The sequence below is a fragment of the Chrysemys picta genome, chromosome 3 (assembly GCF_011386835.1).
Source record: "Chrysemys picta bellii isolate R12L10 chromosome 3, ASM1138683v2, whole genome shotgun sequence".
In the NCBI taxonomy this organism is placed as follows: Eukaryota; Metazoa; Chordata; order Testudines; family Emydidae; genus Chrysemys; species Chrysemys picta.
In genome coordinates, this window is record NC_088793.1 from 185,422,829 (window position 1) to 185,480,423 (window position 57,595).

General features: G+C 45.6%; 1 long non-coding RNA gene across 1 annotated transcript; it reads left to right on the plus strand.

Moving 5' to 3' along the window:
- Positions 1–18,684: 18,684 nt before the first annotated feature.
- On the plus strand, positions 18,685–47,256 carry LOC135982072 (uncharacterized). Its single transcript, XR_010599280.1, has 3 exons — positions 18,685–18,782; positions 45,225–45,421; positions 46,225–47,256. It is a non-coding gene; the product is annotated as an uncharacterized LOC135982072 (long non-coding RNA).
- The last annotated feature ends 10,339 nt before the right edge of the window (positions 47,257–57,595 follow it).

Below are 57,595 nucleotides of genomic sequence, written 5' to 3' on the forward strand. Positions count from 1 at the left end.
GTGAAGGGGAAGTGCACACTTACCCTTCTGAGGGCTAGCGCAGTCCCATCCTCCCTCTGCAGCATGCAATTCTGGGAGGCATTTTACACAAGTTCACACAAACAAGAAATCATCTTTAGCCAGAGATCCACCATCAACAAATTCATCCCCCAAAGTGAGTACTTTGTGAAAGTTCAGTGCATAGAAACAGGGTTATAATGGAAATTGCTTTGCAACCTTGATAGTTGCTGTTGGCATGATCACTATAATAAGAAAACAATGAGTGATATGTGTGCATTGTACATTTGTGTGGAAAACCAACATGGGCAAATGAAAGTGCTTGTGTATTGGTGCTGGGAAGCAGATAGAGAAATCCCCTTTGACCATGGATAAAGGGGTCCCTGATACATGTCTGGATTATGTTTATCTAGTAGCTATTGAAACTGCTGAAGTATTTGCAGGAATATTTGTACTGCATCTCAGCACTCCCCACTGTGTATATCTTGTTCTGTCTCAGTAGAAAATCACCCAGCTGTGGACAGCAGTGGCATCTTGCTTGGACTTAATATGTTAATCCCACTGCCCATATTTCCGTATTTTCTCCACAACCATTAAATGCAATGCATTTTAGTTACATGCACTCAATTTTGTGCTATTCCAGAATGATACATATTAATGGACTCTTACAGTAAATACAATTTAACAGTTTCATTTACTGTAGCATGTAAATTTAAGTTCCCTGGTGTGGTTTTAAATGAAAAAAGCAGCTTCCATAGCATATGGATGAAAGTGATCATGAAATAGTAGCGTTCATGATTCTAAGGAATGGTAGGAGGGAGAACAGCACAATAAAGACAATGGATTTCAAGAAGGCAGACTTTAGAAACTCAAGGAGTTGGTAGGTAAAATCCCATGGGAAGCAAGTCTAAGGAGAAAAACAGTTGAAGACAGTTGGCAATTTTTCAAAGAGACATTATTAAGGTCACAAAAGCAAACTATCCCACTGCATCGGAAAGGGTAGGAAGTATGGCAAGAGACCACCCTGGCTTAACCAGGAGATCTTCAATGATCTAAAAGTCAAAAAAGAGTCCTACAAAAAGTGGAAACTCGGTCAAATTACAAAGGATGAATATAAACAAATAACACAAGTATGTAGGGACAAAATTAGAAAAGCCAAGGCACAAAATGAGATCAAACTAGCTAGGGACATAAAAAGAAACAAGAAAACATTCTACAAATAGATTAGAAGCAAGAGGGAGACCAAGGACAGTGTAAGTCCATTACTCAATGGCGGGCAGGGGGGGAAAACAGTAACAGAAAATGTGGTAATGGCAGAGGTGCTTAATGACTTCTTTCAGTTTTCACCAAGAAGGTTGGTGGCGATTGGATGTCTAACCTAGTGAATGCCACTGAAAATGAGGTAGGATCACAGTCTAAAATAGGGAAAGAATAAGTCAAGAATTACTTAAACAAGTTAGATGTCTTCAAATCACCAGAGCCTTATGAAATGCATCCTAGAATACTCAAGGAGCTGACTGAGGAGATATCTGAGCCATTAGCAATTATCTTTTAAAAAGTCACGGAAGATGGGAGACATTCCAGAAGACTGGAAAAGGGCAAATATAGTGCCCATCTATAAAAAGGGAAATAAGGACAACCCGGTGAATTACAAACCAGTCAGCTTAACTTCTGTACCCAGAAAGATAATGGAGCAAATAATTAAGCAATCAATTTGCAAACACCTAGAAGATAATAAGGTGATAAATAACAGTCAGCATGGATTTGTCAAGAACAAATTGTGTCAAACAAACCTGATAGCTTTCTTTGAAAGAGTAACAAATCTGGTAGATGGGGGGAAGTGGTAGATGGGGGTATATCTTGACTTCAGTAAGGCTTTTGATATGGTCTCGCATGACCTTCTCATAAACAAAAATAGGGAAATGCAACCTAGATGGAACTACTATAAGGTGGATGCATAACTGGTTGGAAAATCATTCCCAGAGAGTAGTTATCAGTGGTTCATAGCCATGCTGGAAGGGCATAATGAGTGGGGTCCTGCTGGGATCGGTTCTGGGTCCGGTTCTGTTCAATATCTTCATCAATGATTTAGATAATGGCATAGAGAGTACATTTACAAAGTTTGCGGATGATACCAAGCTGGGAGGGGTTGCAAGTGCTTTGGAGGATAGGATTAAAATTCAAAATGATCTGGACAAACTGGAGAAATGGTCTGAAGTAAACAGGATGAAATTCAATAAGGACAAATGCAAAGTGCTCCACTTAGGAAGGAACAATCAGTTGCACATGTAAAAAAATGGGAAATGACTGCCTAGGACAGAGTACTGCAGGAGTATTGTAAGCAAGACACGAGAAGTAATTCTTCTGCTCTACTCTGTGCTGATTAGGCCTCAACTGGAGTATTGTGTCCAGTTCTGGGCACCACATTTCAGGAAAGATGTGGACAAATTGGAGAAAGTAAGTCCAGAGAAAGTGAAACAAAGAAAACATGAAAACATGACCTATGAGAGAAGATTGAAAAAACTAGGTTTGTTTAGTCTGGAGAAGAGAAGACTGAGAGGGACATAACAGTTTTCAAGTACATAAAAGGTTGTTACAAGGAGGAGGAAGAAAAATTGTTCTTCTTAACTTCTGAGGATAGGACAAGAAGCAATGGGCTTAAATTGCAGCAAGGATGGTTTAGGTTGGACATTAGGAAAAACTTCCTAACTGTCAGAGTGGTTGAGCACTGGAATAAATTGCCTAGGGAGGTGGTGGAATCTCCATCATTGGGGATTTTTAAGAGCAGGGTGGACAAACACCTGTCAGGGATGGTTTAGGTAACACTTAGTCCTGTCTTGAGTGCAGGAGACTGGACTAGATGACCTCTCAAGATCCCTTCCAGTTCTATGATTCTATGTCTGACTGCTGATTGGCCTCAGGCTGTAAGAATAAGTAAGAAACTTAGGTATCAGAGGGATAGCCGTGTTAGTCTGAATCTGTAAAAAGTAACAGAGGGTCCTGTGGCACCTTTAAGACTAACAGAAGTATTGGGAGCATAAGCTTTTGTGGGTAAGAATGCAAGTCATCTGAAGAAGTGAGGTTCTTACCCACGAAAGCTTATGCTCCCAATACTTCTGTTAGTCTTAAAGGTGCCACAGGACCCTAAGAAACTTAGTTAATCAAGTAAATGTGTATGGAAAGCATTAATATATTGTGCAAAATACTATTACAGTAATTCCTGTTAGCATTATAGTAATTAAAGGTTTGTCAGCATTGCCATTAGCAACTTCCAATTGGGGGGGTATTGTAACTGGGTTGTAAACATTTGCTCTTTGCTGTGTCAGCCTAAGAGCAAAAGTTGGGGAAACAACATGAATGTTGTTTTTTACCTTTAGCAATGTAAAATGTGACAAACTGGGCTGTGCTGATGCAACACCCTGACCCTCTGTAACCTCACAGCACATAAAGTGTGGGCTAGTGCGCCATAGTCTCATGAACTAAAAGATAAAGAGAAAAGTTAGGTGGCAGGAAGGGCATACTCTCATCTAGCTTAGGTACTTGTATTGCCTCCAGAGCAGTAGTATGTGAGCACCTCACAATCCTTAGTGCATTTCTCCACAATACTCATGTGAGGTCTTATTGTTCCCATTTTGCATATGGATAGCTGAGACTAAGTGGTGCAAGGGAGTTCTGTGACAGAGCAGTGAATAGAACATGAGTTTCCTATTGTAGGCTAGCACTGACGTCCTTCCTCACCCATGGCAGGCATGAATCCCTGCCTCAAAGGGGGTTTCAGTGTGTGGAAGGGGTGACTGTGCATGATTATATTGATGGAATCTCTATTATCCCATGTATGACTCTCTCCCATGGATTTTATTCCACAGGAGGGTGAGGATGCTATGTAGAGCACCTCCCCTGGCTGGCTTCATTGGTGGGGAGACTGATGTAAGCAGCAAGCTTGGCTGGATAATGGCATACAGCTGATCACCCCCGGAAAATGCATTCAAATTCAGCCCAGAGTGGTAATATTTGAAAATTGTTACCATCCAATAGCTGCTTAGAGCTGAAAGTCCCTGTTCTGTTAATAGCAGACAGGCATTCCCATCACAAAAAAAATTTACCTTAGAGAAAGGATGGCCTTGTGGTTAAGGCACCGTGACTCAGGAAATCAGCAGTACATTCCCAGCTCTGCTGCAGACTTCCCCAATGTCACACAAATCTCTCTGTGCTTCAGTTTCCTATCTCTGACATGGTGGATAATAAAACTTTTCTCCCACTTTCTCTATCTTGTCTGTTTAGATAGGCCCTGTCCTGAATGCCTTACATAAAATCATAGAAGATTAGGATTGGAAGAGACCTCAGGAGGTCATCTAGTCCAACCCCCTTACAATCTTACTATGAGTTTGTACAGTGCCTAGCAGAAGAGGGACCGATCTTGGTTGGAACTTACAGGAATTACCAGAATTCAAATAATAAAAATCAACCTTTTTGGCAGTCTCAGCAGAGAGCTCATAGGCTGAATGGGAACAGAGTTTAAAACTATTTCTCTGACCCTTAAGATGATCCTTCTGAGTCATGTTGATGCTCGTTGGTGAGGTTATTTGAGGAAGCTTGTGCTTCCACATCCTGTGCTGTACTTGTTCTGTTCATGTATGTACAGTAGGACTTCAGCTGGCAGAGCTCTCAGTGCGATCCCTCTCATGAGACCTATGCTGTCTTTTAACAATGAGATGGAAACATTGTTTAAGGGAAAAAAGGATTTAAGATAGAAACTAATAAAACCAGGGCACATTCATTATTTTTGAAAACGTAATGTAAATTATTCAGAGTATAGTGATGACTGTCGGAATTGGATGGCCACTGAATTTTGTTGAGACATAATTTATTTTTCTTGACGTGATAGTACTGACTGGCAGGAAATTTGTGAGCTCTGCAGAGGGGACCATTTCAAAGGGAGAATTCAAGGTTTTCTTTAAGAAACAGTTAAACTCCTTGAGAGTTGGCAGATGATGATGAAGGTTGATGATATGACTGATTGGATCATCTCCGAATCCCAAGAAGGCTACTTATGTTTTCTGCAGAGGAAGACAGTCCAAGTCTGGTGGCTCTAATGAGAATCTGCTATGTTTGACTGGAAGGGGTGGCCTCCCTCAGAAGCAACTGATGCTGGTTTTTGTCAAAGACAGGATACTGGAATAACTGCTCTCAGATAGTAGGGCAATTCCTATATTCTTTACTGTTTGACTATAAAAGTCTTTATTATGTTTTGACAGAGTTGGATAAAAGAAACCTACCAGCACAATGTACTGAAAACAGCATCATGGCATTAAAACTGTACTCTCATACCAAAGGCCAATGGCACAAGTGCCTGTGATTCTTCTGCTGAATGCAATGGAGCCCAAACTAGTCAAACAGCTGATAGGGATGGGTGAATTAATTCTAACTAGGCTCAGACTTTGAAAGGCCAATTCAACCTTTCTGGTTCATCCGGTCTGGAATGTCTGTGTGTAAGAGGGGTCCAGAGGTCAGAAGCTTCCATTTGTTTGCACCCTTTCATCTTTTGCTCAGGATAAAAAAAGACATGGTTTTTGGATCAAAGGAAATACTTCTGTTATCTCTGGATATTTTTATGTCTTGTAAAAAGAAACAGACTCAAGAAGGAAGCAAATATAGGAAGGAAGACAATTTTTCATTCTCCAGCTCTATCCTGTCCACTGCTGCTAAGATACTAGCAGCCATTAATAGAAAATAAGAAGAAAAATTGATCCTATATCCTGTACATGGCAGTGTTTGCAATCTGTGTGTGACAGACTTTTGATATATACCATTTTACATAAAAATTTAGACCAATAAACTCTTATTAACCAATGCGAGTCTTGTTTCAACTTTTAATATTTCATTTGACATTTTCCTTTGTTTGGAACCCCCCAAAACACTGTGTTTTGTGGAACAAGTTATAAGATAAATGAAATGATCTTGGTAGTATGTTTCATATTTTACCTATAGCAGGCATAATTTTCATTTGAGCAGTAATATTTTTGAATACTTCAAAATTTTGCATGCAAAATGTTCTGCCCCTCAGAAGCACTAGTATCAATATCTGTCCTTGTATCTCATTACACTAGTGAACAGGAACTGAAATATTGCTGAAATATGAAATACTTGTCACCTCCATCCTTCCTGCATTTCTCAAGTAGATCTAATCAGCCCGTAGTTTGAAACAGAGAGAGCTAAACAATTGAAAAGCTGTCTCTTTAGCCATAATTAATTTGCTTAGCTCTAATTTATCAGTGTACCTTAATAAATGTTCAGCAATAAGGTTCATGAGCATGAAATTATGCATGTTGCCAAATATAACTTTCTAACACCATAAGAAAAGCAGATAACTTTACTGCCTGGGGAAACAGAGGTTCAAATTGGAGGAAAGATGACTTGATCTAATTACAACTAACTGCTGAAGGGGTTTGACATAGTAAAAGCGCCTTATGACAACATTAGGGGTTTAATCTACCAAAGAAATAAAGAAAGACATCTCAATATTGACAGTCTTGCCTTCTAAGAATGAATGTGAGGAGCAGAGAATCGTTACTGAATAATTTATATTGAGAACTGGTGGAGTTCTCTAATGTTAAAGATCTGTGGTACATTTGCACCAGTGTCCTCAGCCACAACTTCCCTCATACTGCTGCAACTGTGCAGGGTGCTGTGTCCCAGTTGGTTACTGCCCTTCATCCCAGATGTGGCTGCATTTAACTGGTATCCTGTGTAGTAGGCCCAAATCTTGCTCTAAGAATCCAGAGTCATGAGGACTCATGTAGAAGCCATGGGAATTCTTCTGCAAATGCTTGCTCCCATGAATAATATAACTCTGGTAACAAGTCCCATTGTCTTCAGTGGAACTATTCATGTGAGGGAAAATTACACAGGATGAATTTCACCCCATTATAAGAGGGCTGGTAGGAGGCCTGTGGAACAGTTGAGTCTCATTTAAGATGTAAAATATCTGTACAGTGTTTATATAGTGCCTCATACAGTGAGGTCCTGGCCTATGACTGGGCTCCTAAGTCCTATGGTCATACAAAAATCAAATAAGGCTTCAATGCCATGTTTGCAGATTTGGGGTCACTGGTCATATAATACGCCATTGGGTTTTAACAACTACCTATTGAAGTCCAATGAGGAGTTCTGCTTAAAAAGCAATGGCACAATGTGGTCATTGTCTGAAGTGCTCTGGAATCCTATGTGATGAAAGGCACATGGTTAATGTAAAATACATTATGCAAAATACAATATTTTTGTATGTAAAATCCAAAATGTCTTTCCTTCATTTTAAAATTGCTATTAATTGGTATGTTTTCATATGTTGTTAAAATATAGGAATAAAAATAAACAGTTATGTTGGACCTTCACTCTACTGTGTATTTTTTTTAAAGCGTAACTATATGTACTAATGTTTAAATGGGATTCAGAGGAAACAAATCCTCATGCCCTTTGGTTTAGGGAACACATTACCTAGTGACTGGTTAACTTTCTGTGATATTTGTGACAGAAAGAGAACCCTGTACTGCATTTAAACACAGGTGTTTGTCAGTAAAAGTACCCTTCTTGACATTATTTAAAATACAATCCTTCTATACTTGCATCCTGCAGCTGTTTGAAATACAAAATCCCTTTCTGTAGTGCTATTGGAAAGCATTAGTGGATAAAGAGCAGAGCCGGTCATAGTATTTCTAATTCAGATTAATGACCCATTCAGCCCTGTCTCCTTAGCAGGAAATTAGAAAGTGCTAGGAAGGAGAAAATAGTGATTCATAATGCGTGACTCTTTGTATTGGCAGTTGCACTCATTAAAAGCTAAAATATTGTTTTGATATAAAATAATTGAGTCTGACTTAGTTATGGGATATAGCTTTCTCCATCTCCCCCTACAGAGTCATTGAAAAATCTGCTGGTTCTAAACCCAGCTTGAGGATGAAGAGAATGATGCCCAGCATCAGTCCCCTATCACGGTGCTGTATACAGAAATGACCAACTCCCTTTCTTCATAAAGGCCTATTAGTGCAAGGCTTTCAGGGACATCAGTGAAAGTCATGAAGATTGTGTTTGATGCATATATTTCTGATGGCTAAAATGCAGGTGAAGCGCAATGGGTCCAGCCAGTCAGGTGGTTAAGGGAACAGTATGCCAGCACTCTCTCTGTAAAATGACACTGGGCTGGGTTCACACAGAGTAAGTACAAAAGCAGTTTTGTGTTCTTGCTGCAATATCAGAGTTCAAGCATAAGAACTGGATTATTTCTTCACAAATCAAAGAGCTGAGCCCTAACAGGAAGGAGCCACACAAGGCCCATTGGATATATTGAGTTTCCCCTGATGTTATTACAACAGAAATTGTCTCCAGATACCTCTATGAGCAGAAATATTGCCTCTGGTATGTAACTGGTAGTTCATAACTCCCCTGGCAGCAAGCAGTTCTTTTGGGATTTACATACTGCTCATCTTCCCAGATGAGCATTGAAACCATCCTTTCTGGCACAAGAAGAAGTGCACTGTCTTGTTAACAAATAATACTATGCAATCTCCTCCACATTTGCTAAAAATCTCCTCCCTCATCCATAACTGAAAGTCAATAAAAGAGAATGTGTTGAAATATTGCCTAGATAAACAATCCTACTTGGAGAATATTTAAGGCTGATGTGATATGAGAACAGAGGGATCTGCAGAAATATTCCATATGAGACTGGTGTAAAGCGGCTATGCCCTGGAAACCAGAGGACAGAATTAACTCATCCCCTATAGGCAGGATGGTCAGGCGTCTGCAGTGCCCCTGCTTTTCCAGGCAACTGACTGATGCCCCTCCAATGCAATTTGAATTGTGGTTGCTGAACCTCCCTCTCCTTATGTGGGGATTCCCAGCTTCTGTATCTGCATAAGAATGGATACAGTGCCCCTCAACCAGTTTCCCACAGCTCTATCTGTATCACTTGTGCCAGGTAAGAAGTATAGAGTCCTTCCTATTTGGCCAGTTAATGTACATCCTGCCCCCACCCCCGCCCCACTGTGGGGCTACTGTGTGGCACTTTGTAGCATAAAGGGCCTTGCATGGGCCCACTACAAGGGGGTGGGGGGATAATTTCCCCAGCCAAGACAAAAGAAGTCTCAGAGTCTATGGGTGATCCCCTAAAAATTCCCATGCCACCTCAAATGGGTCTGATGCAATGCAAGTTGTAACCAGGGGCTGGACTTAAAAAACTTTCAGCAGATGCTAGCAACTTCCTGTGTAAGCATCCCAGCCAACTGACTTGCTCTCCCTTTTAGGACAATTTTTGAAAAATGAAATTTTTGTTTTCAATCTCTGGCAGGTAGCAATTAAACAATCAAACAAGTAGAATTTTACTCTGTTGCCTTAACCCATCCAAGTCCAGATAGCAGAGGAGGACTCAGTCTTTAGAGCTCTTGCTACTACACACCACAAAGTTCATACCACCATCTCTCGCCTACTGCCAGTTTGACCGAAGCACTGAGGTCAGAGCTCTTTAAAAACTAAATGTACACACACACACACACACAATCTCCTGGCTCTTCCCTCTCGGTGTCATGAAGACAAATGGCATTTTTTAAAATTCTCCCACTGAAGCCACATTCATTTTCTGGCTTCTCCTCCTCCTCCTCCTCTGTCGTTTCCTAATGAGTTGCAATCCCATCACCTAATGCTTTCAATTCTGCATCTACCCTGCTGCAAAGAAAAGATGGAAATTGAATTAATTGAGTCAATCAGCTTTGCAAATGAATTTGGCTCTGGTAACATGAGAGTTTCTGTCTCTTGCTGTTTAAACAGGTACTCTGTACTCGATGGCAGTAATCACTGGGTCTTTTGCTGGCAATAGAGTTAGGAGGGGGCACAGGAATTATCCTCCTGCCACATCACAGGTTTAACTGAGAAACATATTTCTTCCTCTTTGCATAAGTTTTTTTTTTTGGTAGAACTTTAACATAGCTGCTTTTTAAAGGTCTACATGGAGTACTGCATACCCAAGGGCTCTCATCTCTCCCTGGTCAATATTAGGGGAAAGGGAGAGGTTCACAAAATATTCACTCAGCCCTTCATTCTGGACTGGTCTTGTTTTTCTCTCTCTTCCCCCCTCCCTTATTCCTCTACTGCTGCTTTATTCACAGCATGACCCTCTGCCACAGGAAACAGGAACTATAAAATCAGACAGCATCTGGGTGTTGTGACAGAGCCAGACCAGTGGGGTACAGGAGTCTGGTCCTATTGGGATCCACTGCTAAAGGATCCCCTCCAGCCTAAGGGGGGGTCCACAGGACCTGGAGACCAAAAAATTATGGGGGACAACTAATAAAAGAACAGGGACAGGAGTGAGGTCAAAGGGTCAAAAGAAGGGAACCCGACAGGGACACTGAGCAGAGAACCCCGGACAGCGCCCACTGCTCCTCGAAGGTGTCAAGGGAGCCAGTGGACGCCGCCCACAGGAACTCTGCCCGGATACGTGAATGAACGGAGGACCTGAAATAGGCCCCACAGTCACAGGAGACTCCATCGGCCAACCTCCTCTCCATGGTTTTATAGATGGCCAGTTTTGCTAGGGCCAGGAGGAGGTTGACCAGGAGGTCCCGTGACTTTGGGGGGCGATGGATAGGGAATGCATAAATAAAAAGGTGAGGGGAAAAGTGCAACCAAAATCGTAACAAAATATCTTTGAGGAGCTGGAATAGGGGCTGCAGCCTGGCGCACTCTAGGTAAACATGCGCTACGGTTTCCCTCACGCCGCAAAATGGGAAGGTGTCTGGGATAGGGGTAAACCACGCCAAGTACACGCCCGTGCTCACGGCTCGTGAAGGAGCCGCCAACTGATGTCCCCGGTGGACTTCGGGATCAGAGCAGAATAAAGGCTGGCCCACCGGGGCTCCTCACCCTCCAGAGGTGGCAGAAGGTCCCGCCACTTCGTATCGGGGCGGGACGCGAGGGTGAGGACATGAAGAACGTGGAGCACGAGCATGTATAGATGTTTCCTTGGCACGGTCCGGAACAGAACCGGCTGCAGATGGTGCAGCCGGCTCATGGCGAATGGACGGGGAGGGGGCCGGTTGGGTCCACGGGGCAGGGGCCCGATGAAAAAGTCTGGAGGGCTCGGAGTGGAGGGTGGGCGGGGCGTGCCCTCTCGCAGGACTTGGTTGAGATAGTCCCGAGCAGCGGGCGGCAAAGCGGCCCTCACCTCCTGAAGTACGCGCCGGGGAGTACGAGGTCTGGAGAGCCCCATGCGCTGAGCAAGCGTCAGGGGATCCAGCCAGTCTCCCCGGTCGTAGTCCAGGAGGTCTCCGACTTTGGTGACTTCTGCTAGGACCAACCTCTGGCGCACCATGGGGGACTCCGCCACCTGCACACGAAGCTGGGGGTTGTATAGCAGGGGCTCCGCGAGGAGATCTGCCCCCATGGTGGCCGCCACGGACCTGGTCACTGAAAACAGTTTCCAGGTCCGGAGGAGGTCCTGGTAGAAGACCGGCAGCTCGGAGAGGCCTCGCGGAAGACCTCTCGGATGGAGACAAAGGAGCTGCCAGTCATATCGGAGCCCTCGGAAGCGGCGCAGGAAGGCGTGCGCCAATACGCTCCATGCCGGACTACCTGCACCATAAAGGAGCCTCTGCAGGGCCTGGAGGCGGAAGACGTGGATCTGAGCCTGCAGACACTTCAGGCCCTGCCCTCCCTCCTCCAGGGGTAGATGGAGAACCCCCGCAGAGACCCAGTGCAGTCCTGACCAAAAGAACTCCAGAATCAACGTCCGGAGGGTGGTCAGGAAGCCCGGGGCCGGGACCAGGGTGTTGAGCCGGTACCAGAGCATAGACAGGACTAGTTGATTGAGCATCAGTGCTCTCCCTCGAAGGGAGAGACACCGGAGTAGTCCTGTCCATTTCCAGAGCCACTCCGACACTCTGCCCTCTAAACCTAGCCAGTTCTCCGGCGGAGACGGATGCGTGGCAGAAAGGTAAACGCCGAGATAGAGCAGCGGACCCGCGCTCCACTGGATGGCCTGAAGCGCGGGTGGGAGGGAGCTCACCTGCCACCCGTCCCCTACCACCAGGCCAGAGCTCTTGACCCAGTTAACCCGGGCGGAGGAGGCCGCCGAATAGATGGTCTGGCAAGCCTCCACCCACACCAAGTCGCCCGGGTCCTGGACAACGAGGAGCACGTCGTCGGCGTACGCCGACAGGACCAGTCGCAGCTCCGGCTCCCGCAGCACCAACCCTGCCAACCTCCTATGGAGGAGACAGAGGAAGGGCTCGATCGCCAGAGCATACAGCTGGCCCGAGAGGGGGCACCCTTGACGTACTCCTCGCCCGAAGCTGACCGTTTCGGTCAGGGTCCAGTTGAGCCTGACCAAACACTCTGCGGAGGCGTACAGCACCTGGAGAAAACCCACAAACTGGGTCCCGAAGCCAAATGCTCGCAGAGTGCCCAGGAGATACCCGTGGTCCACCCTGTCGAACGCCTTCTCCTGATCCAGGGACAGGAGGGCGAACGACAGACCATCCCTAAACCCGAGTTCCAAGAGGTCCCGGACCAGATACAAGTTGTCGAAGATGGTGCGGCCCGGGACGGTGTAGGTCTGGTCTGGTCGGATCACGTCCACCAACACGGACCCTAGCCGCAGCGAGATGGCCTTTGCTACGATTTTATAGTCCGTGCTGAGGAGCGAGATGGGACGCCAATTCCGTAAATAGCGGAGGTCCCCCTTCTTCGGCAATAAGGTCAGCACGGCTCGCCTGCACGAAAGAGGGAGGACCCCACCCTGCAAGGACTCGGCCCAGACGGTGACAAGGTCCGGGCCGAGGATGTCCCAAAACACGCGGTAGAACTCCACGGTCAGCCCGTCCATGCCCGGAGATTTATTGGTGGGCACGTGGTGGAGGGCTTCCGAGAACTCGGCCAGAGTGAGAGGCAGCTCTAGCTGGTCTCGGTCGCCCGCGCTGACCGTCGGGAGTTCATCCCAGAGCATTCTGCAAGCATTAGGATCGGTCGGATCCGGGGAGAAAAGACCTGCGTAGAAGGCCCTGGCTCTCCCACACATTTCCACCGGATCCGTGAGGGGGGTGCCGTCCTCTGCTAGAAGGCAGGTGACGTGCTTTTTAGCCCCCCTCTTTTTCTCCAGGGCGTAGAAGAAGCGGGAACCGCGATCCATCTCCCGAAGGCGGCGGATGCGGGATCGAACAAAGGCACCTCGGGCCCGATGGTCCTCGAGGGTCCGCAGCTCTTCCCGCTTCTCCCGGCACGCTCCGCAGAGGGATGGATCACCGGGGCTGGTGGCCAGACGCCTCTCCAGCTCTAAGACTTCCCGTTCCAACTGCCCTATCGCCGCATCCCTCCGTCGGCTGGCGCCCCGGGTGTAGTCAAGGCAGAAGAGCCGGGCGCGAATCTTCCCCAGGTCCCACCACCGTCGCGCCGAGGGAAAGGCACGCCGCTGCCCTCGCCAGGCTAGCCAGAACTCCCGGAAGGACGCCACGAAGCCCACATCCTCCAACAAGCTATTATTAAAGTGCCAATAGGCCGGCCACGGCCTCTTCGCGCAGAGAGAGGCTGTCACAGTGGCTAGATGGTGATCTGAAAAAGGGGCCGGCCGGACGCTGGAGGAGTGGGCCCGAGAAAGATGGAAGCGTGACATATAGATGCGGTCCAACCGGGAGTGGTACGACCGATGGACCTCCACCCGGACAAAAGTGAATGTCGAAATGTCATCCGGGTGGTGGTCGCGCCAGACGTCCACCAGGGAGTGATGTTCGACGATCTCCCGGAGGACGTCTGCGGCGGCCTGGTGCTGCTCGGTCCCTGAGCGGTCCCGTTCCTCAAGGGTGGCGTTAAAGTCCCTGCCCAGGACCAGGCACTCGTGAGGATCCAAGGTGCTGAGGAAGGCGGATGCCTGCTGATAAAAACACAACCTCTCTGGGCCCAATGTCGGGGCGTAAACGTTGACGAGATTAACCACAAGCCCCTCCATGTGGACCCGGAGGTGCAGCAGGCGACCCGGCACAGCCTCGGTGACCCCCAGCACCTCGGGCCGTAGGTCGGGGGAGAACAGGGTCGCCACTCCAGCCGTACGAACTGTGAGGTGGCTAAAATAGACTCTGTCCCCCCACTCCAGCCGCTAGCTAGCTTCAGCGGCCGGATCCGTATGGGTCTCCTGCAGGAAAATCACAGAGTACCCCCCCTCCTGAAGGAAGGAGAGCACCTGGCTCCTGCGGAGACCCATCCTACAGCCCCGGGTGTTTAATGTTGCGAAGATGATCGGTGCCATGAGGAGGGCTGGGGGGTATCCTCGCTAGCAGAGACACCCACAGCCTCCGTCGGGCCGCGCAACAATCCGTGATCTACCCCATACGCGATTAAGGAGTCACGGAAGAGGCGGACCCGTTGGTAGGCCGCGGCGGCCTGCCTCCCGGTCCTCTTACCCTCTCCCATGAGGGCCCTCGCAGCCCGGAGGATCTGATGGAAATCCCCCCATCGCTGGAGTGCAAGCTGTACCTTGTTGCGGGAGCCACGGACGTCCTCAAGGAAGTCCCGTAGCTCCTCTCTCAGCGTATGGGGGGTGGGGTTATTGATCTATGGCTATCCCCCAGCGGGGCCCCTGTCACAGCCCCGTGGCCCACCGAGACGGGCAAGCAGGGGGCAGACCCTCGACGTGGCGTCCGATGGGCTGGCGCCACGTGGCCCGCCTCAGACCCTGGCTCAATGGGGGGTGGCGGAGGGAAAACAGCAGCCCCTGGTGGGTCGGGACAGGGAAAAACAAAGGCCGCTCCTTGGGGGTCATCCTCTGGGATATGGAAGGAGACAGCCCCAGGGGCGGCAATAGCATCATGGGAAGTGGAGGGGACAGGGACGGGGTCGGTGACAGGGGCAGGGTCGGAGTCAGGAATAGGGACAGGGGAAGGGGCGATAATGGGATCGGGGGCCTCAGGAGCCAGGCCACTGGGTGTGGGGGGGTGGCACCCCACAAAGGGGCTCAGGGATTTGCAGGGAGGGAGGTGGGCCCTCGGTGATGCCGGACTCGTGCTCCAAGGCAGATGGTAAGGCCACGGCATCCGTAGGTGGAGAATCAACAATGGGGCCCCCACCCGGAAAGGAGGTCAGCTGTCCCTCAGCCATGAGGGAGTCCCCTGGCGACTCGGGTCCCGGTTGCGTGGCACTGGCCGTCGCCTCAAGAGGTTCGGCGGCCGCTAGCGGGGTGCCATCTGCAGCTGGGATGGTGGAAGAGTCCAGGGGCTCCTCGGAGGCGGGAGTGGAAGCAGTGGGTAAGGGGACGGAATACGGGGAAAGGGGGGCCGAGGCGAGGTCGCTCAGATCGAGGCCCACTGGCAGAGGGTCGTCCTCCCCCTGGGTAACCGGGGTCAGACCCAGGGCCTCGATCTCCTCATAAATGGAAGGGAGATCACCTTCCACCACCCCAGGGCTCTCCCCTCCTGCACCCGAAGCGACGCTCGCCTTGGTGCGTGCAGGGGCTTCAGATTGTAAGGGGGCGAGAGGGGCTCCATCAGGGGTTTCCATAGGAAGGGACACCGGAGGAGGGGTAGTGATTTCCTCCGATGCTGCCACGTCTTCCCTAGCCAGCAATGGTGGACAAAACCCACCCGGGGGCAAAGCAGAAGGCTCAGCATCGGTTCCCCCCTTCCTGGTCTTCCGGGGGGGCTACCGCATCAGATGGAAGGAGCGGAGCTCAAGCCTTCCGCTTGCCCCGCTTCCCCTGTACTAAGGACCAGCCCTCCATGGCATCATCCGGGGGCTGGCTAACAGGAGTTGGGTCAGGGAGCAAGAGCGAAGGCTTAGGGACTCGGGGAGGCAATGGTGGGGCAGCATGTAGGAGGGAGGATTCTCTCTGGGGCATGCCCTCTTCTATGCCCGGCGATATCCCTACCTCAACCTCCTCCACAGGTCCCGCCAGATCGCAGGCGGCAGAGGCGGGGCCCACTCGCTCGTCTAGGCGCACTGGGGGAGATACCCCTTGGGCTCGAGCGGGAGCATTGGTGGGCCGGAAAGGAGGAGGGGCGGCTTCGGGCGCCGGGCAGCTAGGGGCGCCGGCGATGACGGGGCCGGCACCCTGCCAGGGCTCGGGGGTCCCGGGTGTCCCTCCGTGCCGGGCCAAAGGGCAGTCCCTCCGGACGTGTCCCATCGCCCGGCAGAGGTAGCACCGGGCCTCCCCTGTTGAATAATGTACCCGGTAGCAGGCCCCCTGGTAGGGGACCAAGAAGGACCCCTCGAGTGCCTCACCGTCACGTGCTGCCGGCGGCAGTTGTAACTGTACCTGCCGGCGGAACGAGAGGACGTGACGGAGGGCGGGGTCTTTGCAGCCCAATGGGAGAGGGCTGACCACAGAGATCGGCCTCCCCAGGGTAGAGAGGGCGGGTAACAAGGTGGCATTTGGAAGGAAGGGAGGGACAGAAGTCAGGACCAGTCAGGCGCCCAGGTCTTCTAACGGCTCCAGGGGGACATAAACGCCCCCCACTGCCAGGCCCTTCTCCACCGCCTCCTGGGCGGCGGCCTCCGATGCTAGGAAGAAGACAACCTTTCTGTACATCTTGGAGGCCGCCACAATGGCCGTGGGCCCCACCACCCTCGCCAACGCCCGCGCGTAGGTCTCCACGTGGGGCGAGGCAGGTACCAGGAGGCAACGGACGCCGTGCTTCCTGGTCAAGGTGGGGAAGGGGCCCCGGCCGCTATAGATGGTAGCAGAGGCGGTGGATGGGGGAGATGACGTAGCGGCAGGCGGGGGGGCCGCCGCTACCTGGGCGTATGCCCTGGGAGCTGGGGGTGGGACACCCATAGAGCTGGTGGAGGGAACAGCAGGGAGGGACGCCGGGGCTTGTTGCGGGGCCGCGGCAGTGGGGGCACCCCCTGCCATGGAGGGCCTGGCTTTTTTAGCAGGGCCTTTACCCTTCTTCGTGCCCTGGCCCTTCCTGCCGACTGGGGGGACTCCCCCAGAGTCAGAGGGGGCGAGGGACGTGGCAGCAGCGGAGTTCACCTCGGTACCCACCGCTGCCGGCGCTCCTGCAGGGGTGGTAGTAGGTGGCTCAGCAGCGGCGGTTGAGGTAGAGGCTAGGGGGGATGATGGTGGGGCGGGTGGAGGAGGGGCAGCAGGGTCTGCCCAAGGGGTCTCACTCTCCTTGTCCCCTGCCATAATGAGGACGGGGGGAGAGCAAATACTGGAGGAGGGGTAGGGAAGGGGGAAGCAGGTCGACCACTCCTCCCCGCTAGGCTGTAGGCAGGGGAGGAGGGCGCCAAAAAAAGGGTGGTGGTGGATGGGGGGCTATTAAGGGCTAGGGGTCAGTCACCGACTCAGAGAAGGTTTCCGGCTCCTCTTGTTGCACCAAGGAAGGGAGGAAATAACAGCATTGGGGGGTGCAGTGAGACAGAATCCAAACTAAAACGGGGAGGGGCACAAGCACATAGGAGGGGACATGGGTGCACGAGGGGAGGGGCTAATCAGGGCCAGGGGAGCTCAGGGGGAAGGGAGCAACCAGGCAGGCGGGAAATGGAGCAGAGGAACCACGAGGCTAGCTTCAGAGTCTGGGGCGGGTTAAACAAAGGCTGCAGAGGGAAAGGACGGGGCAGGGAAACAAATTGGAGCTAGCGAGGGGCTGGAGCAAGGGAGAGGGGCAAAAGGTTGTAAGGGGCCAAGGGTAGGTAACAGGGGCAAAGCTAGGGGCTTGCTGCAGGGGGGAAAGGGTCAGTCCAAAAGGGGGGGCACGTGCACTCACGTGCGCTTGCAACAAAAAAGAAAGTCCTTGCAAGCTGGCTGCTGCGTCAGGCCCAATGGTGGCAACAGGGTGTGGCAAGCTTTGGGGAGCAGCTGAGCCCCAGAGGCAGGAGCCCGAGGCAGATGGTAAGTAGCCGGTGGGGGTGGTGGAGGGGGCAACGATGATGTTGGTGGAGGAGGTCGGGGGGGGGACACAGATGGATCAGGGGGCAGGCTCCACGCCACACCCCCTGTGTCCCACAAACACAGTCTAGACCCCCACCACAAGAGCACAGTTCAAAAGTTACTCAGTCCGTGAGAACCCCCTCCACGGTGGTATGTTCTTAGGCGCTCCCCTACTGGCAAATGGTCCTCTTCTCCTTCTCCTCCTCTTCGGGGCTTCAGCAGCTCCCAGCAGCAAACACAGCAGCTTTAGGCTGCAGTCTGGTGGCCAGCAGGAAGGATCCCCCTCAGGTGGTGGTCGATGGTGGTAATGTCCTCAGCAGCAGGAGCAATGGCTGGCTTCCTCCCTCCCCTCCTCCAGGGAGTGGGCCAGCAGCCGCCCCCCCCAAGGGGCTGTAACTGGAGCAGCAGCAACCAAGGAGGGGCGGGGGTCTAGCAGCCAGCCAGCCAGCAAGCAGGTAGCAGAGATGCAGCGGGTGGGGGAGGGGGGTTAACCCAGCCAGGAGAGTAGCTGGAGCAGCAGCAACAGACAGCAGTTGTAGGGAAAACCCAGGGCCTAGAAGCAGGAGGAGCAGCTCTTTACTTTCCTCCCTCCAGGCCACTGGGGTACAGGAGGCTGTTTGAAGGCAAACACCCTGGTCACTGGCTGAACAGTTGTCTGTTCCTTGAGTGACCAGAGCAGGGGCTGCACTAGAGTAATCAGAAACCTGCTAGTACCAATTAAGGCAGGCTAATCAGGGCACCTGGGTTTTAAAAAGGAGCTTACTTCAGTTTGTGGTGTGAGTGTGAGGAGCTGGGAGTAAGAGGTGCAAGGAATGGAGAGTGTGCTGCTGGAGGACTGAAGAGAACAAGTTTTATCAGACACCAGGAGGAAGGTCCTATGGTGAGAATAAGGAAGGTGTTTGGAGGAGGCTATAGGGAAGTAGCCTGGGGAGTTGTAGCTGTCATGCAGCTGTTACAGGAGGCACTATAGATAACTGCAGTCCATAGGGCCCTGGGCTGGAACCTGGAGTAGAGGGCGGGCCTGGGTTCCCCCCCCAAACCTCCCAATTGACCTGGACTGTGGGTTCTTCCCGAGGGAAAGTCTCTGGGCTGTTCCCCAGCCCACATGGTGAATCTCTGAGGCAAGAAAATCTGCCAATAAGTGCAGGACCCACCAAGATAGAGGAAGAACTTTGTCACAGTGTCTTACCTGTTTGGAACAGAAGTGAGAGCTGCCACCCATGAGGCCATGTGTCATGGGCTAGCATCCAGGCTGAGTACATTCTGTAGCTTTCCTGTTAAATCTTGGGCCTGGATCTGATCCCACTTATACTGGTTGTTCCACCAATGTTTCTCCATGGGACTGGATTCCACCAATCTTAAATCTGTGAAACTCCATTGACTTCAGTGGAGCTATGTTAATACCCTTGCCTCACTGTTGACCTCAGGTAAATTTCAGGTAACCTTACTGTTTCAGAGTGCCCATCTGTAAAAGCATATGGCACCTGGTGTGGATAAGTTAATTTAATATCTTGATTGCTTTGAAATCCTCTGATAGGTTCTGGAGAAGTGCAAAGTATTATATTGTAATTCCTGAGGGTGCAGTTTCAGAGGTTGAAAACACATCTAAGAAAAGACTTTTCTACTCCCACCATTTCCTAATATCTGCTGTTGTCTGTACACACCCACTGAATATAAAGCAGTCAATGTGGTAAGCCTATTCTTTTGTAAGAGACCATGCCTTTATCATTAGATGGTGGTTTATGCCTGGAGAGGACAAATAATAGCTACTTATTTGTTTTATGTTAGTAACATTTTGTCATTCATTCTCACACACCTCCTTGGTTTTATATTACAGTTTTCCTTTGATTAGTTTTCAAGTGTCACTGTAGATAGACAGTACTAATGCTTTGGCTCTCTCAATCTGAATTCTAAAAGAGAAACTATAATCGAAGACTTCTAAGCGTTGTTTCCTTACATAATAACCATATTATCAGGTGAAAATGTTATGACTTGCTTCCAGCTATGCAAATAATTTTGAATTACTCTGTTGAAGCTGCCTCTTCTGAATCTTTTCCCATTTCTTCCTGCTCTGTGTTTTCACTCTGAAATAATAACTATATGGAATAGCTAAATATCCAGCTATGAAAGTTTACTAATTCCCCCACGCTCTTCGTTCCGCAGCTCATCACTTCACTATATCCACAAATATATTTCTTCCCAGTGGAATACAGATTATCAGTCACGCTGCACCGTCGTCTTAAGATGTAAAAAATAGATTTGCTCTGTATTCATTTGCTTCCCCCTCCCTCCGTCAAATCAACGGCCTGCTAAACCCAGGGTTTTCAGTTTAATCTTTGGGGGGACCATTCTGTGTGACAGTTGTTTGTGTTTCTCCCTGATGCACAGCCACCTTTCTTGATTTTAATTCCCTGTACCTGTACGCCATGTCGTCGCTCGGCCCGCCCTCCCTCCTTCCACTAGTCCGTCAGATACTAGTTTCGTGCCTTTTTTCAGACCAGGCGCCATAGCTAGCACTGGGATCATGGAGCCCGCTCAGATCACCGCGGCAATTATGAGCACTATGAACACCACGCGCATTGTCCTGGAGTATATGCAGAGCCAGGACATGCCAAGGCGAAACTCAGACCAGCCGAGGAGGCGATTGCAGTGCGGCGAAGAGAGTGATGAGGAAATTGACATGGACATAGACCTCTCACAAGGCACAGGCCCCAGCAATGTGGAAATCATGGTGTCACTGGGGCAGGTTCATGGCGTGGAACGCCGATTCTGGGCCCGGGAAACCAGCACAGACTGGTGGGACCGCATCGTGCTGCAGGTGTGGGACGATTCCCACTCGCTGCGAAACTTTCGCATGCATAAGGGCACTTTCATGGAACTTTGACTTGCTTTCCCCTGCCCTGAAACGCCAGGATACCAGGATGAGAGCAGCCCTCACAGTTGAGAAGCGAGTGGCGATAGCCCTGTGGAAGCTTGCAACGCCAGACAGCTACCGGTCAGTCGGGAATCAATTTGGAGTGGGCAAATCTACGGTGGGGGCTGCAGTGATCCAAGTTGCCAGGGCAATGAAAGACCTGATGATATCAAGGGTAGTGACTCTGGGCAACGTGCAGGCAATAGTGGATGGTTTTGCTGAAATGGGATTCCCAAACTGTGGTGGGGCCATAGACGGAACCCATATCCCTATCTTGGCACCGGAGCACCAAGCCACCGAGTACATAAACCGCAAGGGGTACTTTTCAATGCTGCTGCAAGCCCTGGATCACAAGGGACGTTTCACCAACATCAACGTGGGATGGCCAGGAAAGGTACATGATGCTCGCGTCTTCAGGAACTCTGGTCTGTTTCGAAAGCTGGAGGAAGGGACTTTCTTCCCGGACCAGAAAGTAACCGTTGGGGATGTTGAAATGCCTATCGTGATCCTTGGGGACCCAGCCTACCCCTTAATGCCATGGCTCATGAAGCCGTACACAGGCAGCCTGGACAGTAGTCAGGACCTGTTCAACTATAGGCTGAGCAAGTGCCGAATGGTGGTGGAATGTGCATTTGGACGTTTAAAAGCGTGCTGGCGCAGCTTACTGACTCGCTCAGACCTCAGCGAAAAGAATATCCCCATTGTTATTGCTGCTTGCTGTGCGCTCCACAATATCTGTGAGAGTAAGGGGGAGACATTTATGGCGGGGTGGGAGGTTGAGGCAACTTGCCTGGCCGCTGACTACGCGCAGCCAGACACCAGGGCGGTTAGAGGAGCACAGCAGGGCGCGGTGCGCATCAGAGAAGCTTTGAAAACGAGTTTTGTGACTGGCCAGGCTACTGTGTGAAACTTCTGTTTGTTTCTCCTTGATGAACCCTCCAAACCCCCCCCCCACCCGGTTCACTCTACTTCCCTGTAAACCAACCACCCCACCCCACCCTCCCCTCCCCAATTCAAGCACCGCTTGCAGAGGCAATAAAGTCATTGTTTTTTCACATTCATGCATTCTTTATTAATTCCTCACAGAAGTAGGGGGATAATTGCCAAGGTAGCCTGGGATGGGTGGGGGAGGAGGGATGGAAAAGGACACACTGCATTTTAAAACTTTAACTCTTATTGAAGGCCAGCCTTCTGATGCTTGGGCGATCATCTGGGGTGGAGTGACTGGGTGGCCGGAGGCCCCCCCCCCACCGTGTTCTTGGGCGTCTGGGTGAGGAGGCTATGGAACTTGGGGAGGAGGGCTGTTGGTTAAACAGGGGCTGTAGCGGCGGTCTCTGCTCCTGCTGCCTTTCCTGCAGCTCAGCCATACGCTGGAGCATATTAGTTTGATGCTCCAGCAGACGGAGCATTGACTCTTGCCGTCTGTCTGCAAGCTGACGCCACCTATCATCTTCAGCCCGCCACTTGCTCTTTTCATTCAGCCCGCCACCTCTCCTCTCGTTCATATTGTGCTTTTCTCATGTCTGACATTGACTGCCTCCACGCATTCTGCTGTGCTCTATCAGCGTGGGAGGACATCTGCAGCTCCATGAACATATCGTCCCGCGTCCTCCGTTTTCTGTTTCTAATGTTCACTAGCCTCTGCGAAGGAGAAACATTTGCAGCTGGTGGAGGAGAAGAGAGAGGTGGTTAAAAAAGACACATTTTAGAGAACAATGGGTACACTCTTTCATTACAAGGTCGCATTTTTCCTATGCCTGCCGGTTTGGTATGAGAGATCACTCACGCAGTGCCCCAGGCAACATATTTCGGCTTGCAGGCAGCCATGGTAAGCCACAGTCTTTTGGCTTTTTTAACCTTCTTAACATGCGGGAAAGGTTTCAAACAGCAGCACATTTCCCATATCAAGGATGAATTGGGTTGGCCATTTAAAATGGGTTTTCAATGTAAAAGGAGGGGCTGCGGTTTCCGGGTTAACATGCGGCACAAACCCAAGTAAACCACCACCCCCCCCACACACACACACCCGATTCTCTGGGATGATCACTTCTCCCCTCCCCCACCACGTGGTTAACAGCGGGGAACATTTCTGTTCAGAAGAGCAGGAACGGGCACCTCTGAATGTCCCCTTAATAAAATCACCCCATTTCAACCAGGTGACCATGAATGATATCACTCTCCTGAGAATAACAAAGAGAGATAAGGAATGGATATTGTCTGCATGCCAGCAAACACCGGGACCATACGCTGCCATGCTTTGTTATGCAATGATTCCAGACTACGTGCTACTGGCCTGGCGTGGTAAAGTTTCCTACCATGGCGGACGGGATAAAGCAGCCCTCCTTTTGCAAAGAAACCTTTTGCAAAGGCTTTGGGAGTACATGAAGGAGAGCTTTCTGGAGATGTCCCTGGAGGATTTCCGCTCCATCCCCATACACGTTAACAGACTTTTCCAGTAGCTGTACTGGCCGCGATTGCCAGGGCACATTAATCATTAAACATGCTTGCTTTTAAACCATGTGTAATGTTTACAAATATTTACAAAGGTACACTCACCAGAGGTCTCCTGTGTGCCCTGAGGGTCTTGGGTGAGTTCAGGGGTTACTGGTTCCAGGTTCAGGGTCACAAACATATCCTGGCTGTTGGGGAAACCGGTTTCTCCGCTTCCTTGCTGCTGTGAGCTACCTACAGTACCTCCATCCTCATCTTCCTCGTTCCCCGAACCGTCTTCCCTGTGTGTTTCTCCATTGACGGAGTCATAGCACACGGTTGGGGTAGTGGTGGCTGCACCCCCTAGAATGGCATGCAGCTCCGCGTAGAAGCGGCAAGTTTGCGGCTCTGCCCCGGACCTTCCATTTGCTTCTCTGGCTTTGTGGTAGGCTTGCCGTAGCTCCTTAACTTTCACGCGGCACTGCTGTGTGTCCCTGTTATGGCCCCGGTCCTTCATGGCCTTGGAGACCTTTTCTAATACTTTGCCATTTCTTTTAGTGCTACGGAGTTCAGCTAGCACTGATTCATCTCCCCATATGGCGAGCAGATCCCGTACCTCCCGTTCGGTCCATGCTGGAGCTCTTTTGCGATCCTGGGACTCCATCACGGTTACCTGTGCTGATGAGCTCTGCGTGGTCACCTGTGCTCTCCACGCTGGGCAAACAGGAAATGAAATTCAAACGTTTGCGGGTCTTTTCCTGTCTACCTGGTCAGTGCATCTGAGTTGAGAGCGCTGTCCAGAGCGGTCACAATGAAGCACTGTGGGATAGCTCCCGGAGGCCAATAACGTCGAATTCCGTCCACACTACCCCAATTCTGACCCGCAAAGGCCGATTTTATCGCTAATCCCCTCGTCGAAGGTGGTGTAAAGAAACCGGTTTAAAGGGCCCTTTAAGTCGAAAGAAAGGGCTTCGTTGTGTGGACGTGTCCAGGCTTAATTCGATTTAACGCTGCTAAAGTCGACCTAAACCCATAGTGTAGACCAGGCCTAAGACATAGGGGTGTCATTTTATATTTGTAAAAGAATTGTACCTGAAACTCCAAATAGTGTAAATAGAAGGTATAAAATTCCATGCACTGAAATGTTGCTGTGGTCATGATTTTGATCCTACTTGCATTGCTGTAATTCCATTAACTTTAGTGGAGTTAGTACAGTGGTGTGAAATAAGACTCTGCCTCTTTAGTCATCTTTCAGCACCTTCTTAATCCATTATGTGCCAATATAACAGAGGAGTGGTATGCTAGTTTGTTCTGGTTTCTTAATGGATACAGAATATCATATATAACTTTACCATAATACAATTATAATATAATGCAACGTATGGTATCTTTCAAATGTGTATTTTATGCTCCTGCTGTAGTATAAAGAGTGTCAATGAATATCATTGAACTCATTTGCTAGGTCACTAAAAATACTAAATATTTTCCACCTTTATTCTTGCTTACAGCATAATGGCGATAATGTAATCAATGTTTAGAACTTTGCTGGGCTTTTTTCCCCAAGGATCTCCAAGTACGTTGCACATGTTAGTTGATTAAGCATTACAACAGCCTGGAAAGTTCTGAGGTAGGTGTGATACATTTTATCCCCATTGTATACCTGATAGTGGTGAATGGAGAGGTGAAGTGAAATGAATTGCCAAGATCATGATAGCACTGCAGAAGTAATGATATTTGCAATCACTGATTACAATAGCAGCACTCATCTGAGAAGCTGACAAAATGAGCTACATAAGGGGTGCCCTGACGCATAGATCCAATGGTCAGGAAAATCAGTTGAAAAAGAAGTTGGGAATTGATGGTGGCATGGCTCAACTCCCCTATGCACTGGCCAGCAGAGTTGGCTGGCCAGGAACAGGGGAGCACACTACACATCTTAAAAGGATGCAGTAAATTACTTCTCTCCCAGTACAACTGGGCAACTGCACATTACCCATAATTTAAAGCTGTACCTATAAGGCACAATGTAGTTCATATTTATTTTTATTCTCTAAGTACTGTATAAACATGAGATAATCACTCCTCACAACGCCCCTGAAAGGTAAATAGGAATTATTCCTATTTACAGATGGGGAACATGGAATACAGCAGGTGAAGTGTCTTGCTCAAGGCCACACAGTGTGCCATATCTGTTTTGTGGAGAAATAATGGAACTTCACCTTGTGGCCAAAGTGCCAGTCAACACTTTTCCATGAAAACCCCACGATATGCTAAATTAAAAAAATTAACAAACACAACATTAATAGGAAGGCTACAAAAATTGGATTAGATGGTAAAGAAAATAACACACCATCGTTTAAGTTTCAGCACCTTTGAAAATTAGGCCACTTTAGGTGCTTTATACTGAACACTTCAAATAAGACCCCTAAATGTACATTGTAACAGTTCTCAATAGTTTTTTTTAAGTTTCATACTTTTGTTCTTGTGGCTTTTTTTATACACTTTATGGGGAGGTGAGTTGGAAATATTGTCAGTAGGCCTGATTGGGGAAAAACATATTTTAAGAAGGAATGTGCAAAAGGTGAGGGTGGAGGGATAGCAAACTGGGTCAGGGAGGGAATCCAAGGCTGCATAGCATGGATGTGAGAGAGTTACAAGGACACAGAGGGAATTATGGAAAAAAGGCTGAATGCTCTTGTAGATTTGGTATGTGAAAGCCTGTGTGATGTGTCTTGTGTGGCCAGGAAAGATTTACAGTTGGCGTTTTAAATTCATTTTTTAGATGGTGATATCCAAGAACTCACATCTAATGATATAGAGGAGAGGCAACCAGGATGAACTAGAGCCATTTAGCAGTCAAATGACTGTTGGACAGGCCCATCAATACCTCCGGTGTGAATGTCACTGGCTCTAAGATTAATGACTCTAGGATATGTCAAGTGTCTCATTAGAACACTTGTTCTCAGTTAGGGTTTCTTCCCTCTTAGACGCCTTGTGGCCCAAGTGATGAGAGTTCAACTCGATTCCAAACACAGGAGGATATCACATGCCTCCGCTAGGATTGAATCTTGGCAGAATGGCAGTGATAAGATAAGGAGAAATACATAGCTGTAGATTCTATAGGATCTAAATACATGACATAGACTTAAAGTCAAATAGAGGATGCAACATAAAAATGAGAAGGAAGCTTAAAATGACTTATTTTAACGTCTAGGCAATTTTCTGTAAACTTACTAACACTTCACTTTCTTTTCAGTGGTTCTGAGGCTCACTAAAGACTTCAGCAGGGCTATCCCCATTTACACCAGCTGAGAATCTGGCCCTGGATTCCTTCACTGAGGGTATGTCCACACTGAAGCTGCTGGTGCAATTTCCAGGTTAGGTGGATGTACGTATGCTAGCTTTGATTGAGCTAGCATACTAAAAATAGCATTGTAGCCATGCCAGGATGGGCTAGCCTCCCAAATAAAATCCCATCTGTAACCCTAGGTATGTACTCAAGTGACTAGCCCATGCCACTGCCCATGCTGCTGTGGCTACACTGCTATTCTGATGTGCTATCTTGATCAAAGCTAGTATAAGTATGTCTACACAAGCTGGAAATTACACCTCCAGCTACAGGGTAGAGGTACCCTGAGTCACAAAGCCAGTACAGCACAGGCAGTGTCAATGCAAGCTTCCTCACACTGCCATGTCTGTCCACCTCATCCTCACCCTGTAGCAGCCATTTCTGGGGTGCAATAAGTCAGTCTTCATGCTCATTTGTAGGGTTGGTATCAGCACCTGTTACAATAAGCAGCTAGAGGCCTCAAGTGAGATCAGGGCCACATAGTTATAGACGAGACAGATGAAGTGTGGGAGGGGAAACAGGCAGAGAACGATTAAGTATCTTGCCCAAGGTCACCCAGTGGGTCAGTGGCAGAGTCACCAATAAAACCCAGGTCTCCTGAGTCCAACTCCACTGTCCAGCTCTCCAAGCTCTCTGTTACATCCCTCCCTTCATGCAGCCCAGTACTCACGTCTCTGGAAACAGCCTGGCAGTACTGCAGAAAGCTGTTCTTTACAAGCCTTTGGGGTTTTTTCTTTCACACGCTTGCTGCCTGCCTACTCCCTAGCAGAAGCAGGTATGATTTTCACTCCTGTGCGGATACCAGTGGGGACTTTAGGGAGGGATTTTCAACACAATGTTATATTTTTCCATACAAAAAGAATACAGATACTTCAATTTGCAAGACCTCTATTTTCTATTAAGGGACCAATCAAACAAGAATGGACATGAGAGAGCATGGAATGTGTGTCCTTTGATAGTTTTCTTTGAACTCTGCTCTGAACTGGCTGCAGATATAGAGTGCTTAAAGAGTTGAAAGTGCAGTACATGGGTAGGGTGGGGGGGGATAAAGCATCAGAATTACACAGCTAAATGCAAGACAGTGTGACTGGTTTTGCCATGCAACTCTCCTTATGGGAGCTGGCCTTGTCAAGAAAATGTACCCTGTGGCTTGTGACATAGTGCTCTTCTTAAATCACAAGGAAATATCCATGTGTAAATGTTTGCAAGATCAGGGCCTAACAATGTGAGCACAGGGCAGGGCCAGGAACTTCCAACGTCTAAATTTGCCTCTGACAATGATTCTTCCTGTGACTATGGGCTGCTCACTTGACCTTTCTCAGTCTCCTCTTCTATAAACAGTTATTCTTACTATACAGCAGCCTGTCAGTGTTATGAGACTTAATAATTAGTCAATGTTTGTCCAATGCTTTTAAGATGAAGAGAGCTAAGTACTGTATTGTTCAAGATGGCAACAAAACAAAATATGTTCCGTGCACCTACTAAAGCCAAATCAAAACAAAAAGCCCAGCTAACTGGAGTCATATGATGTGAAACTTAAAACTCACTTAATTTTCTTTCTAAATCATTGTGTGGCAGCAGCACATAGCATTCTGGGCCATGCACTCTCCCGCACCAGCTAGAAGCTATTAACTAGGGTTTGCTTAGAGAAACTTGTTGCAGAAAATAAAACTAATCATGCCAACTGCATGACAAGTTACAGACCTTAGGAAACTCCCTGTGTGCCCTTTGAAAATGTGTGCACTTCCCCTATCATGTTACCTTTCTTTTTAATAATATAGAATATTAAAGTAGGGAAAATTATTTGACAGTTAGTAAAACTTGCCAGCAATTTCCACAAGAGCACTGCAGTGCAGAATTGCCTTCTCTCTCCAAACAGTACAGGCCCTTATCTACCTTTCCTTTCTTCCTCCCTAAAGGACTCTAAGCCATGCTCCTACTGGTGCTAAAACAAGTGCTGATTTCCTGTACCTTTTGACTTGCCTGACAGCTTCTGATCCATGTTCCACTACTTAGTGCAAGCACCAACATCCTTTGGTGCTGTACGTTCTTATTTATTTGTTTGCATTGGACCAAACAAGCAGATTTTTATGCTTGGCTCAGTCTTCATTGTGGAGAGGCAAGGTCATGATTGATTAATGAAAGACTCCAGAATTCTGTTTCTAGTGTTGCCATTAGCTAAAATTGCACAGCCATGTCCCTTAACCTTTCTGTGCCTCAGCTTAGGGAACATAGGAATTGCTGTACAGGATCAAACCAATAGTCCATCTAGTTCAGCATCTAGTCATCAAAAACAGTGGCCGGTACTAGTTGCTCCGAAGGCTGTACAAGAAATCCTATAAAAGATTTATGACATAACCATTCTAGAGTTACATTTCTTCCTAACCTCAGGCTGTTGGTTGGTTAATGACCTGAAGAGAGGGTTTGTAGCTCTTTAAAAAATTGCATCTTATCTAATGTAACCTGCCTGTAAAATAGGCATAATAATACTCACCTACTTTAAGGGGTGTGTGAAGGCTAGGTAACTAGAGCACTTTTAGGTATATGGCAGTGGTTCCTCAGCTGGTGTGAATTGTCACAGCTTCATTTACTTTAATGGGGTTGTGCCAGTTCACACAAGCTAAGGATCTGACCCATGGATGAAAGATTCTATATACATACAAACTATTATTTTTGACCTTATTTTCCCGATGTGTTGAGCACTTCTCACTCTCATTGACATCAATGGGATTTGTCAGTATTCCGCACCTCAGAAAACGAGGCCATTTATTATTTATTCATTTTGACCGAACACTCTATTATACATTTAGCTGAACCACCCAATACTAGTGTGAGGTTTGCTTATTCCTTGTAAGGGCTGTACCTTCAAATCCCATTTCTCTCTTTTAAAAATAGATAGGGTGGGATAGCTCAGTGACTTGAGCATTGGCCTGCTAAACCCAAAGTTGTTAGTTCAATACTTGAGGGGGCCACTTAGAGATCTGGGGCAAAATCAGTACTTGGTCCTGATAGTGAAGGCAGGGGGTTGGACTTGATGACCTTTCAGGGTCCCTTCCAGCTCTATGAGATAAGTATATCTCCATATATTTGTTAACAAAATAGGAATCTCAGTAAGATTTTTAGCATGCATTTTAGTTGGTCTTAAATTTACATTTGACTATTAAAATAAAATCACAGAATATTTTCCTGAGGAAAATCCAATGTTATAACTCTGGAAGCATTTCTTAAGGTTACCCAAAGTGATTCCTACCAGTAACTTCTTTGTAAACAGCACTATATTGTACTGTATTATAGGTCATTTGAAGAATGTGCCATATGGATTGCAAATGGGATGAGATAGCTGTCATGCTATCTGGAATGGTTCACAACTGGGAGTGTTCGCTTCAAGGCAGACTGTAAAAAAGGAGGGCAGACGCCCCCTGGCTGAATGTTCCATAATTGGATTTCACCAACCCAGTCACAAATGCGAACTCTGGTAACACTTACCCTGGAGACACAGATAGTCCCCTTGGGCATTCTAGTCTGTTTTGCCACTCAGGCAAGCTGGATTTAGTGATAACTGGTTGCCATACACTAAAGATCACAAAAGATTCAGGTTACTTCCAGTCTCAAAAGACCAGTCACTTACCCCAGCTCAATCTGTACCTCAGATCTCAAACCAAAGACAACACTTGTAGCCAATCCTCTAGTAAACTAATTAAGGATTAACTAGGAAAAAGCCACGAAAGAGTTATTTGCAGGTTAAAGCAGGCATATATATATATATATATATATATACACAAAATAAGTTAGTCTGTGGTTCTAAAAGGTGACACAGTTGTAGTAATCTGTTAGCACTGAATATCTTTTAGGGCTAACCCAGGTTGACCCTGGGGATCTCTCCAGCCTTGTCAGAATCCAAACAGCAAAGGGGAGGGAGAAAATTTTCTTGTGCTCCTGTTTTATCCCCTCCTTTCAGCACTTAAGCTGATGACATAGGTGTTCTTGCATATTGCACCTTCCTGGGTGTGAGAGGGCCATTAGCCAAGTTTTTGTCTCATGATGCTTCCCTATGGCCCATTTAATTTTGACAGTCCTTCTTGATGGGTGGTGTACCATTCCTCCTGACTGGGTTCACAGCAGGAATTTTTACAGTTATAAAGCAAAACTTACACATCACCTGATAGCATGGGAAACAGACATAAGTGAAATGAGTGCATGCAGCAACTTATAAGCATTTTGTAGAGTCTAAACACTACACACATTCTTACAAGTATCACAGCTATCTTGAACAATACTAACATACAGGTGAGCTGGTCTGTTTTCCAGCTATGAGTTTGTCAGTGCTCAGCTTGATGAGCTGGCAACTGGTCTACCAGCCTGATATTAGCCATAGCTACATATTAGTGCCACAATTTCTGCAGGCAGATTTAATAAGCTCATAGAAAAGGATGTCTCATTGATAAATGTAGGCACAGATTTAGTAAATGTAAATGTAATTTTTCTCTATCACAAGCAATAGAACAAAGAAAAATATGAATATTTCACTTATTAAAATCAAACTGAGCTAAGATAATTCTGCTTGTGATAATACTTTATTCGAACAGAGTCCAAGTCATGTTTTTATTTCATTTAAAACAATATTTGTTATGGGGGAAAAAGATGCTTCTCTGCATAAATCATGCCTTACCCAGCTTTTGAAAGCTGCTTTTTGGGGCTTAGTCAGCTGGCACAAGGAAAATGCAAGGCACAAGGAAAACGCAAATCACAAGAGCTTAATGAGAGAGTGAGGGTGTGGAATGATTTCCTTTAGTTAAATGCCGTTGTTAAATGTGCATTAGGTGAGGCCTAGTGTTATTAAATTAAAGAGTGCAACGTAGTTTTTTTCCTACAGAGTCTCTCATATAATTAAACAGATGTTTATATTTTATTTCAATGAGTATCAACTACATCACAATTTTAAAAATGTACATGGATTTTTAGAAAGCATTTTGTATCAGGCTAAAAATACAGTAGCAAACAGCAAATGCTGTAACCATCATCTAAGTTATTAATAGTTATCATAATTTCTTATTTTACAATTATATATTATGCCCTAAGTGTGTATGACACTTTGCATAGAGAATAAAGACACAACCACAGCCTAAAATAAACATAGGATCTAAGGGTGCAATCCTGAAAATAGTTCCTAGCCTAAATATGCATAGTCCTCCAGAGTCCCATTGGAGGAAGTCTTTGCAGGCTAGGATCCTAAACTGAATATAACAAGGAAGGATCCTGGGGACAGTAAGTGGCTGGGGGAGGGTGGAAGGGAGAGGGTTGTGGAGTTGCTTGGTTGAACCACCAAGATCTCCCATTGTTCCTTACCTTTGATTACCTTTGTACTTCGTTCTTTTCTCAATGAGGAATTTACTGAGAGAGTTTGGGGAGGGGTGCTTGGCATGCATCGTGTCTGGCCTTGCACCATGCATATCCCTAAATCTTTTAATTTGCAGAAATAATATTGTCTACATTTCTAGGCCAGATTCTCCAGTGGTTTGCACCTCATGTAAAACACTCCCAAATCACATCAGGCAACTTGTAGGATCAGGCCCTAGTATTTTTAAGGGCCCAATCCTATTGTCAGTGAACTCAATGGCAAAGCTCCCATTGACTTCAGTGAGAGCAGGACCTGGCCCCAGATGGTGTCAAGCTTTTCACACTCTGAATGGAGACCCCTCCCACACAACTGCCTGAAGTTTTGACACAAAATTAACTGAAGGTCATATGTGGTTCCTTTGTTTCACCAGCCTCGTAGGTATCAGCTGTATGCAATTGTACATTTTAATTAAGGCATGGAGTGTTAATGTGTGCAGTTTTAGTTAGGCTTGTTCCTCACTGTAAGCCTAATAGACTTATTCAGCCTCACACATGTGAATAAGCCTGATGGGTACCTTTGCCAGTTGTCTTTGGCAGAGATCCCTACATAGATACAATGTGGTAGAAGTCTTATTTATAGAATGAAATTTCCAATTTTACAGAAGTCATTCTCCTCAGACAAAGAGCTAGTGTTATTCTTAGCTACTGTACTTAATAAAATATGATGTGTTCATCGGTACATGTTCTCTATTGAGGGCCATAGGTTAGGAGGCTGGACACTTCCATATTTCTATGCACTCATACATTCTAGGGTCTTTCTCTCAAGATCAGAATATTAGCGGGAGCACACAGAAGTAATAGCTTTCACGGTATTTTTTGTATCAAACACTTTCAAGATTAAGAACTTTAACCCAGTGGGTCAGTAACTTTTCAGGAAACATCCACAAGTTTTCTTTGTACAGCTGATGCATATTGTCAGAAATAACCATGAAGCGCAGTGTAAATTATGAATGTGTATTTCCATTTGATCGGGGGGGAGGGGGGGGCTGGAAGTAACTTTTAGTAGGAAGAGAGTCTCTTGTGGTTAAAATAGTGCACTGGAAATCAGAACTTCTGTTTTATTCCTTACTCAGTTCTGATGTGCTGGGTAACCTAGGTAAATCCCTTACCCCTTCGGTGTCCAGTTTACCTGTCTGTGAACATACAATAACATTGCCTACCTCTCAGGAGTGTTGAGAGGGAGTGTTATCTAGTGGTTAAAGCCTGGAGCCAAGCTTTTTCAGCTCTCCCACCAGCATGAACTTTGTAACTATGTAACTTTTTGAACAAGTCTTATTTATATGTGGCTCAGTTCTTAACCTGTAAACTGGGGAATTTTGTGGAATGTTGAAGAGGAATTTTGTGATTCTTAATCTATACTTTTAAAAATCACATAGAGACTGTAAGATTGCAGGCAATTTATAATTATAAAATGTGTGAAATATTAATAAGTGCATGCATAATCAGTTATATAAGGCATATGGAGAAGAAACTCCATCAATGGCAGCTCATTCTAGTGCAATGCCTAGTATCTATGGCAGCATGTTTTCTGTCATAATGGCTGAACACACATAAAGAATGCAAATCTTTGTACTGAACAGTATGTGAACCTTTAACACAGTCCAATCTCTATGGGCTGGATTGTCCCCTGGAGATTGTCCTCTGAAGGAGAGTTCCCTGCGAACTTGGCTCTGGAGAGGAAAAAGGTGGGCCAGGAGATGCTTGTGTGCTAAGTGCATCATCCTTTCCCCTATTTGCCCTGTGGAGAATCCACCTCAAAGTTAACACAGTCTTGGGAGGGGGGAGCTCTTCTGAACTGTGGCGATCAAAGGGAAGTGGTGGGTGAGGATTGAGCCTCGTGGCCAGGGGGCCTTGGAACTGGTGTGGAGGCAGAGACACTCTATGAAGATGCTCTGGCGTGCAGTGGATTGCTTGAAATTTGTGAATTGTGTTCACAGAACTTGCTCACTTGCAGACTCCATTATGGAATTCCTCATGGAGTTTTGCTTCACCTTGGTCTCTTCTCACATATTTTTATGTGAGGCAGGGCAGTCTGGCCCTGTGTTCAGAGTGGATCACTGAAAGATCAGAATTAGGCTATTATAGTGAAGAGATACTTTAGTTTTTGCAGTACAGTGCTCCTATTGTAAAATTGTAACAGGGAGCCATCTACTGGTGAACCAGACATTGACATCTAGGCTGTTTTTGTAATGTTTTGGCTTCAGTGATGCTTAGATACTCTTGGAGCAGTTGATAAAGTATGTGTGGGGAAACAGGTGGATTACTTAGAAGAACAAGAAAAATGTAGTGTCATCACAACAGTGTATGCAGTAACACTACCACTTCATTAAAAAAAAATCTACAGGGAGTTACAAGTTGAGGAATTACCTTAATTCTGGACTTTATTTCACTGTAAATTTGGAAATGAAATTTGTGTCACAGACTTCAATTTGATCAGAATGTGTGGACACCACTCAGTGCAGTGGAAAAGACTGACTTGTATCCATCAAACTAATTGCATGTCTCCAACTTGGCTTCTCTGAAAACAATGGCTTGGTTTGACAATAGGCCATCATTTTGTTATGATCGTGTGCCATATCACACAGACCAAGACAGTAACTGCTGTAATCCATTTTACAGCTTGTGAATGAGTCTTAGCTCTGTGGAGATAAGGATTAAAGAAGGAGTTTATGGTAACAAGCAGTGAGAAAGTTTATCATGTTGTAATCATGGGCTCTCTTCTCATACAATACACATGACTGGTCATGACTGGCTCATGGTGTTTGATATTTGACTCTTGATTTGACTGACACCTGATCTTATCGTGATGGACACTTATTTATACGTATTAGACTTCTAAATAGGGATTTAGGAGCCTAACTTTAAGGGTTAAGACTCATTCACAAGCTGTAAAATGATTACAGCAGTTATTGGCTTGCTCTGTGTGATGTGGCACATGATCATAACAAAATGATGGCCTATTATCAAACCTAAATTTGAAAATTTTGCATTTACGAGGTTAGTATTATTCTGTCTCCAATGGAGCTAATCTCTGTGAAACTCAGGCATGGTGAACAGACCTCTTACACTGTTTTCAGTGCTTAGAATGGAATGAGTTTAATAAAGAGATTATTAATTCTTGAGAGAAACTGCTTTTCAATTATCACGACTGGCAATAAATTAATTCTTACTTCAAAATATTCAAAGCAGTGATCACAGCAGTTAGGAGTCAAGTGACTATTAAAGTTAATAGATGCCATGTGACTTAAACTTTGTCCAATAGGTAACATACATTTCCTAACCTGGAAAGAAAGTCTTTAATCAAGACAGGACATAGAGAGCTTCCCTACAGGGTGCTTAATTAGCTAAAGAAATGCTGGGGAAGGAGACAGCTGTGTTGGTTTTGGCCACCATTAAATAATGGGATTTTTTTTTCATAAACCACTGTTCATCAACTCTAATCTGAGACATTTCTGAAACCTGCAAGGCATGAGAAAGTTTCATAGATGTAAGCAGGGTCTGAATGAACTCTCCCTGACTGCTAGTTGGGGAGGGGGAGAGACTTCAGGAGCAAACTGTATTTACATGAACACACACCTACTCTGCATAGGTATCCAGCAAACAGGAGCTGTGTAGCTCCAAGTGATCAGCTTTGGCTAGTGTTGGGTTACAAATTACTTTATTCCTGAATGCAAGGGTAGTAAAATGCTGTTATCAATGTTGTTGTCTTTATTGTATGAGTAAAGGGGAGAAGAACTGTGCTTAACCTGTCTCAAATGAGGAGGTCACCCTCAGCTGAAACAACCTTGGTAAGCCAGGGGCTCGAATGCCAGATCCCTGTAAAAGTAAGGGCAGTGGGAGAGAGGTGTCCTTGCTAGGGGGTGTGGACTCTCCCTCAGGGTCCCTGGTCTGGTTTAACCTGTTCCTGCCCACTGTTCAAAGATAGAGCTAAATAGGCTCCATGAGGAATCTTTTGTTATTTTAAGGGCTCAATAAGAGCTGAAATCACTTGTGGTGGGACAATGTTTCGCCCAGCCTAAGAGCTGAAAATCCCCAAGAGCTGACAATCACTAAGAGACAAACCTGCAGAGGTCACCGCAGAGAGCCAGGTGGCAGCAGAAGGTGACTGATGGGCAGCTGGCACAGTGAGCAAGATGGCATTTAGTCTCCCCCCACGCCCACCATGATGGGAGGAGAATTCAGGCAGATGCACCTCTGAATTCTGGGTCTTTGCTGACCGGGGAAAACAACTTGAATGGGGTGATAAGAGGGGGACACACTACAGGAACTTTGGTGTTGGATTCAAGACTGTGAAGTAAAAGACACTGCCCCGCATATTCTGGGGTGGGTGTTTTGCTCATGCTTTTATGTTTATGAATCCTGCTTGTGCTGTTTTCCCAGATTTATTCTAGTCTACTTTTATTAAAGAAAAACTCTTTCTATCTCAGACTCTGTGCTTGTGAGAGGGGAAGTCTTGCCTCTTAGAGGCACCCAGAGGGTAGCATTTAATTTTCCCAGGTTACTGGGTGGGGGCTCAAGCCAGTTCTGTGTTATATTGTTGAAAAGGAACCCCTAGATATTGAACCCGACCCTTCTTGCTGCCCACTCCAACTGGCAGAAGTGTTACATAGACAAACCTTTAACGAAGCATGAATCATTCTCTAAACAAGTTAAGCAGTTTGGAGGCTGTCATTTCACATGCCAATATTTTGATATTTCAGGATTGCTGCTTTCTCTAAAGTTAATCTGGTTTGTTTGTAGTACCTGGCATGGACTGATGGGGCCACTTTGTAATGGCATCTTTCATCTCTTTCGGAGAGATCTCAGAGGATAGTGTTACCTACTTGCTCATGTTACCTGAGGACTCTCACACAAGGGATCCCAGTTGTTACCCAGTGCTTTGTGCCCCCTTCCATGCTCAATGGATATATGTAGTCCTGGGCTACAGTACTATGCATATGCAGATGACGCTCAGCTCCATGGAATCTGGGGGCTGCAGTCATTTTCTATGTGCTTGTCAAAGTGCCAGGATAAGGACCTGGATGGAGACGAGCTTGTTTAGATTCAGTCTGGAGGCTAAGCATATGGGAAGGGGAAGCATCCTGAGTGACTGGTGGGGATTGGGTCTGCTTCCTTTATTGAGGCCTTTGTCACAGTGTTCTACGACCTTTTGGTCTTGGCTCCAATACTGAGCTTGGATTCCCCGGTGACTGGCCAGGGGTTGCAACCTTTTTTCTCTAATGCAGTCTTCACTACTTATCTGTGCCTTTGTTACTCCTGGGCTGGAGTACTACAAAGAGTTCTACACAGGGCTCTTTACCCCTTGAAGATCACTCAAAAGCTGTATGTAGTGCAGAATGTGGCTGCCCACTCTATATGCAGCATAGGCTGACTTAACACTTTACACCAGTGTCCCATGTTATTTTGCCTCCAAGTGCATTTCAAAGTATTGGTTGTTGATCAATAGAGAGCCCTGAATTGTCCCCCAGCTGCCTCCAAGCTTTTTCCTCACTATGTTCCACTGAGCAGTTTTGATTGCCTGAGGTGCTCATACTTTTTTGTCCCTAACATTAAACTTCTGGTTGCTGGTAGAAGGGCATTCTCAGCTGAGATCTCTGGCTACTCACTCCTGTGGGTAGTCTGGCCTTTATTGTTACACAATAGACCTTTGCAAGATAAGTTATTTAGTCTAGCTTGCAAATATACCATTCATAGTGGTATTCAGATTTCCAGCTCATGAAGAGTTTCAAAAAACAAATGAACAAAGGATGCGGTAAGGCAGATCCTTGAGGTTGATTTTGGAGAAAAGAGTTGGATGGGAAAACAGGTGCATGCCAGTTATTTTTTGTTCAATAATGAGCATTTGTGGGGATAAAAAAGTCTTTTTTGTTTTAAACACCTGACTTACTATTGTTATGCATGTAACATTTGACATGCTATTGTTATGAAGTTGTGCAATATCATGAAAGGCAAGCCAGAGAAACTCTCTCTTCTTTAGCTTTTATAAGTCCAAATCTACTGCTCAAAGATCATAGAATCATAGAAGATTAAGGTTTGAAGAGCCCTCAAGAGGCCATCTAGTCCAACTCCCTGCTCAAAGCAGGACCAACATCAACTAAATCATCCCAGCCAGGGCTTTGTCAAGCCGGGCCTTAAAAACCTCTAAGGATGGAGATTCCACCATCTCCCTGGCTAATCCATTCCAGAGCTTCACCACCCTCCTAGTGAAATAGTGTTTCCTAATATCCAACCAGACCGCTCCCCACTGCAACTTGAGACCATTGCTCCTTGTTGTGTCATCTGCCACCACTGAGAACAGCTGAGCTCCATCCTCTTTGGAACCTTTCTTCAGGTAGATGAAGGCTGCTATCAAATCCCCCCTCACTCTTCTCTTCTGCAGACTAAACAAGCCCAGTTCCCTCAGCCTCTCCTCGAAAATCATGTGCCCCAGCCCCCTGATCATTTTCGTTGCCCTCTGCAGGACTCTCTCCAATTTGTCCACATCCTTTCTGTAGTGGTGGGCCCAAAACTGGACACAATACTCCAGCTGTGGCCTCACCAGTGTGGAATAGAAGGGAATAATCACTGCTCGTGATCTGCTGGCAACAATCCTATTGATGCAGCCCAATATGCCATTAGCCTTTTAGGCAACAAGGGCACACTGCTGACTCATATCCAGCTTCTCATCCACTGTAATCCCTAGATCCTTTTCTGCAAAACTGCTGCTTAGCCGGTCGGTCCCCAGCCTGTAGCCAACTAGACATTGAGCCGTTGATCATCACCCATTGAGCCTGACAATCTAGCCAGCTTTCTATCCACCTTAAAAGTCCATTCAGCCAATCCATACTTTTTTAACTTGCTGGCAAGAATACTGTGGGAGACTGTATCAAAAGCTTTGCTAAAGTCAAGTTATATCATATCCACTGCTTTCCCCATATCCACAGAGCCAATTATCTCATCATAGAAGGCATGACTTGCCCTTGGTGAATCCATGTTGACTGTTCCTGATCACCTTCCTCTCCTCCTGGTTTCCTTGAGGATCTGCTCTGATTTTTCCAGGGACTGAGGTGAGGCTGACCAGTCTGTAGTTCCCCGGGTTCTCCCTCTTCCCTTTTTAAAAGATGGGCACTATATTTATTTGCCTTTTTCCAATCATCCGCGACCTCCCCCAATCGTCACAAGTTTTCAAAGATAATGGCTAATAGTTCTGCAATCACATCAGCCAATTCCCTCAGCACCCTTGGATGCATTAGATCTGGACCTATGGACTTGGGCATGTCCAGCTTTTCTAAACAGTCCTTAACCTGTTCTTTCACCACTGAGGGCTGCTCACCTCCTCCCCATACTGTATTGCCCAGGACAGCACTGTGGGTGCTGACCTTGTCTGTGAAGACCGAGGCAAAAAAAGCATTGAGTACTTCAGCTTTTCCACATCATCTCTCACTGGGTTGCCTCCCCCTCACCTTTTTCTTGTTGCTAACATACCTGTTATTACCCTTCACACCCTTCTTGTTACCCTTCACATCCCTTGCTAGCTGCAACTCCAGTTATGTTTTGGCCTTCCTGATTAAACCCTTGCATGCTCGAGCAATATTTTATACTCCTCCCTAGTCATCTGTCCAAGTTTCATAGATTCATAGATTTTAGGACTGGAAGGGACCTCGAAAGGTCATCAAGTCCAGTCCCCTGCCCGCATGGCAGGACCAAATACTGTCTAGACCATCCCTGATAGACATTTATCTAACCTACTCTTAAATATCTCCAGAGATGGAGATTCCACAACCTCCCTAGGCAATTTATTCCAGTGTTTAACCACCCTGACAGTTAGGAACTTTTTCCTAATGTCCAACCTAGACCACCCTTGCTGCAGTTTAAGCCCATTGCCACTTCTTGTAAGCTTCCTTTTTGTGTTTAAGCTCACAGAAGATTTCACTGTTAAGCCAAGCTGTTCGCCCGCCATATGTGCTATTCTTTCTGCACATCGGGATGCTCTGTTCCTGCACCCTCAATAAGGCTTCTTTAAAATACAGCCAGCTTTCCTGGACAACTTTCCCCCTCATATTAACCTCCCGGGGGATCCTGCCTATCAGTTTCCCAAGGGAGTCAAAGTCTGCTTTTCTGAAGTCCATATTTTGCTACTCTCCTTTCTTCCTTTTGAGAGGATCCTGAACTCAACCATCTCATGGTCACTGCTGCCCAGGTTGCCGCCCACTTCTACTTCCCCTACCAATTCTTCCCTGTTTGTAAGTAGCAGGTCAAGAGGACCTGTTACCTTGGGGGTATAAGAAAATACTTACAAGATACACATGATAGGCAATTGGGACTTGGCCATAAAGAGAGTGGGGGAAGGGTTGGGGCATGGTCCATAAATATACAGGGAAAAATGCTGCATTATGAATTAACTTTTTTAAACAGATGTGCAAAGCCGTAGGAGGGCAACGCTAAATTCTCAGCAGATGGTGAGGGCGGTATTAGGAATGTGTCAGCAGGCAAAATATCTTTTCAAAGAGGCTCATATGTCACAAATTTTCTTTATGAACAAAGATTCTTTGCTTGATCATTTAGGGAAGGTTTCTTTTTATTTTAGGCAGCATGTGTCAATGACTAGTGATGTGTTTGAATGACTGTTGTTGTTGTGTGGTGTATTTTTATGGCTATTTACTATGATACTCTTCTGCTGTGTTCAAACAAACGAATGAAAAGAGTTGGGGGAAAAAGCAATGGATGTGAGTTATCTTGGCACTCAATCTAGTCTTCTTGCAAAGTAGCAATCTGCAAAACCAGGAACATTTCCAGGCCTCCAAAAGATCGATCAGATAGGTGCAATCAATGGCAAACATGAAAAGGAAATAATAATTAAAACGGAAGGTGAAGATTGCCAGGGACTTTGCCAAATGTTTTTTTCCATTATTGCTGTACTGTATCTTGAAGTCTTAATTCAGGATTAAGAGTGAAAAGAATTCTCCTTCACATTTTAAAAGAGCCTAACTTGCCCCTCTGTAATTTATTGCTGCAAAGAAACTCTGCCTTGTGGAGTTACCAACTGATTGCTTTCTTTGGAAGGGATGGATTTGCTCACATGCATTAGTGATAGGGGTTTAGCCCATGGATCTCCCCAATTCTGCTAGAGGCCTTGCACCTCCACATTACTATGCAGTGCAGCATAGCTCCTGTGGGGTTTTCATTAGTGTATACAATACTGCATGGTGTCTCTTATGCAAAGTCCTATAGACTTTAATAGGGATGAAACTAACAGGGTTCTGTGAAAAGTACTTTTAAAAACCAATCAAATTCAAAAGAGGAAAAAATGGCAGGGGCATAACTTCCTATTTAATCTAAGAGTTTTTGAACCATTCTATATCATCACTTCATATTAAGTTGTATAGAACTTTTCCACAAAGGGCTGATGAGGGGTTGATCCTGTGGAAGGCAGCCATTGTCCATTCGCAGAGTCTGATCATTCCAGAGCACCAGGAAGTGTTTCTGTGCGGTTGAGAAAAGGGGAACATACTGGGGCGCTTGCATCTGGATTCTCTGCCTTTTGCTCCAAGCGCAGAAGTAGACAGAAGATTTGGGACCTTGATCTGTTGCATGTTCTGTGAAGCACTGTATTCCTCAGCGAATGCTCAGTGCACTCTGTAAAAATGTTTCCTAGATCTCAGTGGTTGTGAAATGCAGTCTCAGTTTAAGTAATGCACACCAGTAAAAGAAATAAGGAGCATTTTTACAAGTGTAATGGTCAGAGAGGGAGCATAATTGAGTTGCTAATTCTAATCATAGGCTATGCTCCTGCATTGATTTCTAAATTTATTTTATTCATTAATTAGTTAATGCCTGTAAAGTGGTTTGAAGATAGAAAGTGCTATATAAATACTAAGTACTATTATTACAATCATTATCCACTAGGTTTAATTAGTTCTCTTGCACTATAATTGGATTATGAAAATGTAAACTTGGGGAGGGGGAGGAGGAAAGAGGGCAGGGGGACTGCAGATAGAAGGAGTGAGGGGCCCCACAAAACCGTAATCCGCCTCTGGATATCAGGGATAAAGCCAGCAGACACCAAATTCTGCAAGGGCCTGATCCAAAGGCTCTTGCAGGTAATAGAAAGACTCCTATTTACTCCAGTGAGTTTTGGATCAGCCCTAGATTATCTAGCCAGCTTGCCATGACATAATCTGAATACCTAATAAAATATGATTTCTTGTTAACCATGCATTGTCCTGTTAACTAGAGTTGCCCTGTCTCCAACTTTAGACTTTTATGTAATAACCTCTTATCCTTAATTCTCCAAACTCCCCAGGAATGACCCCTAATTGGCTCTGGTGTCAGGTGTTCAGAGGTTGAAACCTTATATTTAAACCTTGGATTAGTGATTGCTATGTCATCCTAGGAAATCAAGTTTCTGGATTAGATCCACTTTTATTTCTCATTCTGCTGCAGTTGCAAGAATTCCCTACATGGAAGTCTTGCTTCATGTGCATTATTTATCTCTTGCTACAAACAGCAAATAGTGGTTTCCTCTAGAGCTCATTTGTCTTTGGCCTCAGCTATTTGCTTTTGTGAAACAACTGTTTGTATTGTAGCATTTCATTTTATCTTCAACAATTCTAGTTATAGGCCATTGTCTTACATCAGTCATGACAAAATGCTCAGCAAGTTGTTTCTCTTTTTTTCCTGCTACTCCTCACACAGATTAAAAGTTACATATTATGTAACTCCTAATAGTTGGAAATTTGCTGAAGTTGGCAACATTGTGGCTGTTCTGAAGCACATATTTATTTGTTGTGCTTTTGTTTCCCATTAAATGTCATTTCCAGGAATGACTTACTCCTATCCCCTCCAGTGTTTGCCTTCACTCTAGTCTGTCTTGGTACTTGTGTGGCCCCGTCACCCTAGTGTGTGAAACCCTTGCAAACACTCCTGTCAGATAGTGAAGTATTGTTAACACCATTTTGATGCAGAAACTATTGCTTGGTTCTGTGGTGTAGGTCAAACTAAATGATCATAATGGTCCCTTCTGGCTTTAAAATCTCTGAAATTTATAGATGGGAAACCAAGACACAAAGATGTGACTTGCCCAGCATCACACAGGAAGTCAGTGGCAAAGCCAGGATCCAAACCCAGAGCTACTGAATCTTGGTATCTTAAGACCACTTTTCTTCCCTCTCCCATTGCAAAGTTCTCTCTCACTGTTTGGTTTCCATCCTCCTTGCCCACATTTTGGAGAGTGCATTATTCTTTCCATCTCTTGCTGCTTTGAAATGTGCACTCCCATTCCCTTTCTCCTGTATCCCAACTCACTTTTTTGGATAAATTTCAACTTTGAATCACAATCAATAACTTGTTGTTTCTCCACCTTTTTCTTCTGTATAAGAAGCTCTCTAAGGCAGCTCTTCCAGTGATGCCCTGGCACCTTTACCAAAACTGGATCAATGTCTACTAGCATTGATTATGCTTAATTTTTATCCATATAACTCTACCAGATGGCCCCTTATTGAGTCTGAAAATCCCACTTGGGCTTCAATACCCTTAGCTATGCTTGTGATGCCCAGAAATTAGGTACATCCAGCCCTGGGAGCACAGTGGTGCTGCATGCAGCTAGCATGCCCCTTTGGAAAATCACACACATCTATCTTAATTTAAGTGCCCCAGAAACCCTGAAAATTCCAGCCCCTCCTTATCAAACTGGTTAAACAGTGACAGTTTAAGGTAAGTAGGCTTTTAACAAGAGTGCTGTATTTATTTACTTTTTGCAATAAACTCAAATAATGAACACACCAATAATATGCACGTGACTGCAATACTATACCATACAGAATGTTACAACAATGTGTAATATGAGGCTAGCGCTTCTTGGAATTCTTCAGTTACCTAAGATATCACACAGAGCTTAATTAGATATTTAAAGAATTTGTCCTGCTGAGGGGAATCAGCAGCATGACAAAAGTTTGTATCATGAAGATGAAAGTCAGAGACAAATGATCCATGCGGCTTAATACTAATCATTTAACAGTCTCTTGAGTTGCCTTTCCAGTTGCTTGTAAACCTTTTTTTTTTTTTTTCCCCCAAGCATGGCATTCCCTCCATTTATATATGTTTGTTAGTGAGTATTTTAGTGGTGCCTGGAGAATGAAAATTTTCAGAGTATTATTGAATATGACATGACAACAGGTATCAAATAGGCCACCACTTGCCAAACTGTCAGTACAATTGGCAGTTGCTATGTCATTTGACCATATTCCTAGAATCCGAATGGAATGGAGAGAGAAAGATACAGAGTAAAAGAACTCTGATACTGTGATGATACTACCTAGGCAGACAGACGGATAGACTGATAGGATTCACGGACCATCCTCTTTCAGTTTCAGTATCAATAATCTTGATCATTTCTAAAACTTGTTGCATAATTTGGCACAAATTCTCTTACACATGCCAGGCTAGTGCAGGAAGTCACTGGGAAAGTTAACACACTACAATGGGAGAAGTCCGAGGCAATTCACACTCACTTGCTCACAGATTTGTTTGTTTCCCCTTCTTGGTCTCTGATGCCTGTAAACCACATACCCCCAACAGCAGGCACTGCAACTGGAAAGGTAGCTAGCCCATATTAGAACACTACACTTTCTGGCAACTGTAATTTTTTTCTCCTCTCTAATCCCTGAAGACCCTGTATTTTGACTGTTTAAGGCTATCGTTGTCAGTTAAGACAGCATGGTGATCTTCCTTCAAGAATTTAACGTCAGTAAATCTCCCCATGAATTCCCAGATTGATCTTTATTTTCAGCAGGACTAACCATCTTGATTGTGAGGGCTAAAATGTTTTCCTTATTTTCTCTATTTATTTCTCTACCACAGTCCCATGGTTTCACTATTACCATCTGCACAGGCATTATCTGGACATTGTCTAATTTCTGTCATCATTGGCCCTTTATAATCTTTTTAGATTTCATTACTAAGTTTATTACTGCTTGACAGAATCCCCACTAACATGGAACTTCTTTGTCACATTACTTTCATTTTGTCCTTTCCTCACTGTAAATCTTCTCTTTTCACTGAGTCTCAAACTACTTTACTATCTGCTACTTGCTGCCTTTCTTATGTGGGGTTTCCTTAACTAGCTTAATATATTGCTTTACTATGAAAAATTACTATATAAAAATGGCACTGTCTTACTTAATCTTCTCCCTAGGTATATTCAGAATGTTGACAAAATGAGTGTTAATTGCTGTTTACTTCTGTTAACCTGGCAGGACCCACATGTCTAAGGGCACGTCTTCACTACCGATCCGGCGGGTAGCAATCGATGTATTGGGGATCTAGTGAAGACACGATAAAATCAATCCCTGATCGCTCTGCCGTCAACTCCGGAAATCCACCGTGGCAAGAGGCGGAAATGGAGTCAACGGCGACGCGGCAGCGGTTGACTCGCCGCTGTCCTCACAGCCAGGTAAGTCGACCTAAAATACGCAACTTCAGCTATACTATTCACGTAGCTGAAGTTGCGTATCTTAGGTCGACCCCCCCCCCGTTGTGTAGACCTAGCCTAAGACTAAACAAGCTTCAGATTCTATTCTCACTTGTGTAACATCATCAGAATTGCTAAGCTAAACTCCAACCAGTTGTATCTGTGCCAGATCAATGAAGACAATAAGTATGAACAAGTCTATTTATTAGTGGGCAGTTTCAGTCTACACTAGTTGCAGTTGCTGAATAGCTTAAAGAGGAAGGCAGCTGTAGAGCTCTTTGCAGTAAACCTACATGATATCTGCAACATTAGCTACAAATTAACCATTTTAGCCTTTTCTTCTTTTTCCCCTCTAAAGTATCTTTGTAAGGCTGGTCAAACATTTTCTCTCAACTTTTTTTTTTTTTTGGATGGAAGATTGGGTTTCTGATAAAATGAAAATTTTTATGGAAGGTGTTTGCTTTCCTCACAAAGTGCTCTTTTCTTTACCAGAAAAGTGAAAACCAAAATTGTTTAACCAAACACCAAACAATGTTTGCATTTTTTGGTTAATTCAGCAAAAAGTCAGTGACAGTTTCAATGGATAGAAAACCATTTTTCCATTTGTCAAATTTTCTGTGGAAAAAGTACCCCATTTTCCAACCAGCTCTAATCTCTTATTTGCATATACAATTTTCAAAGCTGTACTTAACATTGATGAGGGGGGGAGCACACCCTTAAAGATGTACAGCAGTACTGGGACCATTTCAGACCGATATCCTTGAAAAGTTTCTGTGCCTTTGCAGGAGAAAGCTGATTATTTTGTGCCTTGGAGAGCCCCATCCCTTCTTCTGAGTGACTGATTGAACAGGGTGTGCAAATTCAGAGATTCCAAGAGCAGCTGCTACATTTGAAGGATCTCTGGAGAATGGTTATTACATGGGTTTGTCCCCTCCAAACCATAGCTTCCCATTTTAAGGACGACACTTAAGTTAGCCTGGATCTTTATGTGTATATTACTTCTGTGCATTTAACTCTCAAATCAGTGATAAATCTGAACTTGAAATGAACTCAATTCCTGCTGTGTTTCTAATTCCCCCACCCCCAAAATGGCTGATCTGAGGTACCTGCTACTCAGGAATCCTTCCAGGGCGCACAGCCTTAAACTGCCAATGGCTTTGCTAAGAGTCTGCTTCTATGTGCATTTTAAGCTGTGCCCTTCAGGTGAACTTCTGAGCCATCTTTGTATCACGGTTTTGATAGGACTATAAACAAAGATGTTAGCAAATGCCACATTTGTGGGTATTCTTTGGAATGGCAGAGCCTACTTACAAAACACTGTATCTGTGAAGAAGGGGGACAATGCTTCATTTTAGCTATCCACACACAAAAAACAAATAGGGCCAAATTCTCTACTGGTGCCAATGGACACCGCTCCACGGAACTCAGTGGAGCTATGCTGCTTTAACTAGCTAAGGATCTCTCCCACTGACTTTTGCTATGGAGTAATTTTATTTAAAATTCAATTTTACAAACCTATGCAAAATAAGCTATGCATAACAATATTATATACAAGAGATGATGACCTCATCATGAAATAGACCAGTTCAAAAAACAATACTTTGGGTCTGCAAAGAATAAAAATACTATGTCTTGTATGTCAGGGGATTGATGAAAGGACATGGAACATTTCACCTCTAGTTTGAATCCAAGTAGTCAGTCAGAGTGGCTGAAAATTGTTACTATGCAATGGTGGTTTGGTTGCCCATGTGGAGTAAGGGCTATTAGTCCAGTTCTTAGTGGATACGTGTGCATATTGAAACAGCTACAACCCTTGTCCAGTGCTCCCTCTAATTTTTTACATCCATGTGCAGAATGAATTTTGTTATGTGCACCAATATGGAGGTGATGTGTGATACATCACCTTCATATTGGTGCACATAACAAAATTCATGTGGTGGGGGCAGGGCCGAGGGATTCGGTGTGTGTGGGAGTGGGCTCAGGGCTGGGGCAGAGGATTGGAGTGTGGGGCGGAGGTGAGGGCTCTGGCTGGGGGTGTGGGCTCTGGGGTGGGGCCGAGGATGAAGGGATTGGGGTGCAAGAGGAGGCTCAGGGCTAGGGCAGAGGGTTGGGGTGTTGGGGGGATTAGGGCTCTGGATGGGGGTGTGGGCTCTGGGGTGGGCCTAGGGATGAGGAGTTTGGGGTACAGGAGGGGGTTCAGGGCTGGGGCAGAGGGTTGGGTGCAGGGGGTGAGGACTCTGGCTAGGGGTGAAGGCTCTGGGGTGGGGCCAGGGATGAGGAGTTTGGCGTGCAGGCTGCCCCGGTGCTGCGGCGGGGAGAGAGGACTCCCCACCAGCCCTCTCTCACTACAGCAGTTTGGGGGCAGGTGACAGGCGTCTCTCCCCAGCCGTGGCAGCTCCGGTGGGCCTGGGCTGGGGTGAAGGAGGGGCTCCTCTCCTCGACAGCTCTGGTGGGACTGGCCTGGGTCAAGGGAGGGGCTCCGCTCCCCAGAAGTTCCAGCGGGCCTGGGCCTGGCCAGGGGAGGGGCACCTCTCCCTGCCTGCCTGCATTGCCTTGAAAGCCTGCTGCGTGGCCGTGCAGATGCGCAGCTTGTCTGTATGAACAGGCACGCTTCATGGAAATCTCAGCAGAGAAGTGAAGGAGCGAATGTGAATGGAAACTGAACTATACCCTCACTTCTAGATAGTGGGCCTGTTGGACTGCTTCCTGTGTAGTCATTTATACCAGTGCAACATGAATTTGTTAGCCTTTTGCCCTCATTTTGTGCTGGTGTGACTGAAAACACATGGTGCAGAGCAGCAAGAATTGGGCCAACTGTCTCTCCAGGCCAGATGTGTGGCCTATTGGCACAGTGGTGAGAAAAACTAGCACTGCACCTCTTTGGGGAATAAATTGAAGTTTTTGATCCATGAACCCTGAATTAACTGAAATACATTGTGCCTTAGTCGAGCTCACCATCCAAGCAATGTGCCAATAACTTACATTTTAGAGACTGAATTTTACTTCGAAAGATTAATAAAAATTATCAGTGTTTTAACTGTATTAATTTGCAATCTTCCCAAATTCATCAGCTTGTTACAAGAACTTGTATGGAAATTGTTAACTCACAGCGTTGAGGTCAGAGATCAAATGAGAAGAAGCTGGATGAGAAACAGAAAGGTAGAAGAACAATGGAATGTCAGCAAGTTTGGAGTTTCCTTCATATTTTCTCTTCAAGAGGGTAATGTTTGTAACCTGCAACTGGGAAGACTCTTAGAGCCAGGTTTCTGCATAGCACCTATCTCCTCGGATCCCAGGATAGTCATGATGGGTACAGAGCACTCTGTGTGCTGCCTGACTTTCCACTCACCTCCCTCAGGAGCCATACGTCCATTGGTTATCCCCCAGTACCTATGCCCAAGGCACCTCTCTGAAGGCAGCCATAGAGAGAGTAGTAAAGCTGCATTAGCTTCCAGGCTGATGAGAAGAGGAGCATGCATACAGAGCAGCTGTTCTCCATCTTCAATTCTTCCCACCCTGTGGAACCCCTATTGCTTGGTACATTAGTAATGGGGTTTGGAGGAGGGAAGAAAGCATTTTGTGGAGCATACCCTCTTCATCCTTCCCACCTGCTTTGCTTCTCTTCGTCAGCATAAATGGAGGGAAGCATCTGGCTCCTCATTAACTTACTAATCAAATATGAAGACAAAATGAAGTTAAAGGCTCCCAAAATGATAAATAGAAGTACAATTAAAACAAACCCACAGATGTTAGAGAGATGAGGCTCTCTTGGACCCTGGCCAGAATAAACTGTCAGCTGTATGGAAAAACTTGCCAAGCTCTTCAGGGTAACATCAACCCCATAAAATGTTATCATTAACAATTTTAGTTTAACATCTTTGGATGCCTTCAAGTTATTGTTCCAGGTAGGTTTTCTCCTGAGCTGGAAACATGTCATTTCCTAGAACCATGCTGTAATTTGATGTAAGGACTAATTATTCAATCTATTTTTTAATCTTGAAAGGAGTTTGAAATCTACTGATTTACATTTGCCTCATTGGAATGAATAAATAGGTTTGAAAACTTAGGCCAAAGTTTTCAAAAGTGGCTTCTGAGGCTATTTATGCCACAGTTGCCTTTCTTCTTCAATGGCAGCTACTGTAAGTACAGATGTGACTGCAGGAATTCCAGATGTGTCATGGAGGAGAAGAACACACTTCAAAGCTGTTTAGTGCTTGTGTTTTTAATGAAAATGTCCCAGATTTTTTTTTAAAGTCTCAATTTGTGGCTCTCAGAAGTGAGGCCAGTCCTGAGGCTTTTGTGAGACAAAACAAGCTGCTACAGCACCTTCCAATCTTTTTCTTCTTTTGAAGTTTGGCTGACCTGTGTTCATCACAGGACCTGAAGAGAAAGTGCTAAATCTTTTCCACTCCTTCTGATCCTAGGTGGTTGAATGGCTGCTATAAGCTACACTAGCTGCAACGGTTCCCTGGGGACTGCTCTGATGGCCAGGAATTGCAGATCACAAGGTGCTGTGGCCACACACTCAGGGCTGACGAGGGGGGGGGGGGGGAGAGGGAAGCTGGTACAAGTTACCGGGGCCCGGTGGTCTGGAAGGGGGCCCGGGGCCCGGCTTACCCCACTCTCATCGGCCCTGTTTAGCCGGTCCACCCTTGCTGGGGGGCCCGAAAATTTTTTTCACTGGGGCCCGAACCCGCTCTCGGCGGCCCTGCACACACTTATTCTAGTTTCTAGTTTGACCCTAATAAGCCACATACACTGGGTGGAAGGAAGGCAAGAGCAGATGGTGTAGAGACCAGTAAGTAGCTATGGCATCTATGCCACTCAGGAATCCTGCCCATATCAGGGGAATCCCCAGCTGTCAAGTGAGGCAGGATGGAATGGAGGCAGAGGCCCTACATGACTAACAATTGTAACTGTATCTGAGACTATTTAGGTAGAGTTATTTGTTCCATTGAGGGTAGAATAAAGCTCAGTATCTCATGCTTCAAACAAAGAAAAGGGGAAACTAAAAAAATAAAATAAAACGACACAGAAAACATAGCCAACCTCTCCCATTAGGGGTTCATGCAATCTACTATTCCCACTAGTTCTGCAGCTATAATTGATGCTACTACCGTTGCTTTGCTGCCGTTGTGTCTAGTGTCACTAGAAAACTAGCTAACAAAAGAAAAACTATCAAAGAAGACAGGGGAAGGCCTTCTGAAACTCTGAGTGCACTTGGCTGCAGAAAAGTTCACAATCAACATCAGATGTGTGGAACATTGTTCATTTTTCACATTACAACTATGCTGTATGTTGTTTGCTGTCTTCACCATACAATAGGAAGCTGAGTTAAGGCTCAGTTATATTAACATTTTTGTACCCATTGCACCCACTACAATAAGTCAGGCATAGCATGTGGAATTTAAACGATAAAATTAGGATCTGTCTCCAGATATGGATTGTGACCGCCCCACATCTGGGCTTGCTCAAATTGGGGGATTTGCCTTTACACACTCAAAAGATAAGAGCCATTTTGGAAAATCCCCATCTAGTGTGGGTTCATATTAAGAAAGTCCAAAATTTCAAAGTATCCATATCTTAGGCTTTTGTCTGTGCCACAACTCTAGCCAGGTGTTTATAAAATGAAAAACTCAGCACTGCCCAGATCAGCCTATTATCCTTCTCTTCTCTACTTAACTGTTAGAAAACTAACACCACAAGCAGTTTTCACACCAAAGGGAACTTTAACTACATGGTTCCATTTGTACCTATTAAATCCCCATGACAAAACAAACAAACAAACCAGAAAAAAAAAAACCCACACATCTCCCTTCAGTCTTCTGTTGTTGAGAAAACTAGGAGGATGTACTAGCAGCTCAGAGTGGTGGGGATGAAGGAGAGAAGTAATCTTATTCACCAACCCTGATTTGTAGTAAGGTCGATAGTTTAAAAAAAAGAAAATGCTGTACTGTACAGGGGCCACTGCTGATCCTTATGTATAACTTGTTACACAACAGTTGTTTTTCCTTAGGATAGGAGAGAGAAAAAAAATCGATGGCATAAATAATATACTTTTCCTCCTGTGCCATATCTCCTCTACCACTGCCCAACACACACAAACTTTGCAATTCTCTCTTGAATTTTCACACAGACCTGACATGATAGATCATACCAAGAACCTTATACCATCCATGAGCATCAATGGAAATTTGAGATGTATGCTGCCTTCAGTCCCCATATCTAAGGCTGGATCTGATGGATTGAATATATACTTTTAAAATAAATAAAAAGCATGTTCTCCCCTTAAATCATAATTCTATTATTTGTATCCATATTATAGCTAGTGTATAAGCAAAGCTAAAGTAAAAGTTACTTGAATGTTTCCATTTTAAAGGTCTTTCCAGTTTCTTACAACTTTGTCAAGCTGTTTCATTTTGGTCTGAAATTTCCTAGGTCTGGTCTCTGGTCACAGCAAATTAGTATTTATGGAAAGCTTAAGCAAAAAGACATTTAACTACAAAGGCATCTACAAAACTACTCTGTTTGCATTTTATTTTTGGCAGCCTTTTATTGAACAGCTTTAATGTCTAATTGGAGAAGGCCTGAAAGTGATTAATAATTATTATTTATTACTGTAGTGCCTAAAGACACCAATCAACAATGAGGACCTCATTGTGCTAGGCACTGTACACACAGCTAGTGGAAGAACAATAGCTATCCCAAACAGCTTGCCATTTAAGTAATGAATGGCAGCAGGTGAATCCAACAAGCAGGAAGTTGAGCAGAAGGTAAGCATGAAACAGTTATTAATAGCTTAGTAACCAGCAGTTACAGTATACTAGCTGCATGGCACATACACAGCCCCAATTAGTAAAGGATTATTCAAATAAGGAAAGGGTTGCAAGATTATGACCCATGAGCTTATATGGAGACAGGATGGTCCAGTGGTTAAGGCACCAGTCTGAGGGTTTGGGTGTTCCACCACAGATTGTGTGACGTTGGGCAAGTCACTTAGCCTCAGTTCTCCATCTGTAACAATGGAGAGAATAGCACTGCCCTTCCTCACAGGGGTGTTGCACAGTGTGAGATGCTCAGAGACTATGGTGATGGGCACCATAAAAGTATCTAAAATAAATAGAAGCTCCAGGGCCCCAAACTTGTAATCCCCTTACTTACCCTATAGTCTCATGGACTATTCAATTGTGAGTGAGGATTATTCACCTGAGTAAGGACTTGCAGGATTGAGACCCAAATGTTTAATATGAAAATCGGTATATTTCAGAAGTAATTCTTATCACAAAAATCAAGGTGTGTGTGTGAATAAAACAAAACCCCTTACTCCAAGGAAAGTATTAAACATTGGCACAACAGGGCCAGCTGGATTCTGAGCAACCCCTCATGGCAAGAGGTCACTCCAGTGCTGCTGCCAATTTCTCCCCTTTTCCGGGCACTCCCTCATGGTGAGAGGTCACTCTGCAGTGCTTTCAGGGCCCCTTAATAACTCTCAGTCCACAGATAGTTAAAACATCCCCCTCTTGGGGTCCCATATATTGGGTCCTTACATAGTGTCCCTTCAGGCCCCAACCCCAGTTCAGTCACTCTCTCCAGGGCTGGCCCTAGACCAAAAGGCAGCCCAGGTGAGGGACATCTTTGGTGCCCCCCATATTTGTTAAACTTTTGAATACCTTATTTTTATTGTATTTGTAGCCCATTTCATGACTTTGATGCGCTATTTGCATTGCATGATTTAACCCTGTCATATAAGATGATATATTTGCATACTAGGATCTGTAAATCTGTATTTATTTATGCCATATGTAAGCAAATAAAAAAAACGGTTTCCTTTAACTTATAGAAACTTTTTAATTTTAATAATAACTGGAATGTAATAACATCAAGAAATTGAACTGAGCACCAACATTGGGTGGACAAATCTTAAAACACAAGTACACTTTCACAATCACACTAAAAAAGATTTACAGTATTGCAGCTGGGCTCTCACTTCATTCTTATATCTCACTGACTGACTGGCAATGCCCTGCCCAACATACCTATGAGGGCATGGCTGACAACATTCTAGGAGTGTCAAGGAAAATGTAGTTCTCAGAAAATCTGGAAGGTTCCAGAGATTCCACAAAGGTCCAGAACATTGTAGGAAGTTAGTGAAAAATGAATCCACATATGGAATACCTGAAATATTTTACTTCAGACATTCTATTTTCCCTTTTGTCACTAACAACAGAAACAGCATCCCGAGCCCAGCTCCCCCCAAGCCCAGCACCCCAGGCGACCTAGGTTGCCTGCCCCTAATGGATAGGGAGTCCTGAGCCCTTTCTCCCAGACCTAAGTCTCAGTTCAAAGTCTCTCATGCTTCACTTGACCAGAGCTGAGCCTTCTTCAATCCTCTGGTTCTAGCTACAAGACTCAAACCCTTCTCTCAGGCCTTGCCTACATTATGGGGGGAGAGAAATCTAAGTTACGCAACTTCAGGTATGTGAATAACGTAGCTAAAGTCGTCATACTTAGATTTACTTACTGTGGGGTCCACGCTAAGCTATGTCGACGGGAGATGCTCTCCCTCGTGTTTCTCGTTCAGGTGGAGTACAGGAGTTGACGGGAGAGCGATCTGTGGTTGATTTCGTGGGTCTTCACTAGACCTGCTAAATCAATCGCTGATGCATTGATCGCTGTGCGTCGATCCCCTGGTAAGTGTAGACAAGCCCTCAGTGTCTCTAGCAGGAGCCTCCTGCTCATTGCAGTTTCTCTCTGTCACAGCTCCTTTGGTCTCAGGGTCTTCCCTATGGGAGCCTTTCACACTCTCTACAGCAGTGGTCACCAACCAGTCGATCCTAGAGGATCTCCCAGTTGATCATGATTTCTGGCGGTGCCACTCTCAGAAGCGGCCAGAGCAGCCCCGGGGGTAGGAGGGCAGGGGTCTCCTGCCATGCGCTGCTCCTGCCTGCAAGCACCATCCCGTGGACGGGATGCTGTGGCCAATGGGAGCTGTGGGGGTGGGGGTTGCAGAGAGGGGCAGTGTGCGGAGCCACGTGCCCTCTACCCACCCCAGGGGCTGCAGGGGCATGTTGGCTCCTTCTGGGAGCGGTATGGGGCCAGGGTAGGCAGGGAGCCTGCCTTAGCAGTAGCCACGCTGCGCCACCGAGCGGGAGCCACCGGAGGTAAGTGCTGCCCAGCGGGAGGCCGCACCACAACCCCCAGCCTTGAGCCCCCACCTGGAGCCAGCACCCCAAATCCCCTCCTGCACCCCTAGCCCTGAGCCCCCTCCCAGAGCCAGCACCCTATGCCCTCTCCTGCACCCCAACACTCTGCCCCAGCCTGGACCCCCCCTCGCACACCCAAACTCCCTCCCAGAACTTGCACCCTTCACCTCTCCTGCAACCCAACCCCCTTCCCCAGGCTCAGCCCATAGCCCCCTCCCAGACTGCAAACCCGTCGGCTCCAACCCAGAGCCCTCACTCCCTCCCAAACCCCAAACTCCTACTCCAGTGAGTGATGGTGGAGAAGAGCGAGCGACGGAGTGCGGAGGGGATGGAGTGAGCGAGGCAGGGTTTTGGGGAAGGGGTAGGGCCTCGGGGAAGGGTAGATCCTTGGATTCAAAAAGTGATCTTGGGTGTAAAAAGGTTGGAGACCACTGTTCTACAGCCTTTTCACAATTTCCTGAACCCCAGCCCTTCATTGTAGCCTTCTGCTACTGTTTATAGGGAAATCATCCTGATCTCTCCCAGGTATGGCTCATTCTGTAGTCAGGATTGGCTGGCACCAGCCCTTAACGGGTGAGTTACTCTGTTACAATGTGAAATATCTGAGAAGGATCTTGAAAGTGTAGTTTTAATATTGCCATGAGAAAAAAATTATATAGCTTTTCCCACTATCATTCTCATCTTGTTACACATGCCTGGGGGATAACATTCTTTTCTTATTAAAATGTTTAAGATTAGTTCTTGCTTGATAATTTCTTGTTTCTATTAGTAGAGATAGGTCTGTGTTAAACTGTTTTAAATTTGTCATTATTAAGCTTTCTCTAAAAAACATGTTTTACAGCGATCATAATTTTCCTTATGCTCCAGTTAGTATTATACACCAGTGTGATCCATCCTAATGACAAAGATATGGAGAGCTGTATGGAAGACTATAATGATTCCCCTAAGCAGTACACTTCAGACCCGTGTTCTTCGTAGGTCTCAACACAAGGTGTATGAAATGCTAGTCCTGGTGAGTGTCATAAATGTCAGGTCCAGGTAGGAGATCATTCCATGTGTGGACTAGTCCATTTTTGGACTAGACATTTTTCAGACACCTCTTTTTGTTTTATTGAAAAATATGATAGGAATTATAAAACTGTAACCCAAATTAACCTTTCAGCTAATACACTGCTAATTTTTGAGAATAAGTAAGATAATTATTTATTGTTGCCTTTCTCAGACATTGTTCTTTTTTTTAATTACATCAAAATGGAAAAAATAAAGTTTATTTAAGGATGAAAAAATAACACTCTTGATGACCTTTTGCTATATTTCCACTAGAACTGGGCAGATTTTTTTTCAAAAGACTTTTTCAATGGAAAATGGTTTTTCAACTAACTGGAAATTTCCATGAAAAAAATTCCATTTTCATTAAACATTTTTTGGATAGTCATGAAAACAACAAAAATTAAAATATGTTTAGTGTGGGATTTTCTTTTTAAAAAAAACTAAAAACAAAAAAAAAATTCAAAGGCAAATTTTGATTAAAACAAACATTGTTTTCATCTAAATGTTCCCCTCTGTAAAAAGTTATTTCCTGAACAGCCTAACTTTACACTTTTTAAACTCCTTTCAGTGTGACCAATCTGAGAGAGTTCAAAATGCTGCTCAGAGTTACAGGATATATGCCCACCCTGACTGCACCTCACTAAACATTTGGAGCTTGATTGTGCCTTGTGTTGGGGGCAATATGTAGCTGTGCTGTGTCCCTGGGAGCACTGGGAGTCAGTCTGCCTGAGGAGATAAATTCCCTCATGCTGTCAACCATAAGTCAGGGGGAACCACAGCCCCACCCCCTCCTAATTCTCTCTGTGGTACTGTAGTTCTGTCTGCCTCCTATGCTGTCCCGCTACCACTGTGCCCCTGTGTCAGAGGCAGGCAGAATCAGGATCTCTTCACTGAATTTTTTTCCATTAAGATTAGAAATCGCATAGCTCAGCAGCAGCACACTAGAAGATCTAGATTTTGCTGACACCATGACTCTTCTAAGTGACAGATCAACCAAGACGGTCCCGCATCACAGAAAAGATGGGGTTCATAATCTGTTATGAAAAAACAAATCTAACTGAGAACCCCAGCAACTCCTAACTCAAGCATTATGTTAAGACGGCAAGGAATACAAAAAGTAAATCAATTCACATTGGGCAGTAAGGTGCAAGCAAATGAGGATGTCCAGAAGGAAATAAAGTCATGAATTAGCAAGGTTGCAGCTGTGTTCACCCGCTTACACAAAATTTGGTCACTGAAAATCTACAATTTAAAGACCAAACTGAATCTTCAACTCAAATGTTATTTCCATCTTAACATTTGCATGTGAAAGCTGGAAATCCACCAAAGGTCTGCACAGACATTTAAATGCTTTGAAAGGAAATGCCTCAGGAAAAAAAGCAAGTATTAAATAGAATTAATTTATAATAAAAGCCAAGATTCTTCAGAGTTCAACAACTCCTTATCTCCAAAAATATCCAGAAAAGAAGATGGAAATATCTGGGATGTGGTAAAGATGAAGCCAGAGTGCCTGCCATGGGGTAAGCATGCCACTGGGCAGCTGGAGGAACATGTAAAAGGAGCTGGCCGAAATAATCCTTCCTACAAACACTATTTAGAGATGGAAAACTTATGGGACTTAACAACACAGAGGACACATGAACAGTGGCCTAGGATAGACAGGGAGGGTGGAATCTTGTTTGTGCCCTGAGTGACATCTGATGGCATGGGAAGGATTCAGATTCAGAAGATTAGAAACAGAAAAGAGAAAGGGCTTCAGATAAAGCTGTTCTTGTGACAACTTTAAAATATTACCAAGAGCAGAAAATAATTCTAGGCTAGTGTGCTCTTGTGGCAGTGACTGGCTCTCTTTTATAGACAGACTAGGCAGTTGCCTGGGGCAGCAAAATGCTTAGCGACTTCA